The following is a 60,948-nucleotide window of genomic DNA, read 5'->3' on the forward strand; positions in this document are numbered from 1 at the left end:
ATAGTTTCTGAAGTATACTTGAATACATCTTACCAGGAATACACAGTAATGAAATACCTCTGTAATTCTGACATTCAGTTTTCTTTTTCTTTATATATATATGGATACTATGAGAGCTCTACTCCAATCATCTGGAATTCGTCCCTCTATCTAGGCCTTCTGAACTATGAAGTGCAGCCACTGTACGACTTTTATACCTCCATACTTTAGCATTTATGGTCGAATATCATCTACTCCTGCTGGCCTTCCACATTTCAGGCTTTTGATGGCTTTTTCTACTTCAAGCATGGATATGTATTCCTGACTGCATGCCTGGTCAGTATTTTATTCCACTATGCTGTCATCACTGCTTGTTTCATTTAACAGTTTTTCAAAGTAATTACTCCATACTTCAAGGATATCTTTTTCTCCCGTTTTCATGTCACCATTATCATCTCTAATTCCTTTTGCTACCTTCTTGATATTTATTTTCTATGTTCTTGCCAAAGTCCTCCCTTCACTTTTACTTAGCAAGTTTTACACAGTGTTTAGCTTTCTTACATTTGTCTCTGTATTCTCGAAGAGCACAAGCCGACTTATTTGTCAGGAACTTTTGATATGCTTTCTTTTTTTCTTTCACTGCCTTTTTAAGTTCCTGTGTCCAACATGGAGTTCTGATTTTGCTATCCTTACAGACAACCTCACCACATCTCTCTCTCTCTCTGGCTGAATCAATCAATGTTTTCTTCAGGACTTGCCGCTGAATCTCCAAGGTTTGGTTCTTAAACTCTTTCATTTTTTCTTCAATAATGTTTGTGTATTTTAGTCTACAGTTCGCATCTGAGATCTGCTCAACTTTTATTCGCTTTAAAACTATCTTACATGTTCTTCTTTTCAATATGAAATTCAATTTTACCCTGCTCAAGACTAAATGGTGATCACTTCCAATTTCAGATCCTCTGTGCACTCTGGTGTCCTGCACCAGTAGGAAAACATCGCTATCAACAATAACATAGTCAATGAGACTTTTCTTATTCCTTGCCTCTTCTCTCCATGTGAATTTGTACACATTTGTATGTTGGAACATAGTGTTAGTAATAACCAGTCCACGTCCTGAGCAGAAATCCAACAAATATTTGCCATTATTATTAGCTTTGCTCTTTTCTCCAAATTTTCCCAAAATATTTTTGTATGTCTCACAATCATTTCCTGCTCTGCTATTTAGATCCCCAACAGGGACCAACTTTTCCTTTTTCATTGTCCAGTTGCTTTCTCTAAAGCCTCGAAACAATTCCTCCACTTCTATCTTAGTAGAACCTTCTGTGGGACCATAGGCACAAATATGTCTCATTGTCCAGTTCTCCATTCTCATAATTGTCCACATCACTGTACTTGAGACTGCCTGCCATTCAAGAAGATTAGCCTCGTATTTAGTGTTGAATACTATGGCTACTCCTTCTTTTCCTTGATTGTCATTGCCTGAATATAACATTTTGTATTTATTGCTTAGAAAGATCTCACCAGTTTTTGTCTTTTTTGTTTCAGTCACCCCTATTACGTCGATCTGGTACTTATCTAATTCTTCAGCCAGGCTTCATTTCTTTGCCATTCAGGCTTCTTATGTTGATAGTACCAATCTTGAACTCTGGTGATGTTGAGTTGGGGTAAGTTTTAGGATTTGTTCCAGTAGCTGACTTTTCGCTGTTTTCCCTGGTTCCCTGGCGAAAACAACGGGGCCTTGTTTAACCGGGCGACGCCCGAGCCGGCATGAAATTCTGTCATGTTGTACCATCATTTGAAATTTTGGTTTAAGGCCATAAGAATACAATTTGGTCGGCTAAATCCCAAATTGCCAGCTCATCCTTGTTCGTTCAGTATCCAGGTAGATACCTAACAGGATGCACCACGAGAAGGTGAGGATTGGACATTTGGTTAGAAGCCCTGGTCGGTTCTCTGCATTCCTTTGAAGGCTATGTGGAGGTCTCCTCTCAGTTATACAGCTTTTGACCCTTAAGCATCCCCTTTAAGAAGCTAAATATCGTTATTATAAAAATAATTAAAAATTCGTTTCCAGAAATATTTTACAGTATTTCCCAGAAAATATTTTCATGTGAATTAACGTTCTCGTTTAAAATGATTTAGCTAGGATCACGGGATCGGTTGCAATTTTCAGGTTAGATTTGAATACAGATCATAAAATGTTTAGATTCAGGTGAAAATTTGGAGAAAGATAGCCACTAGTGAGTTGCATTAAATCTAGCCTTCATAGTCGCTTCTTCAGAGCGTGGTGCACAGTGTGGATGTGATCGGCGATCATCCAGATTTTTAATCACTTACCGAGTAATATATCTGGCAAGTGGCTGTATATCGGCTGTATTATTCTTTTCTCTCGAACAGAACATTTCACGTCATATTCTGTCGTACTCATCGACTGTACCTGATCCTGTTTGCTAGATAGGCAGTGTTGTTATCATCCTGGAAGGCTTTCTATCTGTGGGTATAGCGAAAGTAGGAATGTCAAATAAGAGTCGTAGGTATGCTTCATTGATGATCGTGTATTTATTCAAGCACATATCCTCTGACTCGCCACACCATGACGGATCCTGTACTAGGGCTATTGTTATGATCATCTTCAAACTAATCCTACGACTGGATAGGTATAAATTTGATTCACCCGACAGATCAGCAATCTTCCATCGGATAGTAGTATGTTATTGCTATCAGCATCACTGTATTAAGAGATGCTACTCTGAGCATCCTTTGTAACAGAATGCTCAACGTCATCTTAACAAACACACAGTTGCGAATATCCTATTTTTCCAGTCTTCGACGCGCTGTTCCCATTGAAATTAAAATTTCGGAATCTTTAAAATCATTCTTAGTAGAGCTACAGTAGAGAGATAATCTCTACGGTACTGAATAGGATATCTCTGAGCTGAGTAGAGATAATCCCTACTCGTCTATTTGAAGAGTCATACTCACGTAAGAAGTCGACGACTCCTGTTATTAATTTGTGCCTTTTTTCACCTTTATCCTTGCTATTAGGTTTCCCTCTCATTTTCAGAAGAGACAGCACACCAAGATGCCGAATTTATTTCATACTGAAGCGCATTACCAAATGGAATTATTAAAATCAGTAAAAGTTAACGTACATTAGGTATACATACAGATTATTCGGGGGCAGGGTCTCATTCCTACTGCATCTCGCTAGCCAGTTCGAGTAGCGTTGCTAATCTACTTGGGGACCATAAATGAACTAAATGAACAGTTCATTTAGAACATAAGTTATCTGCTATACTCCACATAGGCGGAAGGAATCTCATCTATGTTGCATTTAAGGAGATGCGAGCTCATCTGCTGTGAAGTGTTAAAATGGTCGGAATACCAGAGTTTTTTTAGGAAGTTCGAAGTCGCGCGGTATTTCATTGTTGGCGCGCTTCTTTTCAGAATATTGTTGGACATTCCATCTCCAAGTCTCCGTTTTATTTTCTTTGGTGTCGTTATGTGGTATTCATTTTATATTACAGTATTCCGTGTTTTCGAATATATTTTACGCTTTAATTTTTTTTCATTGTGACTAAAAATTCTTTTTAGTTGTTATCTGTATTTTTTTATGATTGCTATTTATTTTGAGAATTTTACGACATATTCAAGTAATCATGCAAGTTCATGGAATTTGCGATTCTAAGACTTTTCCATGTAAACAAAATGCGCGAAAATACTTTTTTGCTTTTGCTTATTCCCAAGACAAAGTTATCCCTATATCTTCACTGTATTTTCTATCTTAAATGAAAGCAAAATATACATATAAGTGTAGAAATCAGGATAAATACGCTTCGGTCTCTAGATTTAGGTTTCCTTATGATGTGCAAAATCATCAAGTGACCAAGGCGGTAAATTTGAGTAATTTTATCAATTAAGAATCCAGACTTTATATTATAAGATTGCTATGAAACGGATAAAATGTGTGCGTGTGTGTGGGGGGGGGGGGGGGGATGGTCTACTTTTTTTATGTTGAGTCCATACCCAAATTGGACAGTGACTGATTTCGGAAGTTCATTTTTTTAGGGCGGGGGGGGGATTTGTTATTCGCACCGTAGATTGCCTTGGTGCTCTTCCATAGAAAATATTTCTTTCTGATCGTAAAGATAAAAGTCAAAGAAGTATGTGTCGCGCAGCGCCATCTTCAGGTATAGGTTGGTAAACAAGAACTCAACTATTGACTTCTGGGAAATCTATACCAAAGTAACTAAATATAAGACCCCTTATTCAAGATTTTTTCAAGCGATATACTAGGGGAAGAAAAGTGAAGTAAGTAGTTTCCCTGAGGCGCTAATTACTTTTGTATAAATATTGGCTAAAATGTCTCTTGATAGAGCTTTCCATAAAACATGAACAATTACATCATAATGAGCATTCCACATACATTTCAATGAAACAGATCAGTTACAAATGTTGTGTAACATTTCATACGCTCAGAAACGTATATCAAAAGTTTGACGTATTAATACTTCAAATAACTTTCATTTATATTGGATATGAATTTGAGATGTTCATATTCCCATATTTCTCCTGTACATAAATTACCTTCTCTTACTGACCAGTAATCCTATTCGAAATTTTGACAATAAGATAGCCCACTTGACACAACTTGCAGCGCTCAAAACATTGCTCTCTTCAAGGTATTCTAAAATCACTGCCTTAAACTTTGATTTTGTCCTTCTCCTTTCGAATGAGAACAGCCTTTTCAACAAAAATAGTCCTACTCTCTTCCTAACAAAACAGAATTTTCATTTCGCCTTATCCCTTACATTTGATAATGCACAAAGCACCAGACAAGATCAGATGTCTCGTTGTACTGACATTTTCTTCTAGCTTCCTGGAAAAACGCATCGCTTCTGTAGCCTCCACAACCTCTAAAACGTGATGTCCTTTTCCGTTCTAAACGCTATTTTGCACGCATTCATTTACAGATATCTATACATATCATAAATGTGCCAAATCTTAGAATACTCTTTTCACATTTGGAGCAGTGCTCCAAAAACTTTCCAAACAATTATTAGTGGTTTACAGAAGGGCATTTGCTTCAAGTGATGAGATCTCTCTCTCTCTCTCTCTCTCACTCTGACTCATTCCAACTGCTGTCTGACAGACGGTCTGTTTTTGCTTCGTTTTGTCTTTTGCAACTTCCATTGATAAGATTTCATTGATCTGGCATCTATCATTCATCCACTTTCTGCTAAATCTACAGTAGCACTAGCAATATCTGCTCAACATCCGTTTTCAGTCTAATTGAAAATCTACCATCCTGCTTTTCATCCTCTTTCATTCCATCTATCACTGTAGAGCCGCATTCCTTACGAAGAGTGCTATAAGGACTGTAACCTCCAGGTGGAAAAAGAACATTAACATGTTCCTTTTCTCTGAACTCCCTATTCCCTCATAGTGTAGTAACATTTGTAGGTTCTGAACCAATAATGTGAGGGATTAATATTTAAAAAAAAAAAAGAAAGAAAGAAAGAAAGAAAAACATGTATCCTATAATATCAAAATTAAATGCTGAAATGAGTATGAAACTTCTGAAAGTGCACTCTAACCAAAAGGTAAAGTTCTGGGGTCGAATGTCGTCTAGAACTCGCGGAATAATTATAAGGGCATTTCAAATGCAGTTGGTTAGCCACACTGAGGCGGCAGGGCTTTTGTATTTCGAAATGTGTTTTTGCTCCACTCTCCCTCCGAAACAGAAAAACCGAGAATACATACCATTTAAAAAAAAAAAAAAATTTTAAATTTAAAATCAAAATATATAAAATATATATACAAAATATTGTAAGTCACTCAGTATTTATAAAAAATATATTGTGGAGTAAGTAATTGTTCATTATGCTAATCAGTGATCTCATTAAATGTTTCAAGAACTACGAGTGAAGCATTTTGTTCGCTAACACCTGGGACTGACTGATGCAATGAAGGATATGTACGAGATTATGTATAACATATAGGGATATATATTTGGAGGTATATTTTAGTCAAGGAATTTTGCTATGTTTTGTGAGCTCCATTAAGATTTTAAACGATAATTAGCTTCATACGAATAGGCAACACAGTATGACCTCGCTACTGTCAGCTTCACCTGTTTAAAAAAAAAAAATCATGTGAATTCTATCCCGAATGGTTGTAAACCTACGACGATATATTAGTACTGTGGTTAAATAATCTGGTAATCTCAAGGCCAAACAGGATAACTTTTCCGGTCACTTCAGGCCTCTAAGATCTCCAATAAGTTGGCGGTAGTCTCTTACTAGACATGCGCAGTGGGACTCTACCCACAACCACTTGCGAAGTGAATATGCTATCCACTGTGTCAGCCAGATTGATAAAAATGCTGATGACGTAATGGCATCATGCTTGCGTTTAATGTAGGGCTAGCTAACCATTTTTCGCCAGTTCTTCACTTAACAGGTTCGAAGTTTTTTGTAAATCGGTATCTTACATTCTTTCCTTCTGTCCTTCATTCTTCTTCCTCTGCGCGTTTATTCCGCTTCCAATGCAGCAGGGTCCGGTTTTACATTTTGATGCGACTTTTCTTAGTACAACCCTTCAACCAGCCTGTCGCTGGGCCTGCCACTGGCGGGAGGCGGATGTATTTTTGACTGTAGCAGCGTGTGTTCGAAGGACCAGTTTGCCTGTTCCGGGGGACGAAAAAGCCAAGTTTCTGGGTGAAAAAATCCCTACCACCTTATAAGACTGGCTAACTCACCTTTAGAGACCAGATAAAGGCTCTTCACGTAGGGATTCGAACCCAGGTCTTTCCGACAAAAGGACTTCGTCTATACTGACTGAGCTATGGAGACTCTTTTCTGTCCTTTGTTCTTTTATTTATTTAAATGAAGAAATTTGAATTAATAGTATTAATTTCTTTTCATATTTGCTTATGATTAAAATATCGAAAATGATTAGATTCGATTGATATTGTTACACTAATTTTTTCACTATTAAGGAAGGTACGCTGAATGCCTTCAAAAGTTGTTTAATAGTCATTAGAATCTTATCATTATCTTCAATTTTTATAATTTCGTAATAAATTTTATAAATGGATTAAGAAAGTTTTCGATTGAAGATGAGTTGGTAGGTGTGATATCGGTGTCGCAGGTTTTACCCCCGTCCCCACCGTAAAACAGCCAGATCTGTCAAAAAAACACATTTTGGTAACAAAAAAGACGTATTTTCGAGCTGCTAAGTAGGTTGCTGTTTGGAGTTAGTTCTGGGACTCCATACAGGTGGCACATAATAATAATAATAAGCCCTTCTCCTCATTGAGTTTTCAGTCGATTCGCTTGTTCAGCATGCGAATCAGACGATTATACTTCTGTGTGTAAAAAACATTTTTAAACGTAGCTCCAACGCTTTTATTATTAATGGTTGTATGAGACCATCAACCTCGGTTTGCTTTTCACGGCTCTGTTTGCACTCTGAAGCCAATAAACGTGGGTAAGATAACTCAATGCGACTTCTGTAGGTATCTGACTTTGACTAATAGTCGTAGAAATGAAGGACAGAAAAGAGCTAAATAACATGCTATTCTATTTAAGCCCTTTCACCTTTCTTGGTAAATTATGTTTCGAGATATGAGCTCGATTTATTCACTAATAGTTTATACTTGAGTCTTGCGCATATTATAACAGTGAAGTTATTTTTGTAAAAAAAAAGTTGTTTGACGAATTAATAGGTGTGAAAATTCCCTCATTAAAAGGTTGCATTGCTTATGCATGTGGCGCAGTGGGCAAGAAAATAAAATAAGACAAATCTAAACAACTTTTCTAATTATCGTTTACTTCTACTGATTTCTTTCTGACATAACACAAGAAACGATCATTCTATACATACTAATCTTACACGTGTTTGCGCGCTGCTAATCTTATTGTCCCGGCACACACACACACACACACACACACACACACACACACACACACACACACACACACACACACACACACACACACACACACACACACACACACACACACACACACACACACACACACAATTAGTGGAATAGAATACGTTGGAATACGGAACGTCTCCGTCCGTTTATTACTTCAACGTTCTTCCCAAGTCCAAGCTGCGAACTAAAGCAACCCGTCTCGTCAGTAGTCTTGTACGCACGTGGTAGTGGTGGTGGGGGGTTAACATAGTACAACAGGGTTGCTGCTCACGCTTAAATCAATACAAGCTTCGACATCGGAATATAACGACAAAAGTAGCCCTGGTACTGCTTCCGGGGAGATCTCAGCACTTATCCCCTCGCCACCCACTCCGATGATTGATGAATCTCGCCACGATAGGTGGGATGTCGTCGATCATCAGAAGTCGTTAACCGCCCTCACGGTGGAGGAAGTCGCCACAGTTATAATAAACAGTTCTTTATCACCGGAGGCGACACTATCATTAGCTACTGGCTCATTCAACTGCTGTCGTTTTCTTTAGGATTGTACCTGACGGTGGAAGGGGAACATATTTCTCCCCCCTCTTTCCAACAATGGCTTCATTGTTCATTTGGGCTGACGATTTCCAAGTCTGCATTCAGACAAACCGTGCTATCTTACCTGTAACGAATGCAGCTATCTCACTTAAACATTGCCCTCAGCCATTCCAGTATCGGTACATATTTAATAGCATTTATGTCGACTCCAGTTAAGTCCAGGTGGCGCTGTGTGCAGTTTGGCACTGGGACACATTGAAGAAAATCTAGGTTGTAACTCTAAGGCACTGACGTGGGATATTTATGCAGTATCGCGCAGTAGGAGGAGGTAGGGATCTCCACCAGACTTGCTAGTGGGTGGGTCGGCAGGTAACAGATCCTCACTAGGGATACCGAGTAAGTTAAATGAGAAAGTCACCACTGGTAGGCGGTTAAATCACCCTCACTGGTAGTAATACAGTCCCGGGGGTCACCACCAGGGATGTTGATGGATTAGAGGATGACTGTATGTTGGCATAATAATCGAATTCATGCTGCTCATGCATGAACTCATTCCCGTGGCGACTTTTGTAACAGCTGATATGGACACCATAGTAGACAAGTCATTAGCCATGTTCACCCTCACGTTTCCCTGCTCCGAGGCTTCTTCTTGAGGTTTGACAACTCCTCCGTTAAGAGAAGGCTGGCATGGCTTTCCATCTCTCACTAATACCGGTACTGCCACTCTTCTTGGGGAAGGCAAGGGATTTACGTCCAATCCCTTTTCCTGACGTGCCCTTTTAGTTTTGTAACGGTGATTCTGAAACCAAATCTTTACCTGAGTGGGAGTCAGTCGAATAATACTCGCTAAGTGTTCTCGTTCCGGAGCTGACAGATATCGCTGTTGACGAAACCGCCGCTCTAGCTCGTATGTTTGAGCCTTGGAAAACAGGACCCGCCTCTTTCTCTTCTTCATCGGCTGCTCCATACTCTGTCCGTTGTCGCGACCGCTGCTCGTCTCGCTGTCGCCCTCTTTTTCTTCCTCTTCTGTTTTGAAGCCGCCGTTTCCTCCTCCTCCGCTTGCGATTTGAATCGGTCCCGAGACCTCGATGCCCTCGCCTGTTTGATTTCTAGATTTAACGAAAGAAACCGCATTCTGTTTTCCGCGCAAAACATCTTCAGATGCGTTGCCGCTACTTGCTACATCAGATAAGTGGCCGCGAGCATCGTAGAACAGCGCCAGAGCAGCGGTATCGGTGGGAAGAGCCGGTGAGTTTCTTTCTGGAGAGGCAGTGACTGCCGTTGGAGGTTCAGTGATGTCGTCGGTGCTGGAGGGAAGAGCAAGGAGAGTGGAAAAGTCGGTGGGAAGCACGATACCTTCATGACTATCCAAGGCCACTTGACTGAAAGCTAAAGGAAAACAAACAACGAATTAGTTATCACAACATTCGTTTCTAGCACTGTCATTTAACAATAATTATAATTGACACAAGTAACACTGTTTCACGCCATACTTGTAGCTTTGTATATTTGAAAGTTTTCAGTTATCAAGCTATTCACATCCTCTTTTTTCATGCATGACATAAAACCGAGTAGTTTTGACTACCGTGAAATAAAATCAAAAACTCAGGCTCCCTCTTGTCTTTGCCGATTTTATCAGTTTAAAATTCTTGTCGTATAGTTAATTTAGGCCACTAAAAGAAAATATTTTTGATAAATTAACAAATGCAAAAAGCAGAAATTTAACAATTATAGCGTCTATTTATGCTATTTATGCTTTCATTCTATTCTCTGCTATTTATGCTTTCATTATACATTTGGGCATCTTCTAAACGAGCTCTTCTGAGCGCTGCTAATCTTGTGGAATTCGTTCAGCAGATACTTCATATATGACCCTCCTAAAGATGACCCATTTAAAAAAAAAGTTAAAAAAAACAATGATCGGTTGAAAATGTTTAATTATTTTATCATTTTGTGATATATTGTAAAATGAAAAACAAATTCTGTTACACGGACAAAAACTAAATTGCCGGCCTGGTTGTCCGAAGAGATGTCGTTTCTGCTCTCCTACAAACAGGTGGTTAGGACGAATCCAGCAGCGGACATGGATGTTTGTGAAGGTGGAAAGAATTTTATCGCCCGCTGTGAGACTGCCACCATCCTTATTGGAGGCTTGAAAATGTTTGTTTGTTTGGTCCCTAGCAAAGAGCGTCCTAATTATCTAACCATTAGTCCACCTATGATTATGTTCTACAGATTTCATGGATGGTAGAAACACAAACTCAGACTTGAATGTTTTCCAGCCGTGGTTGGACTTCATAATTTACTTTCATCTAAACCAAAAAGAGCAAATTACGTTTATCTATGATAATATATATGAACAGTCTTTTTTTAAAGAGATATAGCTGAGTTTTTAATATAATTCAGTATCTTCACTTCTCATTTCTCTTGCTGTTGGTTCACCATTGATCACTAACTGATCAACGGCATAAAAAATATCAACGGTACATACCAAAGGACGTACTCGCTAGAAAATATACCCATCTCCAGTTTGGCAACCATCAGCGAAATGTAGTAACGTTAATAATATTGAGATAATGCACTTTTGAGTAAATGTGAAATGCTGTTTTTTTTCTTCATATACATAAAGTGACGAGAGTGCTGCAGCCAGTGGCAGCTTGCAAGTCGGCAGCCTTCAAGAAGAAAACTGAAGCTTTGGTCTGTCATTGTTTAACATCTGTATCAACCGCCTCTTGAATGACTTTAGTTCATAACCCGTCAAGGAGGCACAAATACCTTTTTAAACAATTTTTTTAACCGAGGTAAAGTTCTCTGCTTCTTCCAATGGAACTAACAGTTTCCCTCCAACAAAGCTTCAAAAAACAGGCAGATTAGCCTGACAGCATGTAAGAACCACACTAGATATAAAACAAGCCTCCTCCTCTCCTTAGTTTCTTTGTCAGTAATCTAATCGGCTGCAAATACAACCGCTTTCAACTTTGAAAGATTGTAAAATGATTTAATCAGTTTATTACCTAATTCATATTAAAATCAAAGTAATTTGAAAGTTGGAAATCTAAAATAAGACAAAGATTTAAAAGAGTATTTTCTGAACCATCTCATTTATCGTAACCTGGGTTATATATGTCGCATACGTATGAGTTTTATCGCTCCATTGGCGTCATTTTGCAGGCAGTTTTGCAGGGTCTTGACATCCCGCAAAATTATATCTGTATTTTGCATCAGTGGAATGTTTCTGTTCATTCCCCTTTGTCTGTTCTGTGCGTGGGGGAGAGGAACAGGAGTTTTATAGAGACGGAGAATTCCGCCTACCAGCATCAAAGTAGCGAAACCTTGAAAAGGCCTCAGAAAAAGTTTATGGACTTTCCTTCTGCAAGTCCATAAAGTTGCGCATCCAACAGACTATGGGCGTAGGTCTAAGCATATCTTTAGAAAGATTTCGAAGGCCAAATAAAACCGTGTAATGGGTCACCGGGTCTAATATTGGGAATACATGGCGATGAAAAAAATGGATGATTAAAAAATACACATTTTACTATTCTTGAGAATATCTTGAGTAGTGTTCTTGAGTTGCCTTGAAAATATAACTTAAGCATTATTCACCAAAAACTTACTTTAGTCAAATATTAAAACCTAAAACCTGCAGAACCACAATTAGATAGAAAAAAAGTTTGTCTAATATGCGTCTATCTATTACTTATTTTTTATAAAGTAATATTTTAATTTAGTTTATTCCAACAATGTGCTTTTATGTTGCACATTGGCAGCAGATGGAATAAAAAAAATCTTTCGCCGAATGCTTTCTGACTTAGGTCTTATGCCTGTAAAGATGCTTTTGTTTTGGAATTACTGCCGAAGTAACTACGGATTAAAGCCGGCGCATTATTTTCTTAATTTTTGTATTCTGGTCATTTGTCTCTTTAGTTGGATGTAAGGTCACTGGAGGGAAAAACTTTACCTCTTCCGTATGAGATCAGCTAACTCAGAAAAAGAGAGAAAAGAGAGAGAGAGAGAGAGAGAGGAAAAAAGAGACAGAGACACAGAAAAAGTAAGACAGACAGATCCAGAGAAAGAGAGGGTGGAACACACACACACACACTGGAGGAAGATTGTCAGAGAGAAAGAGAGACATACCAACAAACAGACACACAGAGAGAGAGAGAGAGAGACCAAGAGGGACGCCGAGAGAAAGAGAGAGGGAGGAGAACACACACTGAGAGAGAGAGAGAGAGAGAGAGAGAGATACGGACAGACAGACAGAGAGGAAGACGGTGAAAGAGAAAGAGAGACAGATCAACAAACAGATAAAGAGAGAGAGAGAGAGAGAGAGAGTCCATTAAGTCTTTGACAACCGTCTTAGCATAGTCGATGAAAAATGCCTTAGGCAGGAAATGTCCGGGTTCAAATCATGTTGAATCATCTATACAGTGGCGTAGCTGGGGGGGGGGGGGTGTAGGGGGCGCTTTGAACCTTTGTTTGAACTTTTGCAGTTAATTCAGTCGAGAATATTTCCAAATATTGTAATACTACTGCGAATTTTCCTCATAATTGCTGTAAATGTTGCTAGATGTGAGAGGAGGTTTTCTAAATAAAATTGATTAAGAATTACCTACGTTACTATGAAATATACTTCGCCAATGTCAGCGACGATTTTGCTAACAGAAAAGCAAGAAAAATAACATTTTAGAATGTTGGAATTAAAGTTTTACTTCAAAAATAAACATAGTGTTTTAATTTATTTCCCTATACGTCGTTTTGACTTTTTGTGGTATTTTTGGTGTTGAGAGGGGCGGCAAACTCAGGGAGCAATCCGGACGGCAAAAGCTCTAGCTACGCCACTGCATCTATATGTATTTTTCAGTCAATTAAAGGAGAGTGTGCAGTGTCGACCATAAGTGGCAAGGCTTTCCTCCTGGAAACCCATGTTCTTCTCTGCAAAACACGCAGATGCATTATAACACCCAGTGCGCGCACACACACACTGTAAATTATTTAAGATAAGATTAATGTACTACTGCAGTAAACATTAGCTTTATGAAAGCAAAATGTGTGGCCATGAGAGGCCATTTTGCCTCAGTATGTTAAAGTGGAATAAGTCGAGAAAGTCTATGTCAGTAATGGCGAAACAAGTACGAGGAAATTAAGTCATTGAAACAGTAGCTGATGCTTTGTCACTAATCTAATTCATGGTCTTGCATCCAAACTAAGCATCGTAGCGAGACTCACCGGTTACCCGTCACAAGAATCATCACTCCCAAAATTCGACTTGCTATAACTTCGGTACTGAGTTAAATATTATGTTATCGGTCCGCCATTTTTGTTCAACAGAAAACAGCCAGCTAGATTCGAAATACTGAACCTAGTTAATAGCAAAGCTGAGTATCTTTAATATAGCAAAAAAAAAAAAAGGCCAAAAAATCGTCTCCTCCATTCCCGCATGCTTCGCTAATATGAGAAAAATTAGAGAGAGAGAGAGATCAGATAGTGTAAATATTTACAATTAATGAAAATCTCAAATGAGACTAGTTTGTAATTACTTTTCAGCATCCAGTGAGAACTTTATCCAATAATTATTCATAAATTATTTTAGTAAAAATATACTGTTTATGTTAGAAGCTTTCTAATACTGTGTGACGATGTAATGTAGTATGAAGATGTCGGATCTTCCTGGGATTAAATTAATCGGTAATCAGTTACTAGTAATGAGTCCATCTGGAAGTAAATGTTTAAGCGAAATCCGATGGAAATGCATTGTGAATATATTCATATTCTTTTAAAATACTTTTGTACAGTAATATATTTTTTCAGCTTGGCCTATTAAGAGAAGTGTCAAATGGAGAAGTGCCCAAAATTTAATAATGATAAGTCAACTCTGCAAATTTGTATACCGGACAATTCAACAGATATTCACTTATACTATGTTCCTAACGTATATGGGCTTTTTATAGCGAAGGGAAGAGGTGACAAGTTAATGGTCCATTACTTTTTAAGATATGCACTTACTTTCTCGAAAACGAGGAAATAATGGGTCATATTTCATAACTTTCAGGCGAGTATTTTTGAAGGGTGCTAATATCACCTTCTGTACTTTTTCCCCAGATTTTCTTTCTGTATTAAAGTAACCACTTGTACGTAAATAATTGATTTTAAATTTAATTGATGGCTTGATGGGACAAATGGCTAACCCAGCATTCTCCAACCAACTGCAGGTTCGAATTCTGCCACGGGCATAGAGTTTTGTGATTTCCTTTAGATGGAATGAATCTCATCGCCTTGTATGAGACAACCACTCCGCTTGCTGAAGGCCTGAAATGGCTTGCAGTTTCCTGTTTGATTTGTAGAATGAATATATATATATATATATATATATATATATATATATATATATATATATTCTACATACAGGATTTGATATACATATATATAACTTTCCAGATTCCCGTGTGTATGTGTGTGTGTGTATATATACATATAAAGACAATTGCCAAGGGCACCAGTAGCAAGATATTTTACCTTTCACCTGTTATCGAAGTTGTCACGCTATAGAAGGCACTTACTTCGAATTTGCTAAGGGTCTAGCCACTCTGTTCTTCTCATTATGCCTTTCTTCGGGAGATGCGGTTCGAAATTCTTTGTGTTGGAGGAAAACTACCAACTAAACAGCTGCTGAAATCTAAGATGCGCCATAGCAGGGAAAGAAGGCACCGCTGCACGTAACAGAGAACGAGATGTCTGCAGCGCATTAAAAGTGCGAAAAGCACCTGTTTCTCTACGCAGGTTAGTCTAGTTTGTCCACCCTCCCAGTGGAGACCTCTGAGAGTTTCAGAGTTCAATTTTTTGTACGATTAGAGCGGAAAATCGATGACCAACCATCTCGTTAACGGATGAGAGACGTATTCATCCCTTCTGGAATAGTCAATATGAGAACCCGCGTTTTTGGTTGCAATCATATCTCCCCACATCGCATACTGGCGTTCTTTGTCTGGTGTGAAAGAAGCTGAGGGGAAGAGGATGAGATCTAAAACGTTCCCTTCAGTACGGGGTGGTGACATAAGTTGATTGCCTTGAAAGAATAGCATTTTCATAGTGCAGTCGGATGGATCACGTGACATGCACCTTTTGGTTGGAAAGACTTGGGTTCAGCTCTAGTCACTGACGTGAGGAACATTTCGAGGAAACAAAAAGGCTTTTTTCAGCTGACAGTGAGAAAGGTGGTCTCATATGGAGACAAGGTTTTCCTTCAGTATAAGTCGAGCGTTTTCTTTCCACAAACAGCAAAACCTTCCTGGGAACGTACAATAAATCCATACAAAATCATTGGGATGCATAATAGACCTGTTAAGTGGTCTGGATGCAGGGTCTTAATTTCGAGTAGTTGAAGGGGTAGTGAACCTAGATCAGTGCTGGTGTCTTGATCAGATAAGACAAGAATTAGCTTTCAGAATATTGGAAACCTCTAATCTGGGAAGGAGGAATGATGGGCTACTTGTATTAAGAACTAAAAAGAGAGGAAGGTGTCTAGGTAATCGATTAGCGAAGGGACCTACTCGAGAACTACTTCAGGACTAGCCTGCTCTACAATATTAACCAGCGTGCCAGAAAATAACGTAAATTGTTGGGCACAACGCTCTCGATACAGGATTGGATTCTGTAGCATGATAAATGATATGCAGGTGACATATCTGGTAGTTCCCTTATTATTTTACAGCCAGTATGCGAAACTCTAAGATCGAAAACTACGATCTAAGAGTTTCATGCCGACGAACTATCAGCGAATCCAAGTGTAAGTGACCACCTAGTAGTACCACACCAAGGCAACTCGAAGCAAAGGTGGAGCAAGCTCCCTCACTATCCTTGATATTTATCTCATAATGTAAAAACACACAGCTCCTAGGAGATGTAATACGGCTTTACATTATGAGGAGATGTCACTACCCAGACCGGTTTCAACCTTTTTTAAGGTCTCATCAGTGAGCAGCTAGACCTGGATGATATCAAAGTTTAAGTGGTAGTTATTATTACCTTGGATCTCATTCCGTAATGCCGGCAATAAAAAAAAAGTATGTGTTATTATTTTTTTGTTAAACCTAATTAAATGGCAATAGAAACGCTTCAATTAATGTGGTTATAATGTGATGACGATATAGTGAGTGCACAAAAGATTTCTTGCGATCTTCTTTTAAAGATAGGCGAACAACTTGGCGAGTGACCAGCATCCTGGACCCCTTTCAACTGAGAGAAATAAAAAATCGGTAGGTGAAGTGGCTAATTTAAGAAAATATGAGAAGAAAGAAGGTTCTGGTTTTCTATTAGTACGCTGATAGTAGTTGAAAACTTCACCAAGATAACTCTTATGCACACATACCTGAATTGTCGCTGCAATGTCAGGTCACGTGGAATGAGTACCCAATAAAATAAAATCGTCGTTCAAAGGCACTTCCAGAAATATCAGAAAGCATCCTTCAGTTAAAAAGCCTATTAGAGAGAAAACAAATATTCCAAATGACGAGGAAAAGCATGCTAGTCTTCTCGGCAATAACTAGACTTGTCGGGACGCGTACAGTAAATGAGCGGAGGATGAACAAACCCAGTGAAGTACGAAAACTTATTTCGAATTTTGGAACTTAGAGTCTCGGTTAGTAATAAACAACTAGAAGGATTTTTTTCTGTTATTACTTGCAGTGTGTTCTTATGAAAAACAAGCAAACCGTCAAAAATCGCACACACTTCAGAGTAATAATGAACTAACCTCGCATGGACTTGATATTAAGAATAAATCTCAATAACCATGTTTTTTGTTTTTTGTTTTTTTTTTGTGAAATACCCCTGGTACTACAAATGAATATCCTCAATTATCCAAAAACTTTTAATTTTTACGCTCGAATCAAACCCATATTTTGTTTTAAATCATTGTCTTAAGAGATAATAAGTTTTCGTATGTCCATATGAATATTCAAGATATATCACCGTTGCATTGTCTGTAGATTCAAACTGTGAATAGCTTGTGTTAAGAGTTGGGTTGATGCCCGATAAACTAAACAACGCAGTTTGCTATTATATAAGTTACTTGAGTCGTAATGGAAGTAATGGAAGCACTTGCAGCATAGGATTGTCAGAGTTGACAATATTGGTACCATTGAATCTACTGGTGCTATTTGTGACAAAAAGGGTGACAAAGGATTTGTGATTTTTGTTATAAAAAAAGGTTTTGCGTCAAGAAGCCGATTGGTAGTGTGAAATCAGAAGGCGAAATCAGAAGGCGCCGGTAAATAAAACTTCTAAGGTTCTAAATAGAATTTTATTGGTCGATGTAATCCTGTAGAACATTCGTTTTTTTTTTCTTAATGTATAAAGTAGCGAGGTAAGAAGTTTCGTATTACAGCCTGAAGACCAACGCAACAGATACTATTTGATTAGAAGATATACGTGGTCGAATTTCGTCATGAACTGAGAGCTTTTCAAATGAAGTCGAGTCATTCGGCCTTATATACAGGCGACAGAGTATTCTCCCCCCCCCCCCTCCGGAAACTTGATTTTCATCCCGCAAAGCATATAGACAATCCTTGCCGTTGTCAGTCAAATGGTGAACGGCACTAGGAGAGGGATGAAAAACCTGCGACTTTTCAGCATAACTCTTTTAACAAACAGACTAAATAGAATTTTATTGATATTAACCACGATGTGCGGTTTTGTACATCGAATTAATCAAAATTCATAAAATATAAAAAATTTCGTTATGAGAAATAACCACATGGATTGTGTATTTATTTTTCAGTAAATTATATTTCGATTTTTATATTTTTAAATGGGAAGGGATTCAAATGTGAAGAAATTCGAGATTTCTTTTGTTTATGCACAAATGCTTTTATAGAGAAAAGGTTTTTTTTTTTCTTTTTACGTGTCACCTGTCTTACAACTTTAAATGGCACGCCAATAACACTTAATACCAAGTGTCACTCGGATATATATATATATATATATATACAGGGTGTTCGGGATAAATTTGACATATTTATAATTAATTATATTTTTCCGTAAGTTACATGTATTAACACACACTTCTCTTCATTTAAAAGTTTGGACCCTTCTTGATTCACATACAAGATGTCAGAAAGGATGGATAGCTGGAACCCACCTGAATCATGGAAGAGAATAACTTGTATCATGATGATTCGTGCCCGCCATCAAAATAAGGATATTACGACTGCTGCCCAATGCTCCCTGAATACAGTAAAAACAATCAGGCATGAACTAGAGACTTGCAATGGTGACTACGAGGATGTAGCAAGAAGAAAGATCCCTAGCAGACGATCTGATTGCGTTCGTACAGCAGAATTCCTCGCAAATCTGCAGGAACAGGTGTTGAAGAATCCTGGCATTGGAATTCGGGCTTTGTTCGTGGAGTTGCTAACTTTAGTCAAGCCCTGGATAACAAGGGTAGGCAATGGTAGGCCGTATGTATGGCAGCAGGATTCGGCCCCTTGCCACACCTCTGGGAAAAGTCAAAAATGGTTGTCTGAAAATTTCTACGACTTCACCAGTCCAAATGTTTGGCCTCCAAACTCCCCAGACCTTAACCCCATGAATTATTTTGTATGGGGCGCAGTTGAAAAAGACACCAATCGCACTTCCAGTAATACAAAAGCCCAGTTAATGGATAAAATTAAAACAGTTTTTGCGGCCCTTCCCAGGGAGACTGTAGCATCAGCTTGTTCGAGGTTCCGAAGCAGAATTGAAGCTGTGATCGATGCTAATGGTGGTTATTTTGAGTAAATCTTGTTGATAGTATTGTAATTAACTCTGCCTGTAATGTTTTTTTGTCAATTCATTAAATTTAATAGATACAAAGAAGATTTTCTTTTTCCTTACGAAACTGTCAAATTTATCCCGAACACCCTGTATATATAGAAAACGGATCCTAAATCATCTTGCCTGTGAGGAGAATTATCTTCTGAGTATTTTTCTAAGAATTCTAAGTAAGACGTGGTTTCAATAGAGGTGTACGTTTCTTTAACCCGAAAAAACAGACAGATTGAGAACATACGCATAATACGCTGACGATTTATGGTCTTTGTTGCCTCGGTGATACATCTAAGCAACCCAAGTCACTCAGAAAATGATAATGATTTATGCATCGCATCCTTTGCGTACGTCATTGCACTTGACGCGATACGAACATTAAAAAGCACTGCATACAAATGCGTCATTTACTAACTGTCACGAACATCGCGTCCTTTATTAAGATGTTAGTTAATATTACAACCGAAACTCTTGATTAAATGAGTTTCATGTTCCAGCAAGCACTGCTCACGTAATTGTGAATGTCATGATTATATCTTGGACTCCGGTTATATTTAAAAACATTTCCTACTGTTTTTCCGTTATAGGACTGATTCAAGAGCTCAAATATTACTTTAAGCAATTACAAAACGTACTACGGAATGCAATTGGTAACCAAGATTATGTGTGCAAGTGAAAATTAATAAATATGTTTGCATTTTAATTGTACTAAAACTACATCCCGAAAGTTATGGCACACGATTCGCAGAATGAATATATTGTTTTTCTGTAAATTCCATTAAATTAACGCATTAAGTCCTGCTTTTCAAGTGGTAGTGACTTCCCTATAAGAGCGTTCTAGTGAGAACTAATAGGTTTGCTTCATGATTTAATTATATCAACACTTCGTTAATTATTTGAAATTTACAATGAAGTTCTTGTTTTATACCCCACAAACTTGCATCTGTAATTCATTTGTATTAAAGATATTGCCTTCTGCTTTTTTATTTCGCCCACTTTATCATATTTCGAAAAATTTGAAGAAATTACATTAAACCTTTTAGTACACAGCTTCTTATTATAAAGTTGTAAAAGAATGGAGAAGACGGATATCACACTCAGCAATACGTGTTTATAGTTATTCTTGAATGAGAGCAAGAACAGTAATACAAATTTCAGTTAGTTCAGTTAGAGTGTAAAAGCTGCCTAAATATACGTTACCTTTATTTAAAACAGCATCATCATCCTTCTAAGGGCTTCATGTCAGTGATTGTTTCAGTGATCCCATCTGTTCCTGTTCTTGCCCCTGCGTGCTCCCGTTGGATAGTATTCGAGTATTTTTTGTGAGGAGAAGGAGGGGGGGGGATTCCAAGTTGCCATCCATTCTTTCAATGTGTTCGATACATAGTTTTTTCTGTATTTGTAGCTTTTATCTATTACTGGGTCTATTTTAAGTTTTTGACGCATTCCTGTGCTTTTGGTTTGTTGCTGTTATTCAAGATCGTAGTATACTGTTCTGCGCAGGAATTTAATTTCTCTTCTTTCTCTTCTTTCGTCAGTAGTTTTTATAGTCCATATTTCCCTTCCATACAGCAGAGAAATTCTTAATAGTATTTTGGCTTATTCTTGTATGTTTCTGAGCTTGATACCTTTGCAAGTAATATTGATCATCCCTCTCTCCCTTAAAGATAAGGAGGTGAAATTTCTGTATCAATGTCGGCTTCTTTTGTATATTCTATTTCTGTATCTTCACATTATTTTATTTGTTCTGTTTTTAATTTATCCTATTAAAATAGAATAATTAGTACTATCCTCATCTGAATGTTGAGGCAAACTCTAAAAAAAGGTAAACCAGCCCAGCGAACACATACAGATTACAGTCCTGAATATCGCCCTTAGGGGATGCAGCAGAGGAGTGACGGCTGCATTAAATCGTCGTAAGTCCCCCTCATTAAGGGGGGGAGGACTCAACCCGTCCTAAGGCACGGATGAGAAGGATTGGGTATATATATTTCCTTATGTGAAAGGTAGCAAACCTATAATACATTAGTACCCTAGGTGGGCTAAGGTTTTTATTTTAATTTTTATATACTTCGGAACTCTGCTCTGCCTCCAATAAGCCTATCGATGCCCACACCGGGCAATGAAGTTCATCTCCTCTCTAAAGACAATCACAAAACATCCGTGACCGCGGCGGTATTTAAACCAGCAGCCTGTTGGTTGGAGAGCTGCTACGTTGACCAGACCAACCAGTCTAATAAACATGAATTGTTCATTGTTAAACTATATTTGGTGACTCAATTAGATAATTTAAACTGAAATATATGATTTGTAATGATCAGTGATTTGTAAAGTATGCCAACAAGTTTCGCCAACGGAGATGTTGGGCTTCTTCAGGGCTTATAACGGTAAGAGAAAATTAAAAGTGGCTAGTACAGAGAAAATGGAGTAACACTATCGTATAAAATTAAAAATATTAAAAAATCTAAACAGACACGTAACATTACACGCATGGAGCGTGTTGTATTAGTCACTGTTATGTGAGCACGTTCTGTAGTTATGAGCGAAATGAAATTCTGGCAAACTGAGCGATCTTATTAAGGTTTTCCATATGCCAGCTATTATCATTCCCTGGTTTCTGTTAAGATTTTCCCCAGAACAGAGGACTGCTACGGCTTCCTTGAAGTTTCTACAACGGAAGTCTTCTTCTAGATAAGGCATGGAGCTCCTATCCCTCTCAATGGTGTGGTTTGTAATCGCGAAATGATGGGCTAGACCTGAATTGTCTGTTCTGTTTTTATTAACATCACCTATATGTTCTTTTTTTTCGGATTCCTTGGATAGCCATTATTTATTAATGTCTCTGATATTTGAGTAAGTTCATCATAGAGATCTTTTTCTTCCGAGATGATGTTCGTGGCTCTATTTTTGAGCATATGTATTATGCTAATTTATTTCCCTCGAAACAACGAACAAATGTTTCCCCATTGAAGCTCTTCTCACATCATACGAGAGCTAACTGAGTACCTGCGCTTTTATTTTTCTTAATTAAATAGCACAGGCTATTTAACATCGTAAAGGATGCAGTTGGAATTGAACGGCTTTTGAAGGCAAAATAAATTACTTTAAAAAAGAACACTAACTACATAAAAATATTTGAGTTTATTTATTTATTTTTGAAGTGTAGTGTCTTTAATAACCGATCCTCATCTGCTATTTTAAATGCTTTAAGTTGCTAAAAACATATATGTGCAAAAATCAATAGGAATTTTAATAACTTATCCGCTTTCCAGCCAAGAGGGTGCGGATTGGACTCCGGCCTAGGGCATGGTTGTTTGTGATCGTCCTTCTCCTTCATGCATTCATCTAGACAAATATGTATACATTCTCCCAAGATGGATTGGGTCACCATGGGAGAAGTATACCCACATGTTCACCTGTATGAAACTACAGATGGCCCCACTGCCGAGGGGCCCTAAAAACCAGTATACTGTTTAAGGGAGAGGCAGTCCCCCCCCTCCAGGCACCAACTAAGGGATTAAAAAAAAACTAACAGGCAGTGGGATGGGGAAAACTATATTACATTAATTTCCAGCGGAGCTATGTTAATGATATGATTTTTCAGGCTCGTTCAAAAGTTCATTAAACTGATTAAAAAAATATAATAATGAGCAATGCAAGTAGGGAAATGCTTTTGAATTCTGGTAATTGTATCCAATATACCTGCTACGTAATATCCTCCATGTAATATCATTTCATTTGTAACTCTTTTATGTAGGGTACGTTATCTTAATGTTGTCATCTGCTCTATAATATTCATATCCTTCTCGAGATAAATCTTCACATTTCAAAATATATCAGAAGTATTTCTCTGTCCATTCCATCTCTTAGCCTTTCCATGGAAGACCAGTAAGTAATTTCAAACTACACTATCTATCAATAATCGTCCGGACACTTTAGCAATTTACAATTGATTGCAGCAGGCAAACCCTAATATCGGGTATGTCCACCTTTGGCTTTCACCTCCTGCACCATTTGAGGGAAACATTCCACCAATGTGTGGCAGACATCAGGTGGACTTTGTTTCCATTCCTCCTTCAAAGCAGCACTGAGTTCAGCGACAGATCGAGGACGTGCTGCTCTGGACCTCAATCGCCGCACCAATTCGTCCCAAAAGTGTTCAATGGGGTTGAGGTCAGGACTGCGCAGGCCATGGTAATCGTACCATTCCATAACAACTGCAGCTTTGTTGCATGGGATATTGTCGTCTTGATAGTAACACGGATCCGTTCCATAAAAACTCCGCAGTGTAGACAGTACCTGATTATCCAGAATATCAAGGTACTGAGCTGCCTTCATGGAACCACAGACAACGACCAGTGGTCCCATTCCAAACCAGCTGAATGCACTCCGCACCATTACTCCACCAAACTTTACTGTGGGTACAACACACTGTGGTAACAAGCGTTCATCAGGCTGCCTCCACACCCACACCCTGCCATGACTGGAGACAGGTGAACTTTGATACATCGCTCCAGAGTACCGTTTTCTACTAGTCAATTGTCAAGTTCACACGCTCTTTGCTCCAGGCCAGACGAGCCGCCTTGTTCGTTGTTATGATGTTCGGCGTGTCTGTGTGTCGCTGCTCTTCCGTGGAAAATCCAGTAAATGGAGTTCTTTTCGTACAGTATTAGTGCTCTCCGTGGTGTCATGTCACTGGCGCTCTGCAACTCAACACAGATGGTATGTGCCGATTGTAGCCGGTTTTTCCGTGCCAACCGTTTAACACCCGCCTGTCTCTGTCAGTCATTTTCGGCGGCCGCCGTGATTGTTTTCCTGCTCTAGTGATGCCAGAACGTCTCCATTTGTTGATCACATTGCCAACCTTTAATTTTGAATGCTTCAGTTGAGCGGCAATATGACAGCCCACAATGACACCTCTCTCGCAGTCTCTGAGTTCACGTCATGTTGTCATACCACTTGCATTCAACTGCTACGATGAAATACTGCTTCCTACTATCTGTACACCAATTTTTATGTTATTAACAAATTTGGAATGTTCCATAATTTCAAATAACAGGAAGAGCGTCCGAGCAATTATTGGTAGATCGTGTATGAAAGGTAAAAAAAAAAGTCGTGGAAATAAATAGCGATGCTTTAATCTAAAATAAAAATTAACATATATTAATATTTCGGAAAGACCATTAGGCCGATAAATTGAAAAAATGCACACGGATCGATCGATAATATCAGGTCCAACTTATTACGAAATATTTTAGGTTCTTGGTTTTCGTGCATTAGTCCTGAATATAATTTTCTCCACCATTTTGCTGCTCAGTGTAAGGAGACTTTCTTTGAGTGCAATGCGTAGTGGTTTTAAGCATCCGTTTTGATGGTAGTATTAATTGTTACTTATGCTGTGCAAAAATACATCAGTAATTAATATAAATGCCATTGTTAACGTTTGCTGTCTTGTAATACATCAAACTAGTTTTGTATACTCAGTAACACTCAGATATACTCACTATTATAGGACGTGGAGTGGAGACAAAATGTAATGGAAGTAGTACATATTATATATTATAATGCACATAGCTTCATATTTTTTTCCACCAAGGATTTATATAAGTTACATGAATATTTGAAATTGTTAACAGCATGCCTACAGATTCAGCCCAATTTCTTTAAATAGGTCGAGCAATAGCGTTTCCATGTACAAGAAGTCGGTTATCTTACCATCGGCTGTTTGTGAATGTATTTAAACGAAATTCATCATTCAGTGTCAGACCATTGCTCTGCTAAAAGAAAGATTGAAAAAAACAACAACAACATTCAGTGTTAGGTTTTTAGAACAGTAGCCCAGATCATACAGCCCTTAGTTCAGGTTTTATGGGCGAGATAAGTTGTATTTTGGACAAAACTTTAATGTAAACAGTCTTCATTATAAATGAGTAAGAGATTCAAACAGAACACTTTTTTATGACTGACAACAAAAAGAAATTGCGTCAAGATATTGAACACATATGCATTTGACAATCAAGAGAAAGTGATATTCATTTGTGCATATTTCGTTTCCCACACTGACGAAACTGATGTTCAGTCATAAATTTTCTCTTTTAGTATCCAATACAACTTCGTAACAGTGAAAGGTGAGTACAGCTTCAAATTCCTATAAAATGAAAATGGAATAAAGTCTTTTCAGATCTGAAAAGACTTTATTTCTAGTGAAAAATTTTTTTTCACTAGAAATGAAAGATACTAGTGAAAATTATTTTTTGTCTGTGTTAATAAATATACTTCAGTATATTTATTTTAATCTCAAGTTCAAAAGAAATATTTGTCACTTTCCTTTCAGAAGCATCTTTTTTTCTCTTTCTTTTAATATCAGTTTATCCCTATGCATAGATTTTTCTTAACTGGACTTTTCGTCATCCTTTTAGTCGGTTAGTTATTCACATGTGGCGTCATTTGACACCGTATGATCACTCCCGTACATAATTAGGTTTTGGGAGTGAAATCTACTCCTAGAAGAAGTGGTAGGGTTCAGATGCCCTTCCACAAAGAGTAAGCAGGACGATCACAAACATCCATGCTTCTGGAGGGATTCGAACCCGCAATTCTTGGTTGGGGAGCGGATACAATAAATTGCTCGGCCAACCAGACCGATGTCATCCCTCTGCTAGTATGTAATTATCACATGCGATAAGAATCTGGATACGATACTTACATACACTGCTTGCAAAGAAGTCAGTGGAAACCCCAAGGGCAAGGTGCGTCGTGCTATGTAACGATTCATATGTTTCTAACCGATATAAATTGAAGGAATCTGATGCTCCTAAAAGTTAGTACAACTGTATCCAGGTGAAATGGCTACGAGAAGGGAACGGACGGAGTTTGAAAGAGACGTTGTGATAGGATGCCATGTTGCACACCTACCTGTTGGGAAACTGATGACAAATTCGACCATCCCAGGTCAACAATCACTGATACCACACTGAGATGGAAGCGCAGGGAATCAACTGGAAATGCTAAACGCAGTGGACAACCCATCAACTACGATCACATTCACCGAATGTGATCGTAGGGCCCTACGAAGGATAATATGTAAAACTGCCATTCTTCGGCCGACATGTTGAATGCGGAGTTCTGGGCATCGACTGGAACACGAATCTGCACAAAAACATTCAGAACCGAGGCTCACAACACGGATTTCTATGGTAGGACTGCAATATGCAAGTCCCACATTACCTAAACCAACATGCAGCGTCGTCTTTAACGATACAAAGAACGTGTATAGTGTGACGTGGAAGCTTGGAAAGCTCCACTATGGAGCGACGAATCAATTTCACCCTCCACCGAGCAGATGGATACGTTGGCGGATGAACGTCTTTACCACAGTGCGTAACACCAACTATGAAATCGGAGGTGGCGGTGTGACGGTATGGTTCTGTAAACCTGGTTTGGCCTCGGACCTCTGTTTGGGGTGCCGTGAATATTGAACTTCCAGAGGTATCAGAACATTCTGGACAATTCAATGCTTTCTGCTTTGTGGTGTTTCTACGGAAATGACCATTGTATCTTTCGTCAAGACAATGCACATTGTCATAAGGCTGCTTCTGTAACTGCATGGTTTGTGGACATGAACGTCACCACACTTGACTGGTCTCCACAGAGATCTGATCTTAACCCTACTGAAGATCTGTGGGATGAACTGGAGCTTTGCGTGAGGTCAAGGGACGTCCGCCCTACAACCCGCCAGGATTTCATTACTTGTCTATAGGAAGAATGATCCAAAATTCCAACTGATTGCTATCGTACGCTTGTAGAAAGTATGTCGCGTAGAATGGCCGCAGTCATCACAGCGAAAGGAGATCCTACATTTTATTAAGGTGGGCGTCATATCCTGATGTCAGTTGATTTCTTTCTGAGCAGTGTACGTCTGCATACACATTTTATGTACAATACTTTGACATGGTAAGACTGATAAAGACAGTGCGTGTTTATTTTCTGAGTACAGTCTAGCTTCCAATGCTGGTGCGTTTTAAAATCTGTTTAATTCTGTGTATAATTCACAGAATTAAAGAACACTAAATGGAAATTAAAGAAGTGATTAAACTATTGTAATACGTCAGGGATGCGCACGTTACCCTTGGGGATTTTAATTGGTACCGAATCATACGAAACCTTTTATAAAATGATATTTATTGATGAAAAACTCACAGAAGAATTTTACAACAGAATAACGCGAAACGCGGTTGGCCAAAAAGTACTGGCATACTTCTAAAAAAAAATAAAAATAAAGATTATTAGTTGGGACAACAAGAAAATCGTAATCTTTCATTAGCTGCGCTTGCATCTCAGAGTTAAGAACAGGGGAAGTTGTTTAAGCTTTTGAGCGAAAGGAAGAATTGAAGTGCTTTTTCAACCGGCAACAATTAGTGACAAAAAGTATGGAGAATTAATAATACTTTATATTCAGAAATTTTAAAGTTATCGTAGCTCCTTCTTATAAGAAAATGCTTTATTTGACAAAAAAACTTTACCTTTATATAGGAATGGCCAATACAAGGTTAAAAACTTGCAAACCTGTTAATTCAGTTGTACTAACTCTACGGAACACGAACTGTGCTAAAAACAAGATTTGCTACATGAATTATTGTAATCTATTTATTCTTCTTAGAGAGGTAAAATGATTTGGCTAAACTGCTACGCCCCAGTCTTTAGAATGTTGAATTGATATTAACATTGCACTTAAGCGAAGAACCATTATCTTACGTTGAAAATGTGCAAAAACGCCTACATGCTCTAATACTTTTACTTGTGAAAACAGTACAAAGCTATAAATAATTCCGCTGACCAATATTCATGAGTGAATTAAGCTTCGCATTTCTTACTTTAGGAATCTATGGAATCAATCTTCTCGAAGCGGTCTGCAGAGTATTGGTTGGTAAGTTCTGTTCTTATCCACTTATTTGTTAATAAAAGGTTTATCATCAATAATTTTATTTGATTAGTTGCATGCATATCCTTTCGTGCATATTGCCATATGCGTGAGCATATGTTCCCCTAAAAAATATGTCGATATATTTTTAGGAAGGCAAAAAAAGAAGTAAATATCACATTTCTCTCGTGAAACAAAGGTGATGGGCTGACTGCAGTGCGGACGTTTACACATTTTTACAACATATGCTTACAAAAGTAGCTTAATTGGTTGTTCAAATTACGTCAAAACATCTGTTACCTTAAGTTGAGTGTATTTATGTCTGTCAACTGTGCGTCTTTTCTAGCTAGTTGGTCGGTTTTGCGGATTAAAAAATCTTGCCATATCCGTATGAGTTATATTTAGCTGTAGAGCTGTTGTAGATATTTCTTACTACACCGGAGAGTTGAAATGACTATTGAAAAGCAATTTTTGCAGTAGAGGTCAAGAAAGCGAACACGCTAAAGCATGCCGAGTTTTTAGGTCTGGCTTGCAGCTGCGGTCTCACTTCATCTGATGAATCTATTACGTAATGTTTTCCAGAATTCCGGTTTTATTTTTCTGTTTGCTGTTATTTAGTATATATTTCATTGGAAATTAATCGTTCCCCCATAAACAAAAAAAAACTTTTGTGCACAGAATGTAAACATCAACTAGATTGGTTTCATTCTTTACTTGAGTAACTGTCGGTCAAAAACGCGCTGATTTTAATTCTGTTTTTTTTTTTTTTATTAGCCAACAGTAAAATAATACTTTTATTTTGTAGTCCAGAACTATTTTTCCTAATATGAAACATCATTACGAAGACTACAAGCCACTAGCTGTATATGTATGTGAGAGGGGAGGATAAATGTAAACTCATACAACGAAAGCGTGGAGTGTAAGAGTGTAGTCTCTAATGCGGGGTAGACCGTAGAAGGAATATTAGAATGGGCCAATGCTGAATAGTTCTTGTTCTAAAACTAAACCGGTAATTCTCGTCTTCGTGTTTGGGAATAACAGTGGTGACACCACATCCTCTTATTTCTACTTTATCTTGCATTACGAGAAAGAACAGTGTAACAACCAAACTTGCGTTTAATTGAGATCCAATTAAGAGAAACGTGTCAATTTCAAGATGAACATATATGAATGTTTCATGATACAGAAAGAAGAGTAAAGTTTTTGACCTAAAGAGCCCAATGACATCTCGGATATGGAACACAGTAAGTAGAATTGTTGTTTCAACAAAAGTCGTAGAATGAGCCTTATTACCCGATGGGCATCAAATACCCATTTATACTGAAAGATAAGTTTCAGCATAGACTATGTCCACTAAGAATGCTATTACTTACTATTTTAGTGCAATTCTTTTCAAAATAAATCTTATTCATTTATCTCATTTTAGAAATATGGTTTAAGTAGTCCTTATCACCCGCATTCCTGTTTCTTTAAGCAGTAAGTGAAATGACTGTAGTATTTTCAGTGAACTGTAATGTTTGTCTGCTACATTCAACAACTAAAATCATTTTCTAAAGTCATTTCTAACATGGAAGTATTACTCACCTACTTAGTTTTATTTACAAGAAACTTAGAAAGTAACATCAGCGAATATCACTGTTTCCATTTAACTAAAAATTAGTTCAGTTAATCAATCGAATGATTGATTAAAATTCGTTTCTGAAAATCTTCTGATACGAAACCGTTCTGATTAATGCAGTATTGTCGGTTCTGGCAATTTTATGTCGCAAAAAAACATTTGCGACACACAAAATATAATATTCTAGGCATTATTTACCACATATAAACCTTATACGAAACCAAACAAATTAAATCTAACGATAAATCTCCGTTTCACATGGAGTACAATTTGAGCGGTGCTTAAGAATAATGGAATCCCTTGCGTAATATAAATTAATCATGAATGTTTCTTCTCTCCCTCCCCCCGCTTTCTTGTGACCGATCTTTTCATTTAAAGGTAAATATTTTGAATATTATTATTCACAGTAAACGTTTAGTTGGTAGAGGTAAAATTCCTCAAGCTTATATGAAGTAGTATGAAGAAAAAATTTCTTGAAAAATTACTCTGGAGGTTAAACATCAGCGTTGCCAATTTTGTATATATTTGGAATTTCGACCTTCATTTCAACATTAAAAATATTTTCGATGTTCCACTTGTCACTTCCAATCTCTCAAGCCCTTTCCTTATTGAAGAGTGAATTACAAATATAACGGAATGCTAATCCTATTTGGAAATCAACTTTTATGATGACACAGCTTGTGTATTAAATTCTAATATTTTAAGTCAAGCTTTGACTAAGTTAGCGTAACCTTATATACAAATATCTTCATGTATGAGGCTCGTGACTGTTTATTACATAAAGTGAGACCAAAGGTTGATCAAAACTGATCAATCTCATCTAAAACTTGTCTTTATCGGCAGTGCCTCTTGAAATAAAGTTACTAATTCAAAAACAAAAAAGTGGACGATATCAGACTCAGAAGAAAAAACGACAAAACTTTCCTAACTGTGGCAAAGCGAGATACAACTACATTTTATTACAAGTCAGTTTTGCATGTCGCGCATTTATTATTATTATGTGACACCTCCAGGGAGTCCAAAGACTCATCGAGGGAGAGTGTGCCAACAGCATCGAACGATTTATCTCCTCCCAACTACTAACCGCACTCAAACTTGCTTAACTTTTTCGTAAGCCATTAGTAGCAGAGGCTCTACCAATCGGCCAACCTTTGCTTTCGGAAGAAGCTCTGAAACAAAACAACTGAACCGTTAGAAGTGAACTTAAGAATAGAGCGCGTAAACTGAACTGTTCTTATCTCGTTCAATTTGTAGCTGTGGTTTACATCGTTCCCCCCCCCCCTACATACTCATTTAAAATGGGTATATGTGTGTATTATTTCTCAGGCTTGTGAATTTCACCTGAAAGATCCTGTGGTTGTTTTGGTATTGCGTTGGGCTAACTCTTCTTTTTCGTAGGGAAAATAAAAAGTCGTACATCGTTATGTCGGCTAATGTTTGAAAAGAGCATTAAACCAGTAATATCCATAGGAGAGGCATTTTAGAAAATCGACAACACAGTGCAGCCATTACTGCTATTATCGAAAACTCGCCCTCCCCATATAATTTAGTGTAAAAAACACTTTGATAGATGGGTAATAGCCGTTATAGGGGGAGGGGATGTTGTCGACTCGACACTGATTTCTTGGTAATTTTTTTTTGTTGTCGTGATATTGTACTGTGGTCTGTCATAATACATCACGACCAATACTTCGCTTCTAGAGACCACAGCAGAATCCAGATGGATGACACAAATAAACTCGCCAATTGGGCTAGGGCCAATTTATTCACTGTATCGAGTTTTTTTTGGGGGGGGGGGGTGGACCCGAAGCACTCTAGCGTCTTGGGCCCCGCCAGACTTGGGAAAAGTGTGAGTATAGCCGCAAAAAACTTTCAACACAGTGAATAATGTACAGTTGTAAGAAAGATGCTTCTGCTTAGGTTAAAAATGTTTGAATCCTATGCGAGAAAGAAAACATTTAGGTTATTTAATCCAAGCTGAATTAGCTGTTCTCAGATAGGGGTTGGGGAGGATAGAAAGCATTTTTTCCTGAAAACTGGAGTTTTCCTATAACACAAACCAACCTTGAGAGCACTTGCAGTTGACAGAAATATACTCTACTTATGACTTTTCCCTCCGGCATTTATTACATACAAAATCATCCCTTGAAGTGCTTAAATATAAAAGTTCACTGATTGTCACTCCAGTCAGTGAAGCACTAAACCAGTGATATCTGTAGGAGAGGCAATCACATCCCAGGCGAAAGTGTGTTGTATTTACGTAATTCTGTACAGAGCTCTTCTTGTACACAGTAGTATAGGAACGTTTCTTGGGCTCGTTGTTCTACAATTACTGTATATTGGCAGAAAGAACCGCATTCTACCTTAGACTTCTGTACAGTTTTCAATCCAAGAAGATATGATAGTAGCAGTGTTTTGACTTATTAAGATGTGAGAAATCAGACAAATTTGTTAAAAACAAATCAGTCATCAAATGGAATTCCGTGTTCGATATATTGTGTGACAGAAAACAAACAGGAAGGCAGCATCATTGAAGGTATGTGGGAAAACTATTTTCGTATCTCCGTTTAAAAGAGAAGATTATCTCGGTGTTTAACTGCTGATGGCAATGGTTCAATAACATTCATTTTTTACTGTTACATTAATAAACTAGACCCACTTGTTGAAAAACCGTTGTTACCTCAGAAGCCCAGATGGTTATGGGAAGAATTTATCCGAAAATCTGGCAGACCGGCCAGAAGATCAACACCCAATTAACAGCTATGATATGCTTTTCAAGCCTTAGCTGCTTCGACCGTAATTCAAAACAGCCAACCTCTGTACTAATTCAAATAGCTTTAATCTTCATATAATTTATTAACTTTCGTTTTGTGAGTTTAGCAGCCATTTCGCAAGTTGAAGGTGCTGTGAACTTATCATATGATCACCTCGTTATACGAAGAAAACAAAAGATAAATGTGATGTTTGATTCATAGCAAATAAGTGAGCAAGTATAGTCAAAAGTGTTTCTTGTGTCAAAAGAAAAGATCTCCGGAGTATTTTATTAAAACATATGAAAGCTTTTAATTTTATACTTCCTATTTTGAAATATGTTATTAAAATTATATCATGATGTTAAAATTTAATACTGTATTTCTGAAATATCGAATGTATTGTATGGTACCTTTTCTTATGTTCAGCGTGGAACATAATGCAATACTTATGAAATTTCACTTCTCCCCCTTTACCGCTGTTAATACATCGCAGTTAATGTCATGGAGAGTAACTGAATTATTAAAATATTGTATCGGGGAGTGGAAGCACACACATAATCAGATTTTAATTTTCAAACGATTATCAGTCGAATCTCTGTCAAAAAATTGTAATGCTACTGCGAGTCTCCCATGGGAAGGAATTTTAAAAAACAAATAGCCTAAACCTCCCGAACACTTAGTTTGTCAATCCTCCCAGTCGTTTTCATGCGATAAACAAGGACTTTGTTTTTAATATCGATTAAGGGAAAAAAATAGCTTTTTGTACCAGAAATCTGATTCACTCTGAGCTAATCTTCGTCATAAAATTTCATTAATTGCGCTCCATGAAACAACAATTTTAGTGAATGTTTCAGTAGCAAATTTTATAATAATAGTTTACACACGAACTTGGTGCTAACACACTAAAGCAAATTTTCGAACACTGTGAGCACTGAATTCTAAGAGAAACATTCTTTCAATTTAAAATGAGGATGAAAAAAAATGGGGAACAGACGCTTCAAATTCGAACTACTTAGGAAGCGACAAAAACAAACTTCTGATCGAATTCATGCCGTCTACTCACGAAGGTAAGCCAAAAATTATTCACGATTTCTGTTTATTTTGCTTGGTTCTATTTCATTTATGTTTTTCCTCGTTACAAGTTTTTGTTAAATCGGTTTGTTAAACACGAAACCACGTTTAAGCGGGGTATTGTTCAGTTGCCATTGAGTTATCTTAAACCACATGAACATGGCTACTCCTCTCACTTCAAAGAAAAGAATGTACAGTGATTCAATTTTTTATAGACCGAATGTGTAAGTTGGCGCAGAAAATTATCAAAGAATTAAATCTTACTTTAGCAATAGTGACTCGCATGTTGGGGAAAGGATTAGATTGCGAAATGAGCATTTTTTTTTTTTTAGTCAGAATGTTCGATTTTTCTGCTTAAAAATACTTCCATTTAATGTCTTATTGCTATCTGTTGGAGTGCGTCATATAACAATAATTACCTTTTTTTTTTTCTATTGATGCGATGAGCATATTTTAAAATCTTCCCTATCCTGAAAGATAAGACTGCAAATTTTAACTTTTCCAAGCAAACGTAATAAATTTTTTAACTTGCTAACCACTTGGCATCCGCACTCAACAAGCTCGTCGGAATGAAATCATCTTACATTAAAAAAAAAAAAAAAAAAAAAAACTCCGCACACCCCAAAACGATTATACAGAACCTTCGATTACAGAATGATCGCCTATTCGCAAATAAACCAGTAGACGACACACACTGGAACACTTTTTCAAAATTCTCCATCCCCCCCCCCCTCAACATTTTGGAGCTCTTTAAGCATGGTTTTCAATCGAAATATAACTGGGACAACTACTAGTAGTCCTCTAAACTAATTGAAAGTGTAACGAGCTTTCCACTTTCACCCCCTCCTCCCCGCCACATACTCTGCATTGCTAATTTTTAAATGGAATGTTTTGAAACTTTCGCAATGAATTCACCCCCGCCTCCGTTCAAGCCCAAAGTTGGGCTTGGTTGGGTTAGAATTGGAAGAGCCTCTGGGTCATGAGGACTTTCGCCTCGTGGGCCAAAGGCGCTTACAATTTATTTTTAATATTTCCGTATTGTTCATCCTCGTATTTTCACCTATTGAATAGTGTGGCTACATGGGTCAGTGGTACTCTCGTATGTTCATTCTACTGCAAACCCCTACATACAGGCAGATGCGTCCATGCTACTTCACATCACGCTATTCGGAATCTAGGAATTTATTTCCAGGGCCAATCGAATATCGTTCTCAAGACCAGCACTGCATCTGGAACAACAACCTCTGCCTACATCGCTCCAACTAAATGGATATAAACGGATACTCTCCTTCCTACACTAGATTACTATTACACCCTATTCCTACCTTACATCGAAACCACAACATGGAAATTAGGCCATATCCTAAAACGGCACGTGATTAAATCGAACCACAAAAAAAAAAAATAATAAAAAAACTTCCTGAGTTAGAATCAAAGCCAAGCACCTCTCTCTCTCCTTTCTAGGTGTCTACGATATACATTTTTCAATGTGGTATCCGGTATTTTGGACAGACAGGATTGGGACTGCTTTAGTCGAAGAAAAAAAAACATACGGTGAGGACAACTAAAATGGATTAGCACGACATCTTTTAGGAAAGAAAAAAATATGAAACAAAGCCAAGTTACAAGCGCACTTCAAATCAGAGCTTGTTTTTGGAAGCGCCTCAAGTATGAGTTCTAATAGTTGCAACAGAACTGTTTGGTGGTTTTTCTACATAAAAGTTGAAGTACCTCCCTAATTCTGTCAATGGAAATACAGAAGATTACCACAACGGGCGCATTTCTCGCCTTCATCTTTCCTTGCACGTGACCGTACTATAGTTATTTTTATTTTATCGAAGATATGAATGCCAGCATGTAAATATTCAATTTAGTCAGTATTCCTGTTCTACTTAATAGTTTGGGCACAAAACCTCTAAGTGAATTTAACAGCTGCTGAAACGTGAATATGAATATTCAGCTAATGGAGTTTCTTTCCTGCTGTTCTTCTCTCTTCCATCATGTATGTGGATGATGAGGCCGGACGAATTCTTTCCACTTCTGTGTGTCCCGGGAGAGTCCGAACAATTCTGTCCAGTTTGGCGTCGCTTGTTGTGATTTTGTTTTCAGGTGTTCTTTTATTTTGTCTATCCATCTAATTCTTACTTCGTTGTATTCAGGGTTTTAGATGGTAGTCTTTCTGTTCCCATTCTGGTCACATGGCCAAAGCATCGCAGTCTTCTTTCTCGGATTTTGTCTATTATTGTTATTTCTGGTTTTAGTCGTTTCCTTATGTCTTCGTTTCTTAGTTGATCCAGCAGAGATGCTTCAAGTAATCTTCTTAGCCAACCCATTTCAGTAATTAATAATTTTTTCCCTTCAGCCTTTTTGAGATTCCAGCATTCACTTATATAGAGGAGTATTGGAAAGACCATTGTTTCATAAATTCTTATTTTTGTTACTTGTTTGATGTCTCTTGACTTCCATATTTTATTAAGTCGTCCAAAAGTTTGGGATGCTTGACTGATTCGTCTGTTTATCTTTATAATTTCATTAATGTACTCAATAACTCCTCCAGGGTAGGTGTAGTTTTCTACCTTCTCTAATTCTTACTATCCATTTCAATTTTCAGATTGGTGCTTCTTTTTCCTATTTGCATAATTTTTGTTTTGTCTATATTTATGTTTAATCCAGATTTTATACACTCCTCCTTTATTTTATCAGAAATTCGCTGTAGATTTTCTTCTGTGCTTGCAACTAATGCAATGTCGTTTACAAATTTTAAATTTGTCACATTTTTCCCATATATTTTTGATTCCGGCGTCTTCATTGTTTAAGGCCTTATTAGTTGCTTCTTCCAGTGTAAGATTGAACAGGTCTGGTGACAAATTGCATTCCTGTCTTACTCCGCTCTCTGTGTGGAACCAGTTTGTTAAAGTGACCTCCAATCGTACTGCACTTTCAGATTTCTCATACAGATTCTTTATTATTCTTATGGTTTTGTTGGGAATTTTAAATTCTTCCATAGTTCTCTTCTACGGATTGAATCAAATGCCTGACGAAAGTCTATGAAATGTATGTAGCAACTTTGGTTGTACTCTAGGGTCTTTTCAATTAGCTGTCTTAAGGTGATTAGTTGATCAATTGTGCTTCGCCCTGGTCTGAAACCTGCTTGTTCTTCTTCTAGTGCCAGTTCTACAGGGTGTCCCAAAATTCAGCAAGAAGTAATTTTGATAGAAAACATAGGTTTTTAATTAAAAATTGTAATTTCTTATTGATTCATAAAGTATATAGTATAGGGTTATGCATGGAATAGCATATCAGGTAAATGGCCTCCACGGCTTTGCTGGCACATACGCACTCTTGTCGAAATTTTCCATGACCGTTTTGCATAAATGTGGCTGAATTTCGTTGTTACAGCGCTCAGTTTCCTCCTTCAAGGCGTGGGTGGTCGTGGGCTTGTTGGCATAAACCTTAGACTTCAAAAAATCCCAAAGAAAAAAGTCCAACGGCGTTAAGTCACATGATCTGGGGGGCCAATTCTGATCACCAAAACGGGAAATTACACGACCAAGAAATGACTCATGCAGTAATTGAATTGTTTCTCGGGCTGTATGGCATGTGGCACCGTCTTGTTGAAACCACATGTCGTCCACATCCATATCTTGCAATTTAGGCACAAAAAACTGGATTATCATGTCGCGATAGCGAGCACCATTACGTGTTATTGCCTTACCAGCCGCATTTTCGAAGAAGAATGGACCGATGATGCCTCCAGCCCAAAATCCGCACCAAACAGTGACACGTTGTGGATGCATTTGTTTCTCAACAATCACTCGTAGATTTTCTGACCCACAAATGCGACAATTTTGTCGATTAACGAAGCCATCAAGATGAAAATGAGCCTCATCGCTGAAGATGATTTTGTTCGACAAATAAGCATCCACTTGTTGTTGTTCCATAATCCATTCAACGAACTCTCTTCGCTGTGTGTGGTCAGTAGGCTTCAGTTCTTGAGTCAGTTGAACTTTGTAAGCATAAAGATGCAAATCTTTCGTGAGAATACGCTGTAGAGAGCTTCTCGAAATGCCCAATTCAAGACCACGGTGCCGAATTGATGTTCCTGGACTCTCAGCAACACTCACGAACTGTTTCGATGTTTTCTGTTGAACGACTTGTTGATGGACGACCAGAGTGTATAAGATCACTAATTGATCCAGTTTCCTTGAATTTTGTAATTAATCTTTTCACAGTTGATGAAGTTAAATCACTATTCCGACCATATTTTGTATGAAAATTGCGCACTGTAGCTGCCAAACCTTCATTATTTTTAAAATATTGCTCAACAATGAAAATGCGTTGTTCTTTCGTGTAGCGCTCCATTTTTAATAACTTTGAACTGTCAGATGTCACGCAGTCTTTTTTTTTCTCGTTGGCAACACTTTACCGCACAAATGGCGCTAAATTTAAATCTTGCGTGAATTTTGGGACACCCTTTATATATGGCTTAATTTTGTTTTTGGGGTACTTTCGTAAAAAAAACCTTACTTGGAATACTGAGGAGGCTAATGCCTGTGTAATTATTGTATTCTATTTTATCTCCTTTTTTGTATATAGGAGTTATGACTGATTTAGTCCAATCAGTAGTCACTGCTTCGTTTTTGTAGATCCTTTCAAATAATGTTTTTAATGGTTCCAAAAGTTGTTCCTTTCCTGCTTTTAAGAATTCTGCATGTATTTGATCAATGCCAGGTGCTTTTCTAGTTTTGAGTTTTTCTATGCTGTGTGCTATTATTTCTTTGGTAAAGATATTTGTTTCCTCTTCCATTTCAGTGGCTGGAATCGTAATGTCCTGTGAGCTGTTTTTATTATATAAATCTTTGAAGTATTCTTCCCATCTGGCCATTATTTTTTTGTTTTACTTTCAATTAGTTGTCCCTCTTTGTTTTTGATCATTATAATTTTTGTTTTCCGTGTCTTACTAATTTGGTCTATTTGTTTATATAACCCATGAAGGTTATTTTCTTTTGATAGCTTTTCTGCCATTTTGTATTTTACTTCAAACCAGTTATTCATGTCTCTCTTAACTATTTTTCTAATTTCTCTGGTTAATCTATTATATTCATTTCTGTTTTAGTTTCATGCTTTTCCTTTGATCGCTTAATCTTTTTACTTCATTCGAGATCCAATCCTTTTTACTTTCTCTTTTTGTGAAACCTATTGTTTTTTCTGCCGAATTTAATATTTCCTTTTTTGTAGATCATTTCAAATAATGCTTTTAATGGTTCCAAAAGTTGTTCCTTTCCTGCTTTTAAAAATTCTGCATGTATTTGATCAATGCCAGGTGCTTTCCTAGTTTTAGGAGTTAAAAGTGGTTAAGACCGAAATGTATCTCTTACTTCAAGTACTTTGGGTTGATTGGAATTACCGAAACACTTAGTGCTAACTGCGCGAGCTTTCTTTTGCCATTTTCGGGATAAAAAATCCTAGTTGTGGCGTATAAAAGCTACATTACCACCGTATGCGACTGGGTGATTGACCTTCGTACGAAAAGTTCATTACAAAAGTTCGCATTCCTAGACGAAATTTGAACCCAGATATTTCCCACCGAAGGCAAATGGCTTTACGTGGTCATTCTTGCAAGTGACACGTCGGTTGGCTAAGGCTGTGAAGAACTGTTTCATTATGAAATTTATCTTTAAAAGTAACATCAGTTTTACATTAGCTGAGATTGTTTTAACAATCACAACAATTTTTCTTAACGTTTCGTTTTTCTCTTAATATTATATTTGCCACAAGATTATTCTTGTACCTGTTTGTGTTGGCGTGTCACCGATCCTTTTGCTGAACAGACAGAAAAGAGATGGATCTCCTAGTTGTATTAAAAAACAGTTTGGTTGCTCGTTTGGGATGATCCCAGACACTTCTTAGACCACTGTGTTTGGACAATGGCGGACAATTGCTAATGGCCTGAAGCAGGTTCATCTATTTGGGTGATGGGAAAGTTGACTAATACAATATAAGACTAGCTATCATGCTCTTTAGGATTATAGCCTTTAGAAAGGTTAATAAAATTCCTCCAGTTGTAGAATATTTGATAACTGCGGCTTATTTCCGAGACAAGTAACGCAAATCCTTTCTTTCAACAACAACAAAAAAAAAAGTTTTGGATAATGTAAACTCTTTTCGAGTCAACCCCTCCCCCTCAACGCTCTGTACTTATTAAAATTATCTACCGTGTCGTTTGTCATTCTCTGCTTTAACAGTATACCTGAGAGACTAACAAGATGTTCGTTGGTATTTTAGATTATACCAAAGGAACTAAGGCTGAGGCGAGTGTCTGTAATGTTGCTCTTTGGGTATTGTCTGTGAAAATTTCAAGATTCCAAGAAAGAAAATCCTATTCCAGTGTGAGACCAGCTAAATGATCTTTATTGAAATGTTTTTATAAATGCTCCTTTCGTATACATAGATATTTGAATGAACGTTTCGACCAAATGGCGTCGATCCACGAAAGCGTTTCTGAATGAAATAGAAACGCATTAAACTCTCGAAGGAGATTTTATAATAAACCAGTTTCGCAGAAACAAAGGGGAAAGAAAACAGTTTAAAACAAAACACATCCGTTTGGAATCATTCGTAACCATGCTTCTATAGATTTTTCTTTAGTAATGTGGAATATATCAAATTTAAGTATACATTTTGCGTCAGTAATAGCAACGAATCGGTATTTATCAGGTCTCCAGATCATCACGGGCTTATCGAGTGGTGGTGGGGGGGGGGGGAGACATATTCACACCAGATCCATTCACTCGCTGCTCTGTCAGAGAAGAATTTCTCACCCCTTTCTTAGCTACACACAACCTCAATTTCCACAGATGCCCTCTCCATATAACAACAAAAAAAGTGAGATTTTTCTCATCCCCTTTTCCATCAGCCGCTACCACCTGAAACACCTTTTTGAAGTTCATAGATTTCTATCATATCAGTCTTCTTTCTCCTGTTTACTTGTGTATGCAGTCTACATATTAAGTCTGTCCTCATAATCTATATTCCATTATCCCGATATTAACTTTGTAACTCTTTGCACCATATTCACAGCTTCATCCCATCGGAACCCAGGAGGCTAAATCTGGGTATAGCAGTCAGAATGAGGTTGTAGAGGCAATGGAAACTTGTATTTGCAATTTCTGATATGTGATCTTTGAACTTCAACTTCCTATCCCCCCATAACTCCAAGATCCCTGGCGTGATTTCACTAATATATAATGTGCCGTTGAAAATCTCATCACGCTAGAGTGCATACCTTCTACATTTACTAACATTGAATGGATAGGCATTTACTTTTTACCCACAGTTCTTTTATCTATTCAAAGTCATTCTCTAAGTGCTGGATATTAGTAACGTCCCTGATTGCATACCTTTTCTTTGCATCGTTAGCAAACAATTCCCAATATAAATGTACATCGAACAACAATGATCCAAGGATTGGTCTCTTGGGTACATCACTGATCGTTTAAAATCTGGCAGATTCCTCTCCCCCTCCCCCCCTACCACTTTCTGATACCTGCCCGTAAGCCACTTGCTTATGTAAGAAATAATTTATATTTTCATTCTATATCGTTCAATTTATGCAACAGCTTCATATGCTATCCTGTCAAAAGCCTTAAAGTCCCACAGTACCATAACGTAGTTATTCGTTTTATCCAACTCAGCGTCCGAAATGCTTGCAACTTTTTTGGCCTAATGCTTTTATATACTGCTTGGAAAGAAGTCAACGGACACCTCCATACATCGTGCCATGTAACAAGTCAAGTGTCTGTAGCTGGTATAAATTGGAAGAATATGATGTTCCCAAGTCAGCGCAACTGTGTCATGGTGATATGGCCGCGAGGTAACTGACGAGTTTGAAAGAGGCGTTGTGATAGGATGCCATGTTGCAGGCCATTCTGTTGGGCAAATTGTTGAAAAATTGAGCAATCCCAGGTCAGCAGTCGTGATACCATACTGTGATGGAAGCGCAGGGAGTCAACTACAAGTCCTACCCGCAGTGGACGACCGATCACATTCGCCGAACGTGACTGTAGGGTTCTACGAAAGATATGTAAAACCCGCCATTCTTCCGCTGACACGTTGAATGCTGACTTCTGGGAATCGACTGGAACACGAATCTACACAAAAACATCCATAACAGAAACTCACAACATGGGTTTCTATGGTAGGACTGCAATATGCAAGTCCCACATTACCCGAACCAATATGCAGAGTAGTTTTCAGTGGTGCAAAGAGCGTGTACAGGGAAGTGGAAGCTTCGAAAGCTGTGTTATGGAGCGAAGAATCACTCGACACCCTCTACCGAGCAGATGGACGGGTGTGACGAATGCCCGATGAACGTCTCTTACCAGAGTGTAAAACCATCTATGAAATTCGGAGGTTGGGGATGTGTGATGGTATGGTTCTGTTTTTCCTGGTTTGGCCTATGACCTCTGTTTGTGGGGTCACGAAGATTGACTCCGATAAGTATCAGAACATTCTGGACAGCGCAATGCTTCCTACTTTGTGTTGTATCTACGGAACTTACCATTTTCTCTTTCAGAAAGACACTGCACCGTGTCATAAGGCTGCTGCAACTGCATAAACGTCACCAAACTAGACTTGCTTCCATAGAGCCCTGATCTGAACCCTGTTGAAAAATCTGTGGGATGAACTGGAGCGGAGGGTAAGGTCAATGGACGTGCGGCCACACAACAGAACCTCATTACATGCTTACAAGAAGAATGGTCAAAAATTCCCATTGATCGTTTTTTGTACGCTTGTGAAAAGTACGCTGCAGTCGCTGTGGCGAAAGGAGGTCCTACATTTTAGTAAGGTGGGCAGCATGGCTGTTTGTTCCTCACATTATGGTGTTCGTTAAGTTCTTTCCAAGCAGTGTATATTTCATAACTAACATCTTTATTCTAACGATATTTCTTGCACATCATGTTCTTATCGGCCTCTTGGTTAATAAGGTTACACATACGTCTCATTCTCACTCTGTTTCTAGAACTATGCAGACACTTTCAGATATGCATCATTTAAGTATCTTTTCAAAGCTTTTCTTACTGGTAACCCTCCCATCCAGTAGCTGACACCATGAGACCGAACATAGTATTTTATTGATTTGTCATAATTTCTAGGGTATTTTGTAGTTCGATCTGTAGCCTTTCCTAATGGGAACATTATGTACTACTTTCCAGGTCAGTACCGAATGATCACTGTCTTCAACTGGCTATAAAACAGTCCCATTCCTAACCGACACCTCTCTTGATGCTATGATCAAGCCTAACACTAATGGAATTCGAGTTCCCTTTTCACGTGCTGCTTGAGAAAGTTGTCTTGCAACAACTGAATAAATTCTTCCTCATTCTTATGAGTATTTTGTGCTACGCAGTCAATGTTCGAGTAAAGTCATCCAGACTAATTACACGTTTAATATCCACCAATGTATTGTATTTCATCGTACCCAGCAAATGAACCTTCAGTGTTAGCCTCCACTTCACACACACCAGATGACCTCATACTCACTGCCAGATGAGCGGTTATTACTATTATCGCTTTCATGAGTTTCTACCTCAACTGAACCCAAATCGTCTGATATCATTAGTAGCACCCCCCCCCCCCCTTCGTAAATATAATATACATTTTTTCACTCGATTCCGGTTACTGCATCTGACTGATAGCTAGGTTTCATTAATGCCAAAAATTTTAGGCCACAACGTATTCAACAAGGCAACAAACTCAACTCTTTTGTTCCAGATGCTCGCAATTTGTGCATAGACATGCCTTATAGCTTTCTCGTATACTTAGGTAAATTTAAAGTCTGCTTGTTTCCGCTGGGAAACTCTTTACCACCTCTCCTTCCACACAAACTCGATTTTTTATGTCCAGCACTACTCTGAAAGACACAAGATACTGTTGCTTCGCTATATCCGAAGAATAAAGGGATGGTTGGAGGCTATATTGAATGAGGACGATTTGTATAGCGCTTCTATAAAATGGAGTTCATTTTCATTTATTGTTTTGTTAGAATAATTAGTGTATTTTAGTATATTATTATGGTTTTAATGTATTTACTAATATATTTTCACACACATTATACCTCTAGTTGGTGACAGTAATCATGCGATACTCACTTGGGAAGCGACTAATTTTATGATTGTTCCATTCTGAAAAGATTGTGCTGAATGACAAAGCAGGAAATGAAGACCAACTGAGGAGTATGCTGAATTCAGCGCAATGGTATCGGTTCATGGATGGGAAGAATATCGACAGTGCATGGGAAGCATTTAAACAATGCTTAAGTGATGCGATATCAGAATGTATCCCGAGAGTTAGAAGAATAAATAGGGTAGGAGTCAAATGGATGTGTAATCGTATCAAACAAGAGATTCTTAAGAAAAGGATAACGTGGAAGGAATATCGTGTGCGTAAGTATGTCCGTTATGAAAATTATAAGCAGCAGGCCAGAAGAGTCACAACTGTTGTATGGAAAGTTGTATGATCATGAAAAGAAACTGCTGTGCAAGCTAAAGGCAACCCAAAAGAATTTTATCGTTATGCTGCAAAAAAGAAAGAAAGAATACGAAAAGTAATAACTACTGAATGGAGATTGTGTGAGGATGACTGCAGAAGAAATTGTTCAATTAATGAGCGCCCATCTTGATAAAAGCTATCCACCTGGTGTATGCAACATTGAGCTCACTGCTGCCTCTTCACTGGACGAAGAAACTCAGGTGTATGAGGAAGAGATATTAGAAGTGTTGTGCAAACTAAATAAGAATTCAGCAATAGGGACTGATTGGATATCGACATGAGTACTAAAAGAATATTCAGCTGAACGGCTATTCCTTTAACCAGGCTATGCAATTTGAGTCTCAGAACAGGGAAGATTCTGCAAAAATGGAAAGAATGTATGGAAATCCCATTGCACAAGGGTGGCGCAAAGACCGATGTATTGTATCCAGCTATCGACCAATTAATATCTCAGTAGTGGTGGTCAAGATTTTGGAAAAGTTGGGTAGGGTTCACATTCAGAAATGGGGTTGAAGAGAATCTCTACTTTGCAATGACATCATGGGTTTACTAAGGGAAGGTCATGTTTTAGCAACTTGCTCACATTCTATAATAATGTTACCAGTGAGCTAGACAAGGGGAATGGATACACCATGATACTTCCGAATTTTGTTAAGGCTTTTGAGAGAATATCGGATTGGATTGAATCATTGTGTACCACAAGGATCAGTTCTTACGCCACTGTTATTCAATCTGTACCTTAATGACATCGGGAAGTATTTGATAGGCGACATACAGCTATATGCTGATGATGCAAAGATAGGTAGATTTATAGTTAACACGGCTGATATACAGTGTTTGCAGAATAACTTGAAGAGGTTGGAGTTGTGGGCATGGGAAAATGGATATCAGTTCAATGTCAGTAAATATATCTAATCACGTTAAAGTTATTTCATAACTTTGGCGTGATTTGATATCCAATGTCGTATTATATCGGTTGGATTATAGATCGGCTAGGGGTCATGTAGCAAAGATTGTAAATACTACTTAAAAGATAATTGCAATGCTGAAAGGAACTTTAACTGTAAAGATAAGGATGTTATTTTGACTCTTTACAAGACAAGGCCTTGATAAAACCTCCCTTTGACTAATGTGCGCAGATCTGGTCTGCTGGTTTCCGTTGTGATTCTGATATCGGGGAGAGAGTGTTAAAAATGATATCAGGATTGTTAAAAACTGATTATGAAGACAGATTGAGAATTTCTAGACTGCAAGCAAACGGGAGAAAGAGATGTGATGATTGAGACTTACAACCTTCTGAAAGGGTCAAACAGGATTTCAGTTGTGGAATTTTTCATCTTATGGAGTGTAGGAAAATACGAGAGGGCATTCATGGAAGCCGAGAATGAATGCCGACAAGAAGTGGGTGAGATCTAGATTTTTCTCTCATAGGGTGGTGCGTGATTGGAATGGATTGCCATTGGATGTTGGGTGCAAAACAGTGTGAAGGAATTAAATAACAAATATGATAGCTAGTGCGTGTAGTATGTGGCCTCCCTCGATGAATCCCAGACTCCTTGTAGTCTCTATTAATAATGTGTGTGTAAAAATGGCGCACCCATCAGAACACTAGAAGTTAACGTACATGTCGGAGAAGAGAACCAAAGCATTATACCACTGATATCATGATACAAATTAATATATGGTAGAAGTCTTTTCAAACATCAAACTTGCTCCACACATATAAAATCTTGCCCAATTTTATACATCTTTCACTTCGAATCATTTGCTATCATAGTCTTTAACTCCGCACTGTCGCGTCACAACAATTTTCACTCTTCTTCTCTTCTAGTAATCTTTTCATAAGCCCTCTCTCATATTCTATTTATCATTACTTAAATAATTTCCTCTTACGAGCACTACCATCTTTTTTCGATTGAGTTCATCACATCATTAACTTTCGCTCTCGGAAAGCTCGAAGTGGTGACTTCAAGTTCAGATTTAATGAGCGAGTCATTGGAAAACATTACGTCTCTTTTTCTGGCATTTTATTTGACTTACTTCATTCATTAGCATCTTGCCACCTTCAGCACTTTTGCTGTCTCTTATTTTTCTTATTTTCCTGAGATTTTCTAAACGGTTCTCAACTTTTTCTAACTATCCCGTTTATTGCTAATTGTTTGTTTTAACCTAGAAAATGTATGTCAAGTCATTTTCTGTATATTAATTTTATATCATCATATCAGTGTTGTAATGATTTTGTTCAGAGGAACAAAGATTCTCTTCTTCGACATCTACTAGCCTTGCTTTTGACGCTGCTGCATTGTTCGGAAGGATGGGCCATTTTTTACACGCCACTTAAATTAGCAATATATGTGAAAATATATTAGTAAAATGCCCCAAAACTATAATATTATAAAAATACGCTAATTTATTTTCATTTGTTTTTTAGATTATCTATTTTACTGAACCGCTAAATAAACAGCCCTCGCTCAGTATAGCCTCCAACCATTCGTCCATTTCTTCTTAAGATACTCTTCTTTAACGATATCTTATGTTCTTTGAGAGAAGTGCTGGGCATAGAAAATGAAATATTTTACAATAATGATATTTTAGTGCTTGAATTGGCTATACGATAATACAATATTTCTAAGCTGTCCTTTCCCTCCGAACTCATCTCTATAATGGATACTTTTTAATTAAGTATTCGCTAGTCTTTCAGCTTCTCATAAGCGAAAAGCAACAATTCATGCAACTGGCAATTTATTTTGGACAGACATATTCTTTTATTACTCAGTACAGGTTTATGTTAAGGCATACAAGTAACCATTTGTTAATCGGTTTCTTGGGCAGTATTTTGCTTTAATTTCGATGTCATCGAAGACTATATGGTTCGGGGTGTGTGTGCGCGAGCGCTCTAGCAAAATAAGTAGCTGCAAGAACCGCCTTTATTCACCGTTCAAGCTTTTATTCAGCTGTGTATCAAGATTACTTTCTAGTGACAAGAAAACCGTCCAAATGCTTCCTGACCCTGGTGGTTCGACATTCACCTTTTGAAAGTCAAGAGGTTCACGATTCCAGGGAAGTAAGTGTCAATAAACGTGACATTACATCATGTACAGCCCCATTCCTCCTGCATCCCCAATTTTGTACATAGCTTATTCGCTCCAAGCGCTCTGCGACTTAGACTGCATTAACTTAATCCTTGAACGTTCATTTACTGCCTCCCTGCCATTATTAGCTAGCTAGACCGGAGTCATTAATTAGTTAAGTAGTGTGAAAGATGCCGGGAGAGTGCAGACTTTTATGAAGTAATATAAGGTAGGAAAGCTTATGTTCTCTTTTCCACATCTTGGCATTTTGAAACTGCTTTTCATTGATCCACTGTACACTTAAACTTCAAAACCGAGTAAAATGCTTCATCTATCATTACTTTGAATATTGAGGAGTTCTTATTTCATTTTTTACATTAAATTAGACTCTATTACAGGTCGGTTGCTTTGCTCATCATTTTCAATTTTTTGAAACATTCGAGTGCATTTTTAGATTAATTACTTTATCAAGTGATTAAGTGGTTTTATTTATTTAGTTTTGTAGATACTTGATTTTGATATCATACATAGCGCATCGCTGTTTTTACGAACATCGGCAATATGTTCTATTTTGAAATTCGATAGTCACAGAATTGAAAAGGTAGAAAAACGGCAGACAATACCTAATTAAACTTTGATTATTCGGTCTAGGCGATCTTTATATCCCAAAGGTGAAATGCGACTGGCACCTAGACGTGCAAGTATTGTTTACTAGATTCTTGTATCCCTTACTAAATACAACATGTGACCACTATATTGTACCTATTCTGGATAACATTTTAACTTTGGAAATCTTGTCAATTTATCACCTATGTACAGTAAAGTCTTTTGATTTTATAACTCATTGGTTCATAGATACCCAAATATTTAGACACGAAATATGATCCTTGTTCCAGAATCTTTTACATTTTGCAATCAGACAACTTTTTTTGCTGTGCTCGAAAAACGTGATAAAATGCAGAGAAAGGTTTTTGTTTCAGGGATGGGTGGGAGGAAGGATAACTCGGAAATGAAAATTGGCAGACTTCAGTTTTTTTGGAGAGTAAATGAATAATCTTTTCGCATGGATCTATACTTCAACAGAATGTGTCGAAAAGTATTTAAAACTATCGTTTCTCCATAAATTGATTCTGCGAGACTGGGAAGACAATAGCAGTTGATTGTAATGCATCCGCAATAATATCTGAAATGAGGTTGTTTAGGATTTTCTTGTATCAAGTCACAACAGTGATTCATACTGTTGCGAGTCATCGATAACTTTCGTTATAAGAATAGTTTTAAGTTGAATATTTTCGATCCGCCATTTTTATTCGATAGAGGCATGCAACAGCCTGACAAATTAGGAATACGAAATCCAGTTAATGAAAGAATGAGAATACTCTGAAAAAAACTGGACGAACAGTATTGTTTTTCTTCCCTTTCGCAGACGCTTAACAGATCACATCATTCAATCAATGTAAATCAAATAGGGACTACGGTTGGTTGGTTCTTACATTGCTTAAAGGTTCCCTGAGAAATAAAGCCTAATCGGACTAAAATGGAAGTTGGAGAATTCCTCTGTAGATAGCACTATTCGACCATTTTCGACGCACTTTGTGCCACGTAAAAAAATACTAGTGTACCAAAGTCTCCTAAAAATTTCCAACTACAGGGTGACCCATAAGTTAGGAAGGGGTTTGAAATGTAACCTCTGTGACATCATTAGGGTTAAGATTAACTGAATTTTACAAAAATAAACAAAGCCGTAAAAACAATGGTGTTTCTGGTGCTTCCATCTGCTTTCACTGAAGAACAGTGAACAGAATATAAAAACGATGTACGAAATAGAATTAATTGTTGAAACCTAACAGTTTACGAACTATTTCTTGTTTGTAACGAACATCCCTCTTGTATTTACTTAGTGCAACAGAATGTATTATTTGTAGTTATAATTAACACTTTAATTGTAACCATTGAAGCCAACACCACATGAAGACCAGTGTCTCGAGACTAACTCATGAAGGCCAAGGGCATAGTGCCGCAGAGAATTTTTTTTAAAGAAAATTTTCAATAAGTATTTTATTGACTTTTGCTTATTTTGCCACAAGGTGGTGCATGCACTGTAAGAATCCCATAACACTAATGCCTCTGACTGAATTCATGGAAGTTACGCATCTCTCTTAACGCGGGTTTGATCTCAGATGTTTTGGGTTTTCGGAACGTTAAGTAGTTATAATAATATAACATATCGATATTATCTTATAATGGTAATAAAAGTAGTTATAACCTATATAAGTTATAAACATTATAATGCTTTTAAAAAATTATTAAATATCTCAAATATTTCATAGTTTTGTAAGTGAAAAATATTTCGGGTGAAATAACAAAAGGAAAGATCTTTTTTTTTAAAAAAAAAAATTATTTGCTGCAAGTGAACGGTTCTTGAAAACAATTTTATTAAGAAAAGGTGAAATAATAGAAGGTGGTGCAATAGAGTAGACTTTGTGGTGTCGTAAAGTGGACCTCCCTCCAATAGTATCAGGACTGAGTTTCTGAATCTATTCTCATGTTCCCCCCCTCACGTGTTAGATGCAAAGGCCCGTAACAGCCAGGTAACTTTACACCTTAAATTAATTAGTGCTGTGACAGGGTAGTTAGTCTCACCCGTACATTAATAGGAGGGGATAAAAATCTCGAGTTTTTGGGAGGGAAAACCCTGTCACCCCTCTCCTTTTTGCAACCAACTTACTCACTTTCAGCTGAAAAGTCCCGATAAAAGTTTTTTACTTCCTAGACTGGATTCGAACCAGTCAAGGTCGTACACCGACTGAGCTACTTGAACACTTACAATAGTAATAGTTCATATTTCTACTGATAACATCGCGTGTTTAGACATTTCGTATTTTCCTTGGTTCTACTTCGCGTCTTTGATTCAGAGATTTAAAAATTTAGTGAAAAGTATGTAAAAGACTTTGAACTATGTTCGTTTGATTGATGAAAATAATACTTTTTTATAGTTCTTGAAGAAGAGACTAATTAGTAGTCTTGCAGATTAGACTTGTAAATTTCAGCTGAATCCCTGGCTTAATTCTCAGTATTTGGGTTCACTTTTGGTACATACTCAGTGTTTTTGATTGTAATTGCAAGTATTGTTTCGAGTAAAATTTCGTTAATCACAATTTTTTCCCCAGATTTCAGAAAGTAATAACGGCATTAGTTACGAATAATGCAGTCTGTTCTGATTACAGTTACGGTATCTTTTAAATCATGCAATTATGAACACGGCAAGGTTCTTAATTTAAATAAAAATGACGGTTTGAGAGTACGAAACTTTTGAAAGACTAATTCATGTTATATTCAATACATCCATTCATAAAAATTCTGAGACCCCTTGTTGCTTCGGGGTCATTCTCTCCTCCCCCTTCAAAAAAAAAAAAAAAAAAAAAATTTACTAACTACATCTGCTTATACTCAATGATCACTAGTTGATCTAATGATATTGTGAAGTTAAGTCTTCCAGTGTATTAACTGTAAGGTGTTTTAACGTTCATATTTGTTTCGTGCTAGCGCCTTAATTAAAACAAAGATTATTGAAGTATGTAATTCTACGGAAATTAGGTCAGACATTCGTAAAAATCAAAAGAAACGATTAATGTACTCTGATATAGCACATGAACATATAGACCAGTGGGTTCCCAAAATGTTTACAAAACTTGAGGGATTTGCGGAATCCCTTAAATTTTTGTTTGAAGACAATCTAAAGCAAGACCTGCTCTGCGGCAGTAGTATAGTTATCATTATTTATTTTATTTTAAATGGCGCGTTTTTTTTTTATTTTTATTTCGCTTTACTTAATTTCTGTATCTCTGGAACCTCTAAAGGAAAGACAGTCGCAGATCAGTGAGTCCATTTCCATACTTAATTTTTTTTTTTTTTATTTACTAATGATGAAAAATGCTTTTCTTGTTTGCATCTGGTAGTAAAGCAGTTGCTTTGCCAATGATCTGTATTCATTTTTTTTTTTTTTTTTTTTTTTTTTTTTTTACACTAACCCAAAAATTAATTTAAAATGCAATGCCTTTTTTTCATTTCTCAAGGGGAGTAGGCGAGACCGTTCTAGCTCACTCACTCTTTCGAAGAATAGTTTGCAGCCAATCTCCCGAGATCTGTAGCCGTCACTGATAGCACTGGGTAGGCTATCAGCTATTTCATAAGCATTCGGAGAGGAGAGTACAGCAGACAATGCTGTCATCTCGTGGTATCTGTCTCTAACCTTAAGGCTATATGTTTATTATCCGAAAGTGAGTTCTACTGTCGATTTTTCTTAAGTTTGCGGGATTAAAATCAGAAATTTCAGAAACTACTTGCCTGTGCCAAAGCACGATTAACTGTCGACGCTAAAAATCAATGATTGGCTTTTAAAATCAGTCCTCGTCAGAAAATTACAGGATATTTCTAAGAAATTTCCCTTCCACACTTATGAAATTTCTCGCAAATCCCAGAGAAATGCTTCGCGTACCTTTTTTAGGAACCGCTGATTTAGACAACTTTCTAGCGATACAAAAGGATATTTGTATTTCAAAAACGAAGCTACGTTAAACACATACATTCGCGTTTTTCAAAAGCGCAGAGCAAGGTATACTCTTCATTCATTCAGTGGTGATTATAAACTTTGAGGGTCCACTACTTGCCAAGTTTCCTTGGCTTTCGTGACCAATAAGGTGGTTAGTCCTATGCCCATAAATCTTCTCCTGGTTCTTGCTCACCTTCAGTTGAAAACACCTTATATTTTTCACTAAGAATATTTGAGTGTTTTTCCAGGAAGAAAGCCCCGCAACTTCAATATGAGACCAGCTAATTCACATGGATTAAAGACCCCTGATCGTTCTTCGCGTCTCTGCAGGATTCGAGCACTAGTTCTTTCTAAGGATAGGGCATTGTTACTGATCGAGCAGCTGAGACTCGTAATATTTGGGATACAAGAAAATGGGCCTGGTAGAAAGAAGAGAATAAAGATTGGCGTTATTTAAAGTACGCTAAAGCAACCAGTGCTACGAGACAAGCGTATTATATCTTTTAATAGTGTTCTTAGGAAGTAAAATTCCTCACTTCCGTATGAAACTAATTTCACATTCTTTACTTGAAAATCCTAAGTGTTTCTTTTGTCTTACAATGACTCGAACTTTGGTTTTTCCAACCAAAGTTTGAGATATGCGAAAATGCCAACGATATTTCTCTATCTTATTTTCAATTAAATTAAAGAGTCGTTTAAAAATGGCTGCCTAAATTATCTTGGATGCGATAACACCAAGCATTTCTGATTAGTGAGCAATTTGTCATTTGGTGCAAAGCATGCTGCTTATTTTCTATGAATGTGACACAAGGAAAACTAGTTGAGTTCAAATGTATGCCAGAGTTTGAAGAGGATTATGAAGGCCTGTGCATACTGCATAACTATTTTTGTTTTTGGAAGTAAATACTAATTCTGTACCCAAAACTTCTTACATTTGTTAATGCAGCCATCCTGTATTGTGTTGATATTCTGGATGACTCAGATCAAAAAAGAAATTAACTGGTGCACACTGCTAGAGAAAATTTGAATGCAACCATTTGCCCTGCGCTCTGAAGGTGCATTGCTAAGCGATCTATTGAGCACTTCCGTACGTCGTACTGGCTCGTTTAATTACTCTTCCCCCCCCTTAATATCTCATCGTCTTTCTTCATAGTCCATGACATTGCATGGGCATTTTAGGATGCAGTTCATTCACATACAGCTAAGCGATCGCAGGAATACTTGGATCATCTCATGACATCGAGCATTCATCACGACGATTCTACACACGAGATGTAATGAACTTCACAACTATGTACAAGCGAGCAAATATTTCCATTTAGAACATGGGGGAAAAGTGGTTGATAAGAGTGACTGAAGAACCAAAATCGGTGAGCGATGTTTCACTTCTATGAAATGCATTTTGTCTGTTTGAGGAGAAAAAAACCATAGGTCTTCCCTGAACCCCACCTTTTTTTTTTTTTACAAGAGTGCAAGGATAGCCAACAAATTCACCTTCTTTGCAATGTTTATTTATTTTTAATTCATACACTGCTGAATGCAATTCGAATTCTTTTAAGAAAGAACTGGTTCCGATTTCTGACCGAACAAATAATGTTCTGCAGTAGGGTATATACTGAGCCACACAACTTATTCTCGGGGATTTTATCTTATTTTGCCAAGATACGATTATCTAGATTATAAAGAAGTAACAAGAACATTTTACAGCTTGAAAGAACAATTGGGGAATTACCAACCATTTATGCAATTACTAGCAATAACCCAACAAGCAGATGGCGACCGTGTGTTTGTCACGCCAACGGTATTATGATAATATTAAAGGTGATTGTTATATCGCGTTTATTCTTGAGAAATGTGTGTTGTATTAAACCAGTGAATATTTAATTATTAGGATTCTCTACTCTCACTTGACCCTTGCGAATTTTTAACACATCTAATGAAAAACCATAATTGTAGGTTTAATTGCTTAAATGGATTTATCACATTATAATTTTTGTTTTTTTGAACGAAAAATATATTTATTTACTAACACTTTTGAATTGGGAGCTTTTGTGTAATCTGTGTAGCAAACATTTAGTAGCCAATTCAGTTGGTTGTTCCAGTCGGCTTGATTAGCCTAGTCCAGTGGTTTTAAATCGTTGGTTGAGACTCCCTCCAGGTGTCGCGAAAAGGATTTTGGGGAAGTAGAAACATTGATAAAAGTGAATAAATTAAATGTACATTGTAAAACTATTAATATTATCATACTTGACAACCTTTCATTGTATCTTTTTTTTTTAATTTTGTTTTTATCTGCATATGCAAAGTTTGTAACTATCAAAACTTTAATTAAATATGTAATTGTATTTGTGTATTTTTTGCATTAAATATTCATTACTCCTATTTCTCATTTTATTTAAAACTGCTTTTATTTATGAAAAGGGGGTCGCGGATAAATAAAAAAAAGATTCTTAGAATCTGTGGCTCTATTTTCATCATACCTATAATACATAAGCTCTTAAATCAGTAGTTCATTTAATAACACCATTAAATTCATCCGTAGCACAATTATAAGTGGTAATATACCACCAAAATATGTGAATGTCATTATAATAGAAGGAAATATGATCTATGAAAATAGAAATGTGAATGTTAACTTAAATCCATAATATAGAATTCAATGTGTACGTAAGTTATGTTACACTAAAAGAAAAACTACTGCTCAGATCATGTAAAAAGGACTTTAGGAAGAAGCAGACACTGAGCAGATTATCATGTTTAAAAAAAAAAAAAGGAAAAATAGATTATAGATGATACACATTATTAAGATATGAAGAAATGTAAATCAAAATGCCAATTAGAATAAGCATTCTATGTACTAATTTATATATTGTAAATAGTTGTATATATTAATAATTATATGAAGAGCAAAGGCTTCATTCGAAACCTTTGGCTCTTCATATAATTAGTAATTTATTAGGACACCTTCTTAGCAATTCTTATAGTAGGGTATGTAAGTTCTGTTCGCTACAAACTTGGTATTTCTAGGTCTACCTACTCACTGATGAGACCTCAATAAAGGTCGAAACCGGTATGGGTAGTGACCTTCTCTCACTCATAATGTAGAACAGCTCCCAGGAGCTGGGTTTCACATTATGGGGAAATATCAAGAATAGTGATCGGAGCTTGCTCCACCCTTACCATGAGTTGCCTCAGTGTTGCACTCCCTAAAGGGTCAGTTGTAACACTATCCAGGTATTTGCTTACGCTTGGACTCGCCGAACTTTATATAGTTTGTATATTCGGCATGAAACTCTTTGAGTTTCTTATTCGGCTATGAAATAATATGGGATGTAATATCCCTTAACTTAAATAGTTGTGTATATATATTTATTTTGAGTATACATAGATGCTTTGGTATGAATAAAATATAGCACACTTGCAAGAACGGCGGTACGTTGCGTCCTTCGGTTGAAAAAGGCCCAAGTTCGATTCTCGCCGTGACGAAGGAAATTTTTTTTTTTTTTTCTTCAATTGAAGGTGAGTTAGCGATCTCATACGGAGGTAGCAGGATTTTTTCTCTCGTAAACTCGGGTATTTCATCCCGCATACAGACAAATCGGCATTGAAAACACACGCAATTTACAGACAAAAATATTAATGGTGATGGTGGTAGTTGTGATTCGCTGTGGTTGGGGGATTAAGTGGGATTAGCTGTAATCTTTGGACTCCCTGGAGGTGTCACGTAATAATAGTGTTGTAGGTAGCCTGAGGGTTAGGTAAAACATTACTCTCGAGACTAAACGTGGAACATGTTTTCCCGGATGATGGAATCGCCTACTTCTAAACATTTCACAAACATCCATATCCTCAGTAGGATTCGAACTCTCGGTGTGTTTGGTTGGCAAAGACACTCTGTCCTTTCTATCAACCAGGCAGAGAATAATTACTATAAATCGCAATTACACTTAGGAAAAAACAAACAGCTGTTATGCTAACAAGAGTTAGAAACCACGTTATTATAAGCTAAAGAAGTTGAAAAGAATTATAGAAATTTTTATAGAAAGTTTTTTGTATAATACTAAAGTAATTTAATTTGCCGACTTGGCTAGCCCAGTGGCTAGGTGTTAAATCAGACTTGCGAAGAAACTGTTCTTATTCTATCCTCTATCTAAGTGTAAGCAAACGAAGTTTGCCTAAACTACTTGTACATGAGAAATATGATTTCTTCATTAAGTCAACTTTGGTATTTTCCTAGGTCTGGTTTCCACTGATCAGATCTGAAAGATTGAAACCGGTCTGGGTAGTAGCTCCTCTCATGATGCATAGCATTATGCATGTCTGATAGGGAGTGTGCTTTGCATTACGGTATATTAAGGCAATTGGTGTGAAGTCATCAACCTCTACATACAAATAGCTAGTCATTAAGACACTTCACCCGCAAGCTTTGTTCGCTTACACTTGAATAAAAGATTAAACAAGAATATAATTTCTTGGAAATTTTAATTTACTAGAGTATTAGATGAGCATGTTATGATTCAGTTGCTTTGGCGTAATTTAAAGAGCCGGTTAACTTCAATATGCTCGTTAGGAGAAATAGCAGTTGTGCAACTTCGGCGCGTATTCGTAGTCATCAGAAGACCGAACGCAACCTTTTGGTTGGAAAGATCTCGGTTCGAATCTCGTCTAGGGCAAAGATTCTAATAATTCATTAACTAATAGACATTCTCATGCCGGGTGGAAAATCCCCCCCCCCCTCCCTCGTGGAAACTAGGATTTTGAACTCCTGCAAAACAATCAGATCATCATAATTAACAGACGCGATATACTTGCCGCATCGGTTTAGTTGCTTGCTGTGATTTGTTTTTCATATTGGTGATTAAAATACAGGCTGCGCTTTGAGATGGCTTCCATATTGCAATTATTCATTACGTCACTGGAAAGAACTGAACCACTATTTTTACTCAAAAGAAAATAAACCTACGTCTTAGAATAAGCAGTGCAAGTACAGTGCTTATCTTGTCCTTGCATTAAACTACCCAACTAGCCATTCTAGAAGAGTTCTGCTTGTGCTATGGCATAAAAGCATGAAACCTTCACTCCACTTCTTTAAGCCTCTGTCTTTCCTTCAGCCAAATTAAAAAAAAAAAAAAAATCATGCAGAGAGATTTTTCTCAAATAATTTTTTATTAAAAGCAGTTCTGTCCTAAATACATATGTTATCCTACTTCAGGTGGAGTTCTGATTACTCCGATAATTCTCGCAGCGTGCAGTAAGCTGATTAAGTTTCGAGAAAGGTCGACTTCATTAAAATTCGACGCCATCTGAGTCGCACCCAATGGCGATATTATTTCTGTTGTCATATACTGAATTCCACAGCACAACAGACTTTGCTAGTTTTGGAAGACTACTGTTTGTAGACAGACTGAATGGTTACTCTTACTTCGCACAGGTTGAAAGTTTGCATACCACATTTAGAGTGTAGTACATTGCTGAAATCAGGAGTTTTTGCAAAGAGATCACAACCAAAATTGATATGTTCGTGGAACTTCATCAAATTCAATGGAGTTACTTTTGATTAATGTAAACTAAGGTAGTTCAGGTAGTATAAATGTGTTTGAAGAAGGAAAAGCTGGAGTTTCTTGGGGTAGAAAAGCCGTCCACTTTCACCTGAGACAGACTAACTCGATTTTGATCGAATTAGAAAAGTTCGTCGCCTTCTTTTGGGACAGTGGATTTCAATGTTGGTGTTCTTCCAACCAAGTGATGTGCATCCTTTCAACTGCCTTTCTTCCCTTCCTCTTCCACCCAAGATTTTATTTTACTAATGACCGCTCAGTAGTTCCTTTTGTTGAAAGAAATCTCTCGAACCTGAAATGTTGGATATTCTAACTGAAGCGCGTTCCCAAGTGTGTAGATATTTTAGAATTTTTTTTATTGATTTGTTTTTCATTCGTATACCTCTGCTCCAATAGTATGCGATATAATGGATATTTTGTATTATTTTCATGTTTCATTTCTCATATTAATTAGTTTTCAAGTATCCGTACCTGTTCTTGACATATTCTTAAAGTGATAGTGTCAACTACTATTACATAATTTTCCGTCATTGATATAAAATATTCTACCATTATTAACTTATATTATTCGAATTAATATTGTTTTAAATCGGTAATACAAACGTTATGTTACGCTTTACTTGTAGCCAACACAAATTCTGAGGCGTTTTTATTGAAATGCATATTTTATATCATTGCTTCCACAGCAATGATATAAACCCAACTGCAAATTCATAATTGTTACATTTCATTATAATATCGATGTTACAGTAGACTACAGTAGTTCTATATATGTTCACGTAACATTCTTTTAATTACTTTTGAGTTGACTCGGAAAGCGAATTATACCTTTTACAAGTGTATCTCCGATACATTTGGTGGAAAACCATATCGGCCACTAAAAGTCTTAAGACTTCGAGAGTACCGGTATGTGACTATGCTGTCACGAAAATCTTAGTTTCTAGCATCATTTGCAACTCATTCCACTAGGGGAATACGTCCCCCCCCCCCGTATTGGTCTCATTTACTGTTAAATACTTTTGAGATTCAAACAATCTTTAAGTTCTTACACTACCTTTCATAAAATAAAGCCCAATAATTATCCCTTTGATTCCTTTCTTATTATAGAATCTGAATTCTAAATGAACATCAACCCTGGTTATTTTGGTCTTTCTTTTCGCTTCGATTCTATGCATAACTGCCTCCCAACATTTTATATTTCTAGCCTACTATCATTTTCTTTTACTTTAAAATATTTCATTAGAAACTCCTACCTTCTACTCCAGCATTTCGGATGTTCTGAGGACACACTGGCAATTTGCGGAGCGCCGAGTACGTTGCTAGAATGTCGGATGCCGTTGGTAACCAGCGTACGTAAGGGTTGTCGGAGCAGACGGCTGAATAACACAGGGGAGCAAATGGTACACCACACTCAGGTAAAGAGGTGTCGAAAGAAGCGAGTCCAGCAAGGGCAGTATTCGGAGATGTCTCTGAAGCGTTGCAGTTTTCTTTGACCTCTGGCAATTCCAAAATGTCTTTCACACTGAAGCTTGACTTAGAGCTCGTGCTTACAGACATCTCACTTTTAGCAACAGTCAAGCTAATGATCACCTCTGTGGTCAAAGTTCATCCATAAAGCTTAATATTCAATTAAGAATCGAAACCTCCCTTTTCCCAAATTAACCGTTACCCGACCTGCAGCATCCTAACAGTCGCCCGTATTCACAAGGACTCTGAGTTCGGCCCCGTGTGCGGTCCGCCAGTAGGTCATACGTATGCATCCCTTTGTTGAAACAGTACACACGCGCAGCACGTGCCTCCAAAAGTCGCAAACCGCGAAATCAAAAATTGCCGGACAGAGATATCTGCGCACGCGGAGAAGGAGGAGCTGAGACTGAGGGACAGGCGCCGTGAGAGGATGCAATCAATTTGTCACTCCATTTGCCTCCTCAGTGATTGGAGGTGCGGCAAGCCAGCATCTGTCTGAGGTGGAGTCGTCGGAGGCCACAAGTACGACCAGGTAAGACACTTGTTTCCGACTATTTAGCGCTTGCCAATTCCTTCTGAGCACTTTTAATAAGTAGGGAAGGTTTGGTAGGTGTTGTTGGTGTAGTAGAAATGAAAATGCGATTAAGAGACGCCCATGATCTCCCTCCCACCTCTTAAGTGTAGTTAATGTGTGTAACCGAAGACTCAAGATGAGTTTGACAAGTTCAAGAACTAAGTGTCTTTAGTGCTGAAATTTTGGTAAAATAATTTCTTCCGAAATAGTACGCTGGGAGTGTCAGTTCTATCACTCGGTGACAAAGAACATCTGCAGTCCACACAAATGTACTTCACTTTTCCCCTTCTTGCTAAAATGCTGGACTAACAGAAAGCAACACCACTTGCTACAATGGTAAAAATATTCGATTTTCATTAGGGAAATAGATCCACTACAGCACAAGAAAATAAGCTCGATTGCCGTAATCTGTGCAATGAAGCAAAATCTTATCGAACTTTAGAGCAGCCTGCAAATGACTATGGGAACCTTTATGTAAGAAATGAAAATCATATTTATAGGAGAAATAAATCAAGATTTATGATTCCATGTAATAAGTTTGGGAGAAAATATTTTCCCAAGAATATTTTCTTGGGAATATACGAAGTTGACTGAAGACATCAATAATCAAGGTCTTACTGTCACCGTGCTAAAGCCACTATCCAATCTAACTTTAATTTTTTAAAGTTTTATAGGAAATCTCTCCGAACTTGTAATCATGTGTAATATCACACGTGTGTAACATGCGTCATAGGGTGTTTTCGTAAGTTCTTTCTCTTTTGAAAGAGCGCTTCAGTCCTGTTCTACTTTCGTGCTTAAACGAACTGTTAACTTGACTAGTATCGACACAGTTCTTCCCTTGTCGTTTTGCTATGGGCATGTTAACTGATATCCACATACCTTTCATTTCTCGGTGCTGAAAACGACCAGATTTTATATAGGAACGCACAGCTACATTTGGAGCTATCATGACGTTTTATGTGCAATCATAGATGAAACTGATGACCAGCTGTACTTGTTCCAGGATAGTGGCGTCTAGACCAGTACCGAACCACGGTCCCCCCCTCTCCTTTCGCATGTAGTAACCCCACCTTATATATTTAATCTTCGTGGATGGATATTTCAGCGTAGTCTGGAGGCAACTAGAAAACCTTCCTCGCATCCATGACTCGATTCGAATCCATACGCTATTAAAGCGTATCGGGATTGATTTGATTTCACAAATATACTGAATTAAAGAATTGAGTTTAGCCTTGGAAAAAAAAAAAAAAGTGAACCCTCTTCTTTCAATGATACATTTACCCATCGTTTATACCCTGCTGGAAATATCGATTTGCAGTCGGCTTTTGAATACCCAAAAGTATATCGACTTTCATTTAATAGCTTCGATATAATTAAATCTATAGCCTTCAAAAAGTTTTTTTTAAAAAATTACCAATATGTTGCACAGAAGAAATCTATCAAATATGGAGACTTCTGTAATTTTTGGAGTTTTTTTTTTTTTTTTTTTTTTTGTAAAACGGAAACAGATGCAGCAGCGCAGACTTTTCTAGAACTTGCTTCATGTTATATA

The 60,948-nt window shown here is 37.4% G+C and overlaps 1 protein-coding gene across 1 annotated transcript; it reads right to left on the minus strand.

Annotated features, from left to right (window-relative positions):
* Positions 1-8,930: 8,930 nt before the first annotated feature.
* Positions 8,931-58,912, minus strand: LOC150102564 (uncharacterized). The gene is made up of 2 exons (XM_090398706.1): positions 58,609-58,912; positions 8,931-9,850 (listed from the first exon to the last, which is right to left on the minus strand). The coding sequence occupies exons 1-2, from the start codon at positions 58,910-58,912 to the stop codon at positions 8,931-8,933; spliced, it is 1,224 nt and encodes a 407-aa protein (XP_090254832.1).
* Positions 58,913-60,948: the final 2,036 nt, after the last annotated feature.

This window comes from Typopeltis vanoorti, chromosome 10, assembly GCF_054136105.1.
Source record: "Typopeltis vanoorti isolate ZY-2024b chromosome 10, IOZ_Tvanoo_1.0, whole genome shotgun sequence".
Lineage (NCBI taxonomy): Eukaryota > Metazoa > Arthropoda > Arachnida > Uropygi > Thelyphonidae > Typopeltis > Typopeltis vanoorti.

Bases quoted from the DNA above. Each gene is read 5' to 3' on its own strand.
- LOC150102564 (XM_090398706.1), bottom strand. From the start codon at position 58,912: ATGTCTGTAAGCACGAGCTCTAAGTCAAGCTTCAGTGTGAAAGACATT. The intron at 9,851-58,608 runs GTAGGAGTTTCT...GTTTTCCTTTAG, and splicing joins CCGAAATGCTGGAGTAGAAG to CTTTCAGTCAAGTGGCCTTG.